The following is a 61079-nucleotide window of genomic DNA, read 5'->3' on the forward strand; positions in this document are numbered from 1 at the left end:
GTCAATGTGCTTCAAATATGTTCATAATAAGGATCCTTTAGGAAACACAAACACATATTGACATTCGAAGTGACAGGCGCCAAGCGTGGGCCACTCGCACACATGGTCATCCAGAGGAACAATCTCTCCCTTTATCCTCTTCATTGCATCATTATCCTCCCATGATGCCGCGCAGCGCGGCCGGGAATCCCAGCTGCAGTGTGTCAGGGTGGAGGTCCGCTCCGCTGACCCCGTGGAGGAGTGGACACGTATCCGTCTCCATGTCTCTGGTGCGTTTCCTCTTCCAGGAACACGCAGGACGAGAGCGCTCGATAGTAAACAAGGATGGGCGTGCTGGCTGCACACGCCGGGGTGGAGTTGGGAGGGCGACGGGGATCTTTCTGGACGTTTCTGAGGCAGTCCACCGCAGGTGTGCGTGTGCGTGTGTGTGTGTGTGCGTGTGTGTGTGTGTGTGTGGAAAAACAGCCACGTTCTTGTTGATGAGAGTCACAGACGTTTGGGGAGACTCACAGAATGTCAATGTACTGGTTGTTCTTTCTACAGCTGGAGTGATGGCACACAGCAGCGCTGTTTTTGACAGCAGTGCATGCGCTCTTGTTATCAAGGCCCATGACTCCAATTTAATGAGTCGCACACTTTGCACAGATCGTAGACTTTAAAATGAGGAAAACAGAAAGTGCATCCTGATCACCCTTTTTGTTCAGGCGAGGTATATAATCATAAACTTGGTCCCAGTCTTCTGTTGGGGCCTAATATTGCTTCTGTAAACCTGTCTGTCACCCCCCCACCCCCGCCCCCCCATGTCTGTCACATCATTGATTGTGAAACCACCCGCTTGCAGATTGATGACTGATGACCGAGATCTGATTCAGTCATAAGAAGAACTGAGCAAAACTCTTTTAGTTCTTATCAGCAAATCCAAGTTCTGCTTGATCAAAATTAGTCAGTTGGAGAAAAAGCCAACGCAGTGGAATCAAAGTGACGATACAGTAAAGAGTACAAATCAGAGTCGTGTTGAAACACGTGGAGTTTGAGACAGGATGATTACACAAACATCAGCGGATGAAACCCACACTTATCATTAAATCACTATTATTACCAGTTTAGCGCAGAGTCCCGGATAACAAGTAATGACTACTTAAAATTATGATGATAATATGAACTTCTTATGTACTATGAATTTATGAAATTCGATTTTTAATTACACTTTTCCAACACAGATGTTGCTGTAAAGTCATGATATTTATGATTTTAACTGTGAAAAGTGCTCAAACGACCATAAAAGGAGTTATGAAATAGCCTTTGTTTTGTTTATCATGGAACAGATCTGTGCCGATCAAATTCCACTTTTATAAGCCTGATCAAAAAGACTATTCATGACGTTTTATTACCTTGAATTTTACAATCTCTTTATTGCCAAGTCAGCTCGAGTGAAAACCTCCAACATGTTGTTGGATTTGTTTGCTTGTAATTTAAGCGACTTGCTGCGTTTCTTTTGGATTGTAAGCTTCGTGTCATCAAGTCTACTGAGGATAATGCAATTAAACCAAAATGTTACGTACTGCTCTGTCAAATTATTTAAGGTGCATGAAAAATGCCTCATGTCCCAGGGCAGAGGTGTAAAGTAAACAGACTATTAGTCATTCATTACTTTTACTGAGATTAAGTATGTTTTTTTGAGATAGTAGATACTTCCAGGTTCTGTCAATGCCATTCATGGAGCCTCATCTGGATTCTTTCTCCTTCAGAGTGACAGAAGAAAAGCCGTGTTTGTATATGAACAAGTATTATGAACCTGATCTTTAACCTCGGTTATGGTGAAACACACTCAGACGACAAGAGTTTTATAGCCAAAGCTAAACAATCCCTTTCATAAATGTAATACCAGTGTGTGATCCCAAAGGAGAACATGTTCTCAGTCCCTCCAGGATATTGCAGACAAAAACAAAACCGATTTTGCAGGCTGTACCAAAATTGACAGAAATTTCAAGTTAGGGGTTATTTTTTTGTCAATCTGAAAGTCAAAAACAAGGTGCAGCTTCTCAAATCCAGAGGTTTGTAAAACTTACATTCATAGACTGTCTGCAAAGTACAAAATAAAATGCATGTTCTTGATGGCAGTAGTTTGAATAAGATAATGGGCCAGCGCAGTAACACGGACACAAATGCAAATAAATTACACTGATAATATAGTCACTTTGTGATTTCAGTGAATTCAAAGTGTAAAAGAAATGTTACTGAATAAATTTTTTTTTTTTTTTAACGTTTAAAAATGTCACAATTGTAATGTGCCTTATATCTGATATATACTAAATATGGCCATTGACATTATAAAGGTTTGAGTTTGTTGGTACTTTCGTCACCTCGCCTAGGAGGCAATTTGGTTCACAGCCAGCAGTTAAATAATAAATACAATTTACTTAGTAAAGACAAGTAACTGTAGGAAAAAGAGACTTTACCAGGATAAATTCACCCCACTACAGACCTTTCACATCAGCCAAGGCCGAGTGAGAAACAGAAAGTGCCAAAAACACGTCAATAGATAAAAAGACAGATCCACAAAAAGACTGAAAAACACATTCAACAGCAAAGTGCTGATGGTCACCGTGTTGCAATCACCACATCATATCCTCATACAAACACAGCATAACTATTTTAAAGGGAGGAAACATCCGGACGTGAAGCTGGTCAGACTTATCAGAGAGGAGTGTCTCCACCGGGGGAGGAGGGGGGAAAACATCGCATTGATGAAACACACCCGTCTCCCCCATTAGTGATGCCACATCTTCACTTTAGACAAAAAAACATGCAAGGGGGCCTCAGGTGGTCTTCCTACCGACTCGCCTCTTGAACCCCCCATCTTACTATCTGTGCATCTCCACAGGGAGCAACCCTCGTTCAATACCTGTCAGCCCCCTCTTCACTCACGCAGCCATCCACCGAAGATTCTCGTCTGTGCTAATGGAGTTTAATACATCTGCTAAGCCTCCTCTTCTATTGATCTCTTTAAAAGGCCCCGTCTTAAAGCAGTGACCACAAAGTCCATCAGTATAACACAAACTGCTCCAACGTTTAGATTTAGGGAAGGGGAACGATATAAATTCATACTTTTGGATCTATAAAACTTTGAAAGAACAGAATCATGTTGGAGAAGAGATTTCACATAATCGATAAAACAATAAACAGCAGTTAAAGAATGTGGGTAGCAGACACGGTTATTGACGTTTGTATGTCAACGTTCAGATTAAACGGCTCAAATATGAGCTCTTTTCTCTCGAGAGCCCTATGTGAACCATTATTAGACTCAAACATGGTCACATGGTGACTTTGACGTTCAATACTTCACCTTTAGGGTCACATTAGTGTGGATTTTACTGACGGACTGTACCAGCTGGTCCATCTTCCAGCAAAATGTTGGCATCATTTTACAAAGGAACACATTTGTCCTCATCCTGGCTCCTGAAGGTTTAACCCCAACTGACCTCCCAGAGTGAAAAAGCATCAGAAACAACAGAAAGTAAAAAACAACAACAACAAAAACAATAACAAACAGGTGATCCACATTGCTGACTCACTTTGTTCAAAGTTAAAAGTATTTGCATGACTCATCACAGGACGACACGTGTGCAGTTCAATTTCTTGGCTTATCTTTTCCGCTATTAAAGTAGAGGTAGGCTGGCCCAGCGGAAGAGTTTTATTTTATTTGGAGCCGAGGGGAGTTTGCGCGGCCAGCCGCAGAGGCGTGGGGGCAGCAGAATCAACAGCACAGCTTTCCTCCATTTAGCATCTGTTTATTCTATCTCACTCCCACAACTGTAACACAAGCGATCCGCTCACCTCCACAGGGAGTAAAGACTGAAGACACGTCTCATGGTTTAGAAGAATTTTGTTTTATTGTTTTTCTGGTGAATTAGAATACTTAGAGGACTTGGTGGGTGTCACTTCAGGCCAATGTTACTGTGGTTGTTTAGATTCTCCTTTCCCACCCCACCCCCCTTCTCAGAGTTTACATGGTTCTTTTGAGGGTTTGTATTCAGCCACAACAGGACAGAGTGTGAACGTATGAAATCAGCCTCCAACACGAGCACGTCTTAAAGACAGACAAGCAAGTCCCCATCAGAGGCTGCAACAAGCTGGCAAAGGCTTGAGGCTACATTCCTGGACGCCTGCGGCACAGCCAGGGCTGTGGCCCATGTCAGGCGACTGTCCATGAGCCGTCACCATGGAGACGGGCCAAACAGTAGCGCAGAGAAAGCAGGCTGTCGTGTGTTTGTGGCGTCTCATAAATGTGGAAATGGTGAGAGCGGAGCCAATTACAGAGGAACAAGTTCAGTCACCAGCATGGGAATGGACCGAAATGGAAAATGTTGATGTGAAATCCGATATCAGGACTTTGTCAAAAGAATCTATTAACAGAAATGTGTCGACATATGACAGCAGAGGGTCACATCATGTTACAGCTTTAGTCAAAAGTGATGCAACTTTTGTCCCATCAAAGGCTGGTTATCGACCTTGTTGCTTCAGTATCATTGGATAAAAACATGAAGCCAACAACCGACAAACATCTGCGCCGTAGTGAAACACTACATGTATAAAAGCACGTAAACGTTCTTTTCCATGACAGAGAACTAGTGGATCACAGGTTTCTGTGATCAGGTTTCATCATGGTCATTCCATGTTGTCAACAAGATGATTTATTTAATGTTTCATTATTCTCCATCTTCTACTCAAATCACATCTTGCTGCCACCTTTGAATGTGACACAGAACAAATGTTGTCGATGCAAGTTGTTTTTCTTCATGTGGGACTGTTTTTCCTCCATATTTAAATTAAACTTTATGTGCTCCGAGATGACTTTTGCAAATGGTACCGAGTGTGTTTTTATGTTTTCCAGAACTTTGGGTGTACATGAGGACAAGAGGAGCCGAGTGGTAGATGAATAAAACAAAGATGAACCGAGTCTCTGGCTCAGTGATCCCAACTGTCTTCCATCCACTTTTTTCCGATCTCTGGTTTTCCAAACACTGATTTTGTTGCCTTTCCTGCAGAGAAGGGCCTGGACCTACGAACCTGATGGGAATCATTTGGATCACCAGGGAAAGTCAAATTGACTGAGAAACAAGGACAGCAGGGAAAAGCACGATAGCCACAATCTAATAAGGCCAATGAGTGACAACATATTGAAATCAGGTTAAAAAAAAAAAAAAAAAAAAAACTCAATGAAAATATTTTTTCTCTCTCTTTGTATGATCAAATTTCAAAAACTAAGCAAACAATTGAAAAGAAATTCTAGACTTATCCACTTTGAACATAAATGGATAATTGATAGTTGAAAGAAGTGTCACCCAAGCTGAATGTAATCGTTGTGACTCCTGACCCTCGTACACCTGAAACCTCTTTGTCTCTGGAAACCAAACCTCTAATCCTCCGAGACCACCACTGCCTGCTGCCTGCTCTCCATCAATAACGGCGTTGCTACGAGACCGAGAGGAGACACTCCCACAGATATGATCAAACACAAGCCAGACATTAGTGAGGGTTTTATCCCCCCCCCCCATCACACCTCTACATCTCGGCTCTCCTTTCTGCTTCAGTCGTCCTCCTGCGGCATGTCCCAGCAAAGCTCTGCGAGGATTCCCAGAATATCTCAGATACACTATCACAATGTGGAGCGGGGTGACATTAATAAAGGAGGTGAGGAGGTGAAAAGAGATTGAGATCAGTGGGGTTGTTTCACTAAGTCAGGATGATTGGGGTTTTTTTTCTCGCCCCCTCTTAATGTTCATTTCACCACTAAATGTGGTTTCCAAGGAAATCCTGACCACTTCTACCTCTTCGTCACTCCTGAGAACCTGCAGATGAAATTATCTGAGAAAGAGAAGTTGCTTTGCTCAGACTTGCAAACTGCCCACGCACCAGGACTCATTTCTTCATTTCTGAAGGTCACAGCCTAAAAATGTGATGACCACGGCACCAGAGCACTGATTCAAACCTTTGAACCCTAGGGCACTGTGGTACTTCCAAGAAAAGCAGCAAAGAGCAAGAAAAGTTTAAAAAAGAAATGCCACCGTGTAAGACGCATTTTAAACCCAAGATGAAAAACAGAGGCTCAAAGACTTTCTGAAAAATCTGTTAACTTTCTCATGAGCATCTCACTATAAAGCATGTGTGTCCTGACCAAAGCAGAATTTACAGCGATAAATCACCATGTTTGGTATGTATGTTGTATTTTAAATGTTGCTGAGAGTGGCCATGAAACAGAGCGAGTTCAGGCCCAAACATCTCTCAACATGATGTCACTGGGAAAAGCTTCAGATGCCGATTCATTCATTATAAAAATACTCCAGCAGGATATTTCCATTGTTCTCCAAGTCGAGGCAGAAAGCGCCTTCCTTTGGTTTGACTAATAGCAAAGCCTGCTGCATCTGTGTGGGCATGCTGTGTGTCACACTGTTTAGATCTGTTAAGTGATGTAAAAATGAAGGAAAAGTTAAAGGAGGTCAGATTTTGACCCGTGAAAGAAGTGACCGCTGTGTATTTGCCCTCCAGCAGACATTTCTGAGTGGATGTGAGTCAGAGTCACAAAGAGCATTTCAAACCTTCTGAGTAACTTTTGAAACGCGGTAACGAGCGCAGACAGAGTCCAGGCAGGTCAGCTGAGGACCAATTATCAGCTACGACTGACGCCAGAGAGAAGGAAGGCAACTTTACTTAAATATTTCAACCACAGCGAACTCCTGGGCATGCCTCTGGTACTTTTGAAATCCAGCCAAGTTTTCTCACTGTTGCGTGAACACACTGGTCCTGGTCATGCAAGCTCAGACAGTCCACATAATGAATGCAGACGATGGACAGAAAGCTCCAACTATATCATTCTCTGTATATCAGTATTTAGCCTTTAACATAAATGGGCCTTTCGCCTGGGCACAATGAATAAAAATGTTAAAATAAAAATCAGCGCAACGATGTCTGAGACATTCCTGACAGGAGGTGGCGAAAATGCCTCGTACTGTGAACAACTGCCATTGGACTTTGTAGACAATGATCCACGGTTTGCTTACATATAGTTCTTCAGCATGGCGAATCACAGATGTAGAGCAAAACAGGAGCTCCATCACGGTTCCCCCAATTCCGGGCCTCGAGGTTCCGGTGTCCTGCAGATTTTTCGCTCTCTCCCAGCTTCGGCACACCTCAATCTCATCTCAAGTAACAAGGCCCTTTATTGCATTCAGGTGTGTTGCAACTGGGAGAAACCTAAAACATGCAGGACACCGGAACCTCGAGGGCCGGAATTGGGGAAGCCTGAGCTACATTATAAAATCATGACACTGATGAGAAAGGAGAAAAACATCAGCGAAGCGTGTGAACATGAAAGGTCGACAGGATGACAAATCTGAAGTGACGTCTGGAACAGACTTTGAACACATCGAAGTCGAGCTCAGTTTCATTTCATATTTGTGCAGAGAAAGTAATAATTTTGTTCTCATCAAAATGCAGCAAACTGAGCATAAAAGGGAATTAATCCCTTTCTAGATCCCCATATTTCTTGATTTGCGTTACAGCTTGTCACTATATTATATTATCTTTGTGTTTTTCTCCTTGGAAACAAGAACATTCACTTTTTTTAACCAGGTTTCCTGTGTGCAAACTCAGTGAAGCTGAACTCTTCCTGGTGGGAAACAGGAAGAAATGTTTTCCAATCAGCTTTCAAATGTCTCTGGATAATCCACATGCTGCACAGAATGACTTCAGCTCCATCGGAGGTGGTTAAGTCTGAGTTTATTTCTCTACCCTTCTCCACAGGGAATATTGCAAATGACACTTGGGGAGCACAGATGTCCCCATGATGTAACCACCACCATTTAACAGGTATATTAGAAATTGATCCAAACCCGGCGATTAAATCTGAGAGGACCACAAGTAAATATCCAATCATGGGCTGCAGACACCTGCCAACATTTCTCCGCAGTGACATCCCCTCACCTGCTTCGTGTTGCTGCCTGCCAGCTTTCAGTTCAGGTCCTGATGAGCAGGAATCAAGTGTAATCACCGCAACGCCCTCAGCAGACAATGAGATTAACACTTCAACTTTAATGATCCGACTCCGTTATGTCACATTTTACCCTCTTTTACCATCTCAAAACATCAATTTGGCCCAATTTCCCCAACTCTTTGGGATGTAATCGCTGCATCTGGCTCCATTTTGGACATTTACATACTGTGCACGGAGCTCGTCGCTGTCTAGACCCTCAGAATAATCCCCGGCCGCCCGTTTTCCTTACACGTGCACTGTGTTTAAAGACAGTTCCTCTTCACAGTACGGTTATCCTCAGCATTCAGGATGATCCAATTGCGAACCAAGACGGTCTCATTTTCACGTTGGCACATAAAATGAAACAAGACAAGATGTCTTTGATATGGTCAGCCACGGCAGTTTTATTGCTGCAATCCAAGTATTTCAAATGAATGATTCTTCATTAAGCTTTGAAGGAACCTGACAATGATTCATTCATTTCCAGGTGAGTTGGAGCAGGTAAACCTCAAAAAACAGAATAAAGATACTGTCTCGGTTACTCAGTGTCTCCTAATCCTTTGACTCAGCGGAAATATATCATGGATATTATTTGAGACAGGGATGGGCAGCTTAGATCATCATGAGGGCCATAAAAAGGTAATGATCTCGACTAGAAGGCCAAACTATACTGTCTCTGTTATTATATATATTCTGTATATAATAACTGCTGGCTGCAACACAAATTGCTCCTCAGAGGTAATAAAGTTAATCTTGACCCAAGTATAGCAATTATGACTGTTGCAAACCAAATAAATTCGACTTAATGACGTTATATGACTGAAAAACATTACAAAGTCCAGCATTCAATCAAAAAAGACCTCCTGACATGAAACAAAACATCTGATCAATCAGCAAAACGTTGTTTGTTTTAGTTATTTATGTCAACTCGATTTGTATATCCATCAGTATTTATAATTCCCACAGTTTAATAAAAGCAAAAGTGACTAAATTACACACCCGACACCCGCCTCCAACAGGGATTTCCTGGGCTCCTCTCTGACAGGAGTACTAGAGTCTGGATGAATTCACCTGGAATGTGGATCAAAAGGATCCCACTTCCTCATCCTTTCAGGAATGCTGAGAATGAGAGAAATGAAATGAGGATTTAAGCTGCTGTGGATAAAATATTTGTAGGGATTTGTGCAAACTCCTTAGAAGAGCTTTCTTCCCAGCGGTGTAGGTACAGGTGGTGCAGGTGTAAATATGAAGCGCATGTAGTCGCAGGAGGAGCCCAAGAACAACTGAGCAGAAGATGCAGGGAAAAATTAACAATGAGATCATTGTGAAGTTGATGGTTGTCGTCTTTGAGCTTCAGTTGTTCAGGCCGGATTATGAGTCTTTACAAGAGAACATTTGGTATTTTGAGAAATAGGCTAATATTTTGAAGGATACTTGAGGGATTTCCAGTGAAAGAATTGTAAGAGAAACGGTCCAGCTCAGAGAAATAAAAAAAGAGGATCTCTCTTAATGGTAAGTAAAGCAGAACTTAAAGTCACATTTTGAAGCCTAAAGGATCAAACATTTCTTTAAGTTAATATGGTTTATTTTTTTTCAAAGTTCCAAAATACAACTCAAGAAATACTAGTTATCTATTTACAGACAGAATGAAAGATAAAGAACAATTATAAAATAACTCAATCACGTGTTTTTGGATACAAACACACATACATGAATAAATGATGTCCAATGTTGAAACTTGCAGAAAGCAGAGACAAAGTCTCTGAAGTGGGACAGGAGCGCCCTCTGATGGTTACAGATAGAAGTTAACCTCGCCTGGTAAATTGCCACCAATCCCAGTGAATGAGGATCCGGAGTTCTTGAGATGATTGACTTTTCAGTGAGATGTTTATATTTCATCCTGAATTAAGCTATAACATTTACTGACTGTGGAACGTCCAACATTGAAAAGACAGTAAATATGGAATTCTTCCCTCATGTGAGGTAAACTGATGATACACGCACAATTAATCTACATGCTTTGCCTTTAGTACAAATAACTGTCCAGGTTCACTGGAATACATTTAGAAACACAGGTATTCTATTAGTTTTACATATTTAACATACACATATTGACTGAAGGTTAATCATTAAGGATTAAAGCAATCATTTTTGAAAAGGACAACAAATGAAAGGTGGGCCAATTCATTGAAAACGCCAGCTTAAAACTGTATAGAGTTTAAATTTAAAAAATGCATTTAATAAAAAAAATATAAATTTAATAAAGACGTAGTTGTTTATGTTTGGAAAAAGAAAGTTCTCGTAAACTCCATTGCCATAGTAACTTGTAAACAACCCAAACCGGCGATTTAAAAAAAAAAACGAGGATGTATCACTTGGTTTATTTTCTGTGCATCAGCACGTGCTGACAATACTCAATGCTGATTGGTTGTTGGTGAGGATAATGGCTTCTGATTGGTCTTTAAACACCTACAAACCTGACACTTGTTAATCAACGAGGAGCGGCTCCTCACGAGAAGAAGCGACATGGAAGGGGAAAAATACGCGTTTGAGAGCATTTTTTCTTTCAGTGCTCTTCCAAACAAGAAGTTTTCTTTCACGCAGGACAAAGACGTGACGGCACTCTTGATGAAATGGTGAAGCGAGACGTTTAGAAGTTCATCAAAGCAGAATGAATAAAAAGTTGAGACGTGTGTTGTGTTGCGTTCAGGTCCATGTTGGGGAGGATTTCCGTCCAGTCTTACAGCTTTGACCACAACTTCAGCTCCTACAACAGAAACACGTTTGTTCAGGTGAGGCTCACTGTGCGTTCAGGTAAACATTCATTCTATTAAATACAAATACTGAGTGTATAAATGTTTTTTTAATAGATTAATTCAATTTCCTCATTAACATCAGATAATCGAGTTGTATACACATTTTATGTTCAAAGCACATTTCTGAGACAGACAATAATGTACACACAAATTACACTGTTCAATTTGTACTTGAATCGACAATATGGAGGTATAACGAATAAATGTATTGGCTAGTACATCTATCTATCTATCTAATGCCTTCAGGTTTTGACATATATGAATGTTTGTTGTCACTCTGCAGTGTTTCTTCAGAGACCTCAATGTGCTCTCCAGTCTGAGAAAGATGGATGCTGGAGTCTGGGTGCCTGTTGGTATGTTGTATCCGAAAGTCTTTCATCATCGCAAGAAGGAAATTGAACTCATCTGCCGCACAATATCTACAGTCAGATGTCAGAGGAATGTTTCTAACCTTTGTGCGTGTGCTTGTGTGTATAGACAAGCCAGCAGTGTCCGTCAGCGTGGAGGTCGTCCCGTGCACGAAGGTCTCCATGGATGTGTTTGATCCCCTCTACTGCTGCGGCGTCCTGAGGCCCTCTGGACTCATAGTTAAATGCTTTCATGACGTCTACCCCGACTACGATGAACTCAGACGGGTGATTGTCGGTCTCGTTTGGGTCAGCTTGTCTGATTCCATCTGCTCTGACGTGCCGTCACCTCCTGACTTCATCGCTCTTGTCCAGATGTTGCAGGAAGACGACTCTGAGCACTACTTGGCGTTGGGGAGGGAGGAGCGAGAGGAGTTTCTCTTTCGCCTCTTCAAGCACTTGTGTCTCGGAGGAGAGCTCTGTCAGTACGAAGACACCGTCGATCCGTACATCAGCACCACCGAGAAAATATACAAAGATCTGGTCAGGTCAGGTTTACATGTGTTCTCCATACATCAACATTTTGCATAGTTTCAACCTTACGTACTTCAGTCCATCTTCACATGAAGGACAAACTTGTGATGCATTTATTTTGCAGTGTGACGAAAGATCCGGAGACCAAGAAAATCCGTGTCGTCTCCACTGTGTTCAAAGTCTGCGCCAAAGTGAGTGACATTTATTTACACATCGTTTCCAACAGGAATTAACTAGGAACAAAAAAATACTAAAACTGGACTTTGACGGAATCTGATGTGCTGCTTCACACAAGTTACCAAACATCATAGTATTCAACATAAAGCTAAGTCAGTATAGATATCACAGGAGTCATTTGAGATAGAATTCCAAATCTTAGCGTATCGTTTGTCCTCTGTAGGACGAGTCCGGACGGTGTTTCCCCGGGACGCAAGAGGAGGAACAAACATTTGCCTACTTGATTGTCGACCCTTTCAAACGTCATGTGACTGTGTTTGCCCATTTCTACGGTGTGGGAAACTTCATGGTGTGAAGGTGAAGAATCAGAAGAACCTGGGAGCTTGAAGACAATGAAGCGCAGAAATGATGACGCCATAAGAAACGTACACTCCAAAGAGCTTTATTGAAACAAATAAATTAATAAGTTAGTCAAGTGATTGAATTTTATCCTCTGCAGATACACACTGATGCACCTCTTCAAAAGATTAAATAGAGGTGTGCATTCGATTAGAAAATAAATCAGCTTTGTATTTCCTTCAAACCGGAAGCGACATCAATTGGAATCGGAAGACTTTGTTAGGTTTGTGTTTTTGCTTATTGCTTTACGTTTCATTTCAACAACAGTTCCAACACGTAAGAGAGCGATTCAAAGAGCAATGAGCTGGAATGTCACATGGCAGCAAGTCAGTGAGACGTGGACGTCATGAAGAAGAAGAAGAAGAAGAAGAAGAAAGAGTGAAAAAAGAGAACGTGCAGATTGAGTCATGCATAGCATTCAGTCAGTTAGACAATCAGTTATTGTTTCTCATACTCTGTTCCTAGACTAGCGCCCCCTAGCGGCCGTAGAGGTAGTTGTGTGGGAGCCATTCTGCTCTATGTGACATGCTTATGAAAGGACACATGCCAGAGAATTTTCTCGGGACCGGACAGTGTCTCCACAAACCTGGTGTTTGGAAGTTTATCGACACGGTTCGGAGGCCCTGGCAGAGACACCATGTAACGTTCAAAGTATCAATCGCGAGAAATATCAAACTTTACAGCGGTCAGAGAAAAACTACGCCTCCAGAGCATTTTGGGTGGAAAGAAAAATAACAGCATGGCTGTCCTTGTGTGATATTGCTACATTTCTCTTGGAAGCAGGGTCATTATTGAAGTGTGGAATATAAACCCGCGACATATCAGCGACGGGACGAGGGCAGAGAAGGCACATGTCTTGACTCAAGACCTCACAGGAGATATCCTCAAGGTTTTTTTGTTTTTCTTTTCTAATACTGGGGCCGCCACAAAAAAAAAAACGACTACATGCAATACAGTGGTACATTTTCATGAAGCGCCGACATTCGTGGGGACGATGAAGCGGGCGTCCACTCTAATAATGCCTCTAATAAATAGTAGGTCAGCTCTAATAAAGCCCAAAAGGTACAGCTAAATAGAATTATCCATGAAATGAACACAACACTTGTAACGATGCCAACAGCGAGCTCTGCGGTGCCGTTTGTCTCCCTCGTGGCAGCGAGAGCAACGGGTCACACGGAGACCTAAACACATGGGAGGGGTGAAATACATTCACTGCTGAGAAGTGTGGATGGAAAAGTGGAGCACCTGAGTCAACTGGCTTGACTGGAACAAATAAATGAGTCAGAGGAAATGTTTTCACTGGCCAAATACACTTTTGTTAAAGCTGGTAGCAATTTTCTGATGATGTAAAACAAAATACAAAACAAAAAAAGCTCTGCGGGTTGTGTAGGTTTACAGTTGCGTCACCCACGATTTAGCTCGAGAGAGAAAAGAAAATGCGACATTCATCCCAAGATCATATCTAATTAAATTAAATAGATTAACTCAAAGTAATCTACATTCACCTTAACGACCAAAATCATAAAAAAAAAAAAACATTTTCTCTTATAGGATACACTAGAATCAAGTGCATGAACTCAATTACAGTAATCAAAACACATGAAAGCTATGATCATACACGACAAGTGCCAAAGTATTTAATTAAAGGAATTGCTTTCTTTGTTAAAATGCGTGTGTTTGTGTGCATATTTCTCCAGTTTTGTCCATCTGCACAGAGCGTTTAGAGAGCAAACCTCACCAGGGAAAAAGAGGAAAGAGAGTTTAAGCACACTGGCAAAGCCTGCCAGGAAAACCTTCAGGCACCCATACACACACACTGTACAATGAACCTGGGAGGCTGAACTGTTCCCTAAGACGTTAACATGTCCTGTGTTCCATCCGGGGCACCTTAAAGTTGATTTATTGGTTTAAAATTGTACCAAACTGACCATAAAATAACGTGTAAATTGGCTGTGATGACAGTGAGTGTAAGGAAGTCGTGCGAACAGGGATGCAGTGACCTGAGACTGGGTGTGAGTGACGAGAAGCACATTTGTCTCTACATTGTTTTAAAGGGAGCTGAGAATATATATAGACATATAAAACTCTTAAAGACCCCATGAAATGAAAAATACATTTACCCAGTTTTTAGCTTGTATTTCGTCAGTCTTTCTCTTTCTATGAGACAATCATCTGACGACTCAATATAAAAAGCATCGCACATCATTTCACAGGGTCTTCAAATCCAAAATGCAGTGGCAAGAAAATGTATTTGAACCATTTGGATTTACACATTTTCTGCATCGAATATGATGTGACCTACATCTAAACAAAGTGCATAGCACAAAAACAAACATTAAGTGGTCTTAAAATGACTCCAAAAAGAATCAGAAGTTACCAAAACTTGAGTCTCATCAATGAATCTGGATGCAGCCAGGGTGTAGAGTCCCACTCATATGGGTTTTCATTATGACCATCTGACCAAAAGTCTCTACATTTGGTAAATGTTTCTATTTCATGCTCTCAAGTACAACTGTAATGACACCATATACATATAATATATTATTTACAAAACTGCAAATCCTAAATGTGACTCACCAAAAGGTTTGGGCCTATGTCGGAAAAGTTGCACGAGTTTTATTTGAACCATGATTTGTAATTATCAAGTTAAACCACGGACTCACTCGAAATATTCCTCAGTATCAGTTCTGTAAGAAAGAATAACTCCTGAGTTATCGTGAAGGTCTGAATATCAATTATATATATCTAATTCGTATGGTCAGCATGAGGTTTGTGGTATTAAATTCATCCAATAGTGTTTATCTTTGCAGAAATGCAGGGAATTGCAGGTTCGCACACTTTTTTTTTGGCCACTGTAAGTAGGAAGAAAATGCCACTTAAATGCCAACTAAGGAGGAGTGTGTTGTGTTTTTTGCACATGGGCTTGCTGAATACTAAACCATGTGGAGTTCACTCCATCTGCTACAACACATTGTCCTCACTCTGTCTTCGGGTCATAGGTTTGGGTTGTCAATGCAGGATTTGTGCATTTTAAACAGCTGTCTGGATGAAACAATGTACCGTGACGTTTCAGGTGCTTTGGCGACGTAGCTGTGAGCTGTTTGCGTGTCGATTGGCTTCTTCAGTGATTATCAGTCTGTGTGGCGTGACGGGACCCATTACATTCATCACAGTACCACAAATTGTGACGCCATCTTGAAATGTGACCGGCAGAGAAGTGAACAAACGAATTGGCGGGGCACTTTTAGTGCAGTACGACTCCGTTTGTTGAATTACGCAGTTATAAAAACATGGAAGTGATGAGCAGAACAAAAAAACAAGGTTCCTTCAAATGTTAAAAAAGAAAAAAGAAAAAGAAACGTCAATGCACAGTCTGATTATCTACAGGTTATGCATTAATGTAGACATAGATATATAGTGTTGGGTCGGTGGGAGTGGTTCAGTAGTCAAGTAATCGTTGTTCATGTGTCCTTCCTCATCTAGTGTGAGAGGCATGTGCGGTGAGCAGCTTTCTGAGGGTCCGTATCAGGTAGAGCCATCTGCTGGCCTCCGTCGGGATCAACACTGGAAACATTCATTTAAGGAAATGGGATGAGGATTTGGAGATGGGAAGGAGCAAATAGTCGCAGACCGTAAAGAAGTAAAGTGAAGACGTTTTCCGGCTGCTCGGCGGCGACTCGGCCGCGGGAAGACGTACTCGTAAAGGGTTCGTGTCTGTTCGAGTCGGGCTCACTGTCATTCCAGGTTGCCGCTCTCAGACTGGGAGATGTTGAGTGTGTTGGCGGAGGGGAAGAGGTCTCTTTGGTCCGTGGGGCTGTGGTAGTCAGACGTCAGGTCGGGGTCCAGGAGGGAAGACAGGGTGAAGTGGGACGAACCTTTTTTCAGGCACTGGGAGTAAAAGTTGAGCAGGAGGTCCAGCTTGTTCTCGATGGACTGGACCTGCACGAAAAAACGCACACACAGACGCCCGATCAACGCTCTGGTGCCGTGATTCATCAGTCTCTCCAATGAGACCAAACATAATGCAGGAGTTTTCTTTTTCCTACAATACCTCATCATTTGTTCTCCCCTCCTGAGAACAGAAAGACTGATGAAAGAAAACTCACCAGGTTATTTCCACCGCTTGTTTTATTACCTCTCCCATCTATTTCTGCTTAGTTCTGAGAGTGCGTCTGCTGAGGTTACCTGTTTCTCCACCTTAACTACACGTCCCATCATGCTGAGCTCATCTAGCGGGTCCAGTTCTGGTGGAGTCTTCTCTCCTTTTTCGGGACGCGACTTTTTATCTGACTGAACGGCTCCTCGCCCGATTATCTGGTCCACCCTGTCACACAAAAACATCACATTAAATTCTATGTAATGAGGATTAAGAGATTTTATAATCAATTCGGCACTTGTCCCTCACCTCAGAGGTAGAAGTTAGAAAACGAAACTGAAGAAAAAGTCCACCTAAAAACCTCTCTTACAGTGTTTTGTTGTACTTTGTGCTACAGATTGTATTAAAAGTGCTAACTAAAGAGTTTCATTTGATGTCTAATTTGGAGAAGATGTTGAAATAAGGTGCCTCCAGTTTAAAATGTTATAGCTGAAATTAAGGCCTCTTGAGTCTCCGATGTATTATTATGTAAACTGTAGTGAGGATTTTGTACTTTAATAACTATTATACTATTTGTTTTCGTACTAGATAACTATAATATCAATTATGAAATGAAGAAATATAGCTATAATTCAATGAAATAACATAATATATATGGCATATGGGCAGTGACTTTTTAGCCTAGACTTTGAGTTAATTTGAATTCAAAACATTTTATTCTTTTTTGTTTAAAAAAAAAAAGCACAAATAAATTATGTATCTGTCAGATCAGTTGCATGTTTTTTTAATGTCAATTTCGATCAATCTACTTTTGTTGCGTCTCCACTAAAGCACCCTTAGTGATCCTCTTCAGGTCAGACTGAAGATGAAGATGTAGATGAAGATAATAAATAAAGGTGACCATTGATTCTTCATCGAGGGCTTTACTCTGACACGTTGAACCCAGCATTTATTATTAAACTACACATAAACAGGAAAGAATTGAGTGCTTGGTTACGTCTCGCTTTGTTTTAAGAAGCTTCTTGGCAGTTTAGAAGATGCAGAAAAGTTTTGGCAAATTTTGTCAAACTCAAGAAAATAATCAGGATTTCAAAATGTATAAAATGTATTGCCAAGATGCAGCTGTGTGAAAACGTTTTTATTTTTAGGTTATTTGACTGTGCGGATTCCATTACTTACCTCATTTGCAGGCTCTTAATGCGGCCCAGCATATCCAGGTGACCAGCGGAGTACTGCTCTATGACATCTTTGACGTCGTACGGACGCAGCGTCTCTTTAAACTTCCTCTTGGCCACAAGAAACTTCAAGATCCTACGGGGCACACACACAAACACGCCACACTTGGCGTTATCGCTCCTCTGGACACCTTTAAAGAGCATCACATGGCGCGTCCACATATTCAGATATACAGTAAACCTTTAGAAAAATGCCTGGCCAGGAGGCTTTCAAATGACGACGGTGCGCCCAGAGAAGATTAATTAAAGTCAGCGTGACCTTATCATTCACAAACAGCCCCATAAAGAAAGCCGTCGCAAACCTAGTAAACCATGTGGTGATGAGAAAGTCTCCCAGAGACATTTTCTTATCGGACTTTGCCGTTTCAGCAATTAGCACATTTGGCTCGGACAGGAATGAGCAACACACACATGCTCGCCGCGAGACGCTTCTGCTCTTTTGTCAGTGTGACAGCTACGCCGGAGACGCTGGTGGACCACAGCTGCCCCTGCTCACAGTGCAAACGGCTCATCATCACCGCCCATGACCGGGGGCAGGATGGAGGGCGGCAGCGGTGGCGGTGGTGGGGGTGGATCATATCGAGGAATGTTGACCCAGCAGTACCGTACACATCCAACACATCACTGACAGCATCCTCCAGCAGAGTCCAAGGAGTGGAGGCTGGTGTGTGTGAGATAATGGGAAGAGAGCGGAGGAAAGTTTAAGCCTCTGTGTGTGCGTGTGTGTGTGTGTGTGTGTGTGTGTGTGTGTGTGTGTGTGTGTGTGTGTGTGTGTGTGTGTGTGTGTGTGTGTGTGTGTGTGTGTGTGTGTGTGTGTGTGTGTGTGTGTGTGTCTGTGTGTCTGGTGTTGGGTGGCTCATTCCATTTTCTTCTCATCGTTTACACAATAGTCAGCTCAAAGATGCTGGCTCCACAAAACGAGCCGGAAACACCAAATGTAAGCAAGACAGAGTACAGACGCACTCAAGCTGTCATCCCACCCTGTGATAGATTGTCCTACAAGTCACGTCGGGAGAGACGGAGGTATGCGAGAGTGATGGAGGGAAGGAAGGGAAGGAACAAGAAGGAAGAGAGATGAGATTTTTTTTTTTTTACGAGGAAATCCTATCTCTCACACCCAGACGACTAAGTCCACTATAATAAGCCAAAGATCGGAGGATCAGCTGTTTTGAGAGAAACACACACACAGACAGAAATGCAACGCCGCAAACGTGAACACACCAGTGTACCGACACAATCACGCATGTGGATGACGCACGAGCGGCGAAACCTGAACTTGCATGAGGGGTCATTTTTTTCTTCTTTTTTTTTTTTTCTGAAATAACCACAGTAACCTTTGTGGAGGTCTGCAGTGTTCGCACTTCCAGTCGCCGAGTGCAGCACAACAGTGCCGTGAAGTGACCGGCAACCGCGACAAAGAAGAAGAGAAGATGCAAGCGAAGGAGAAGAGAAGCGAGAGGAGGAGGAGGAGGAGGAGTGGTGGTCCACAGCTGGTGCCGTAGCACTCCTCCCTCCTCACGCAGCACTCCGTTTCTGATGACTTCTGCGTTTGGGGTATTTTTTTATTTTTTTTTGCAGGTCTTTTCTTATTTTGCAGGTAGATGCAGATTTTCTTTTTCTTTTGCCAGGGTGGGTCTCAGGTGTGGAAAAAAGAAACGGTTGAAACGTGAAAGATTTGGATCCTCCAAGGGTTTCGTCAAACTGCTGACTCTTCTTTCTGTTCATGGAAAGACTTTCATAATACATAGTCAGGTTTGAGTCGGGGGGGGGGGGGGGGGTTCCTCGCTCGCTCCCCCAAGATGACTTTCAGTCACTGGCAGTGGTACAGTACGGTTGGCACAGCTCACTGAAAGATATCGTACCGTTAGACGTATAGTCACGACACCGATTGGAAGGAGAGGAAGTGTCAGCTGGGCCACAAAATGCTTGCATAGCCAACGCAAACATTTTTTGCAATTCAGCAAAGGTGGATCCCCGATAGTCTCAGATGGCAGGGTTTTTATCTGGGAATTAAAAATGACTGTTATGCTGACACGGATCCTCGCAGGGCCAGGCAGGGTGAGCCACTGCGGGCCGGGTCTGATCCTTCGCCAGATATGAAGTGGACTCCGCAAGCATGCGCATGCAGCATATGTATGAAAGTTATCTTTGTCAATAGTGATGCTGCAAATCATCACACGAGTTTGAAGATATTAAAATTCATGCCTCGGAAAATCTGAAGACGAAGACTCCGGAAGAAATGGCTATAAATAGCAAGAAAGTCCCAACTATTTAATGAAGTTCATCCCAGACTGCAGACGAGCAGAAATTCTGTGTTTCGTGCAGTATTGGATTGTGCATGAGGAGAGTTACAGTACAAAGAGATGAAGACATTAGGCCCTGTTTTCATCGCCTCCCTTCCCTGTCCTCATCTCCTCCCTCCGCCAATTCCTTTTGTACACAAACAGAACATTGTACATTTTTATTCAAGCAGCCAGGCGCTGATGAACCACATCGAAAGTGAAGTCTCAGCACTAAGGCCTGCTGCAAGATCCGGCGCTTCAGCGACATCAATCACGAGCCCCTGGTACGCCACTGCGTGCGTACGCGTGTGTGAAGCACCTGCTGTTTACACACCTGCACTTTCTATAAGAAGTCCCTCGCTTCCATTGTCTGTAGCACAGAGCAGCTGAGGTCAGAGCTATTTGCTGAGTCATGTAGCACAGAGCAGCTGAGGTCAGAGCTATTTGCTGAGTCAAGCGCTCACCAAAAGCCAGATCATCTAATCCCCTATCACTGACGTCACGCCATCAAACAATACATCACTTCAGGTCCCGGAATGATTCCATTTGTTCATCTTCTATAAAACTTCATCCACCTCAGGATCAGAGTCAAACCCAGCAGACGGAGTAGAATCAGACTGGACCCTGGGCAGGTCAAACACCTTCGGGAGATTCAGAGTCACCAACTGACGTTGAATGCAAGTTTTTGGACGACGGAAGGCAACCCGAGTAAATGGCGAAAAGGAAAATCCATGCAGGCTCAGAGAGAAGTCCTCCAATCTGGACTGCGAACCTCTTCACCACGGTGCAACCAAGTACAAAACACGATTTTATATTTTATACTTTTCTTTTCCCCCTCTACAGTAAAGTTGTAGGGAACCATAAGAACCAAAAAGTTACACATCATTAGCACATTGTTATGCTTTTTTTTTTTCTTGACAAATTCAAATCAACATCTCTGAAAGATGTTTCACCCTTTTGATGTAAAGGAAACTTGTACACCAACAGACAACTAGAAAATGGCAAATGTAGATATAAAATATAAATATTATTTGACAAATAATGGTGATACAAAACTGAACAGGGGTTAAGTGTAAACAAGAGTATTTATCTCTTACAACAATAGATGACTGTATCACCAATATTACCTTTTTGGAGCTTTCTATCATCTTTTGGGATTAAGGATGGCTGTCATAATCCTTAATGTTGCTTTATACACAGGTTTGTTGGGTTTTTTCTTAATCCACATGGACATTTCTTTCAGGAGCATCACCGAGCACATACAGATCCACACAGACAGCATCACACGACCATGAAGAATGCTGCGAGGGTACAGTGCTGACACCGGGAACCACAATCAGTCATTATAATCCGCTCACCCTCCCAGGTCACCAGCAGGGCCCCAATACCAGATGTTTGCAAGCAATTGTACTTTTTTCTGCCTCCATCAGTGCATAACTGCAGTTATTGTGCGATTGTGCTTATGTGAGTGTTTGCGGTGGGGAGGGGAGGCGGCGACGCGCGTTCACACGTCACTGGAGAAAATGCAGTCGGTCGCCATGTGGGACGCCCACACGTTAACGTACGGAAGGTTGTCTGTCCACCAGCAGCTTGTCACTTCAACATCACATTGAAGCTCGGCGGGCGACGGCGTCACAATGTGACAGGAATTACCGTCCGCATGAGAAATGTCGCGTTGAACTTGTTAGAACAGTTGTTCTCGTCTGATCTGTACGAGATCATCCGTCTGCCTCCGGTCGCGCTGTGCTCGAGTGTATGTGTGTAATGTCTAACAGGCCTCTTTTATCACACCAGCTCATACATGACCAGCCTGAAGGAGCCAGGGCTTGCTGAGCGACAAGGTCACACAGGCGAACGAGCCCTGCGCCTGCAGAAAGGCTCAGTTACCTCTCCTAAGTGGACGTTTTCTGCTCTGTCAGCTGAATTTGCACAAGCCAGCTCCTAAATGGAAGTCTAATAACGTAGGCTGTGTAGCACGAGCAGCGCAACGACTTGTGTATACATACACTGGATGTGACCCAATTGACTGATTCTATCCATAACCTCTCAAATTCCATCATTTTGTCAGTGCAAATACACATCAGAAATGTTCAAATGATCAAATCCGGTGTCAATAATGTTGGTGTGTGACCCGTCCCTTCTGATAATTCACCAAGATGGCAGCTGCTAAGGGACAACACAGTGGCGTACTGGTCATCTAACCTCTTTATGTGAGGAGTTTGCATGTTCTCCCTGAAGGTTTCTACAGTTTCCTTCCATTAGCACTACTACACATTTAAGATAGCAAATTAAAAGTCAAATGAAAACGCAGAATTGAAGTATCTCCAAGGTAATTCATCTCTAGCGCATCACCTGATAGTGTTATGACTTGAGATGTGACGTTCATGAATGATATGACTCTAGTGAACAGCTCTTTAACAAAATCGATGGAAACTGAGTCTCGGTTGGCTCCGAGCCATTCTTTTTTTTTCTTTTTTGCCGTTTCACACAGATGCACATACAATCTTTCCCTATGAGACCGAGTGACATGGAAAACAGGCTCAAGGGGAGGAGCTTCTGCGTGCATCTGCATGAAGCAGACAAAATAAAACGTGTAAATGGCAGCTGGCGGTAGTTTTATATGCACAATATCTGTAGGACGTGTGTTAAAGGCAGGACTCACCTGACAGCTCGTATTAACGTCTTCACTGCTGGGATCACTTCCTCCATGGCCACGTCACAATAAGGTTTGTCTTCCACACTGTCCTCCCCGACTCCTTCTACTGGACCCAAGCAGACAAAGACAATCAGTCATCCATTCACGAGTTATTAGCCGTTACTGAAAAGCGCCACTCACCGTCGGCAGGTGGCCGAGGCTTGAGGCGGAGGGAGGTACGGAAGCGTGTGCGGTCATTGAAGCTCCAGCTCTTCTGGACCTTCCCGGGGCTGATGGCCTCGGGGACGTTCTCCTGGCTGGGGGAGCGGCGGACACCGGAGCCGGGGGGCAGCGGTGACGCCTTGTTCCGAATGGTTTGGGACGAACGGGAATTGTTCATCCTAATCCGATCCCGGAAACCCATTTTACTGCTGACAGTGAAGGCGGGAAAGTTAGGAAAACCCACAGGAGGAGGTTTCTCTCTGGAAAATGGCGGGCACTGAGCTTTCTCATCGGTCACATTGTCCATGCCTTTGAACTTTATGGAAAACTACACCCTGTTATCCCGGGAGCTTGGGAAAGCAGCGGAGGGGAAAGCTTGAGCTTATTAGAGAGACGTTAGTTAGTGACATTGAAACGACACAAAAACATGGCCTCATAAACAGACAAGACACAGACAGAGAAATATTAAGATTTTGTCTCGGTGAAGCACGTCCGGCTCATCGTGGAGGCAGTGTGACCAAAAACACCACTCGGTATTACTAAAAACAGACCGTCCTGAGGATTTCTACCTTCAAGAGCCTATTGTGGCACCTGAATCAGCAGAATGAGGCTGAAACCTGATTCAAGTACGGCCGTGTTGCAGAGACAGTGGAAAACGCTTCTCCTACCAGGAGAAAAGCTCCCTTAACCCCTTTAACAGAGTTTATAAGCATGAAAACATTGTCTTCAAAGTGCAGCAGCACAAAAGGTGTCTCATTAAGCACTCTGTACCACTCACCACAACCCGAGTCGGGATGATATGTGAGGTCATCTATTTTCAGGAGGAAAGCTATTTGGCGGCTGTTCCCTACTCGAGATTGACTCCTAATGCTGCTGTTATAGCATGCTCTTGAGACCACTCCCACTCTCCGGCCACTCACATGTTACATACTGTCACGGATCCATAAGGCAACACAAACAACATGCACCACAGAGCAATTCTAACCGAGTCCTTCACTCCCACGATTTCTACGATGATATATACTCCCTTGTCTTGCGTGTGTTACACGGCAGCCAGCCATTTGAATTAAAATTTAAATAGTGAGAGGAATGTTAGTGGGAACAGCATTTCATGTAAGCAATATGAAATGCTTCAAGCTCAACTGCAGGAAATGAGGGAGATAGAGTGAAAGACCTTTGCATGCTATTTGGGGGGGGGGGGGGGGGGGTAAATGGTTTGGGTGCATTCAAACCATAAACTTCACTGAATCTTTCTGAAGAATGTTGCATGCAAACAGATGTGTTATTGCACTTAGAAAACCTTGTAAAAATACAGCCTGAACACACTGATTTGGTACAGAGGTTTTTATGAATGTGAAACAGAAAGGGGTTCAATCATTAAAACCTTTTCCTTCAAGAAAAGTTTAAAATAGAACAGAAAAATAAAGAAATCTGATGGTCAAAATATCAAATAAAAAAAAACAACGTTTCTTTCTGTGTGAATATTTGATTTATTGTTTTCATTAGAAATATCAAATGAACATATCAAATATTCCACTCAATCCTGAATCCTCTCTGAGACTTTTGTCATGTTTTAAACACAAGAAAACAGGTTTTTCAAGCCAAAGAAACCAAAATCAGTCCAAGTTTCTCAAACTAGGAGAAACTCCTTCATAATAAATTAGAGCACACAGGATGTCTCAACAGGAAAGGGTTCACGCAAATGTTTGTAGACCAGAATGTAGAAGCCTGCTTTAACATCACCTAATTGGTGTCTGTTGACAAAAGCAATGGCAATAAAACCCAATTCTCTTTTTTGAACCTCACAAATCGTGAAGCTTCAGCACGAACAAACTGTTTCACAAGCACACTGCATCGGCCCACAAACGTTTGAGTGTTTCCAGCAAGATGAGCGGGATTAAAAGGAGAAAGAACGATGCTATTGATTGGTGACATTTTAGCGTGCCCCGTGCACAGGCTTGTTGCCGTGGATACCTCTGCTTGCGGCCAGCATGAATCCGGAAGAGACCCCGCTTTTTAGAAAGGAGTTGACTGAGGAGACACACAAGGCAGAGGGAGAGAGGGTGAGGGCAGGAGAGGCGTGGAGAGAAGTGGGGGGGTGGAGGAGGAGAACAAGAAGTTCTGGGTACACGGTGGACCCACGGGGATAAAACAGAGCAAAAAAATGGGGGGGGGGGGGGGGGGGGAGCAGACGGTGAGGTAGCGGGGTGACGTGTGACATCTCTCATAGCCCAAATAGCTCTTTCCTGTCCGGCTTTTGTCACCTTATACCTCAAACTGGAAAATGCAATTTTGAGAGGCAAATTTGGATTATGGAGACACACAGTGACGAGTAGGGGGAGGGGAGGGGGGGTCATCAGTAGGTGGACAAGGATCATGCAAAGGTAGTAAGTGGCGTTTCACCTGAGTGTATTCATCACGACAGCCTGTTAAACACCATGGTGTCATGGTGTGACAGCAGCTCCTCAAAACCGAGACAGTGCGACCAGAAAATCTTCAAACGCTTCAATGTGCTAACGTCTCATCTAACACATGCAAGCATCAGCTATTGACCAATTACATGAGCAGTGTACCTTGTTGCCTACAGTTTACTAGTTTACTTTATTGAAACAACTCGGTTCTCGCTATGAAAACCCTTCAACCCATTAAGACCTGGAGCGCCATTTGTGTGCATGTCCCTTTAAGACCAGGTGTGATGTTTGTGTGCAATGTAAGCAGATTGTTTTGAGTCATGCGTTCTCCTCAAAAAAAAAATTAAAAAATGATGAAATCATCTAAAACGCATTCATAGATATATACCGGTGCATAAATCTACGAAACACATTTCATTCAGCTCTGAAGGGAGAAGCACACAAAGTTTGCAGCCGCTGTTAAAGGGATATACACTAAAATTCCACTCCAGGTCTTGATGCCTTCGGTCAAAAAGCACATTTCATGACTTGAAGAACAAACCTGCATGGAACTTCTGCCTTCCTGAGAACAGATGCAGGATGGGTGACGTGGAAAGGATACAACAGAAATGAAGACAAAGGAAGAGGAAGACAAGAAGAGGAAACCGGTGAGTGAACAGCACGAGGCGATGGAGATGGGAGGAGAATGAGGTAAAGCAGACAAAGATGCAGAGAAGCGGGGGGTTGGGGGGGGTGGGGGGGTGGGAGGCTACAACACAGTGGTCTCAGATCAGATTAGTGAAGAACAGTTAGAGAAACGACACATCCATGCAGAAAGCTCTGGGAGCACTCAAGACTTTTTTTTTTTTTTAATGTGGATGTGTGCACCTGTTGAATGTGTTGCTCTGCGAGTTCCTGCTGTCTGGCTTGTGTTCGGGTGACAAGTGTGTGACTGTAGGTAGACTATTGGCCACCTGCCTGGATGTACTGTGAGGCTGCAAGAGGTGGCGGGGTGCGTACCTGTCCCCCGACAGGTAGGGGGAGCTGTAGGGCCGCAGCCCTGACAGCAGCGTGTGGTAGGAGTTGTGGAGAACCTTCTTGGTGTTACGCTGTCGCTGGAGGTGACTGAACAGTAGCGTCAGTTCTCTGACACCCACGTGCACAAATGAATGAAAGAAAAACAACAAACAAAAAACATGACAAATGAACAAACAAAACAAAAAAAAACATGATCAAAACTCCACAAAAAGGCCACATCAATGGTCCAAATGCTCAAAGGAAGAGGGAAATGAGATGTCACACGGATCAAATTTGGAAAGCAACAACTTGGATGGATGTTAATGTAAAAAAGAAAAAAGGAAAAAGGAAAAAAAAAACGACTTCTATAAATGGTTCTCATGTTCCCCTCTCCTTTTAAGCCAATAAAAATTAGTCAAATTAATACAGAAATGCAGAATGTAAGAAACCACTGCGTACAACAAAAATCAATGAAAATGTAACTGAGGAGAAGAGGCAGAAATCTAAAAGAATGATTTAAAAGTTGAGCAAATGAATTCTTCCCTGTTTCCTTCATGTGAACTGACAATAGAGCTCTTCACAGGCACACTAGGTTTGTCTGCTACGCCAGGTTTTGGCACGAGGCAAGATCCATCTTGGGAATAGCAAAGCAAACCCCCACAAGCTCATTTTCACAAGGTGAAATGATTTTCTTGAGAGCTTTTGTGATGCAACTCTTCAAATCTCTGTCTGCATGTATTGCGACACTCCAAATCAATGACAAAGGCAGTTACAGACTCCCGTATAGTTGAAGCCACTGTGCAGGAAGTGCATTGGGGCAACTTACCTGAACGAAGGCAACATGCTGTCATAGAAGTACCATGTCGCTGTCAGATAGGAGTGTTTGGCATCTGTAGAGTAGAGACGCCACGCAGCCTGACGAAAGAAATGATATAGTATGCCCTCAAGTCATATTTCAATTCCAATATAGCCATCTCATGGCTCTTTACAGAGACCATTTCATGCCATGCACACTATTGGGTACTACTATTTGACAATTTAATATTTTATTTCAGGAGAGTAGCGTCTAATTTTTTTTTTTAACAAAATAGTCCATTTTACTATTGGGAATTTAGAAGAAAGGTAAAGAAATGCAGAAGGTACCAAATATAGTAGTCCATTTTGATAAATACAACCTCGCTGCCCAACATGTGAGTGTCTCTGAAGAGCCTCCACGGCTCTCAAAGTGGTCGTTACCTGTATCAAGTTCGCGGCAGGCATCCTCCTCTTCTCAAAGTGCTTCTGTCTGTGCTGCTCTTGAACCTTCAAGGCAAAGCCCGACCCCAGAATTCCCTGAGGGTCAAAAGATCAAACTGAAGTCAGGAGTTGCGACTCGTGAGGAGTCCCAGACGGGATCGCGAGTAAATATATCGGAGACTTACGGCCGGGAGGGCAAAGAAGGAAACTCCCAGGAGAGCGAAGCCGGCAGCCAGGAGCCGGCCCTGCCACGTACGAGGGGTCTTGTCCCCATAACCAATGGTGGTCAGTGTTATCTGGGCAGGTTACAACATTTGCATTGCATTTCAATTTTAACGCTTGATTCATCCGTCACACTTGTAATAACTATGCAACTCTATTTTTACACCAATGACAAGATGGGGATCACAAGACAGGAGTTCCAACATGTGCACAGTATCCTAAAAAAGTATCCTAAACAATGTGATAGTCGAGCATGAAGGAAGTGCAGTTTATCTTTACGATCAAAACGGCACATTGTAAGCAAGCGTATGTAATTGATACGTCCTTGACATTGTTAATTACAACTCAGATGTTTCAGTGTTTCACACCAGATCTACAAGAACATTTAATAAAACATGTGTGTAGGGATCATAAACTTTTAAAGGGATTTGATTTTAAAGTTCTTATTTGGATGCAATAATACTGCAACAAAAAAGTTACTTTCAGAGTTTCTTCCAATAAAATACGATCATGTAAAGCTGTTGAAAAGATGCCAGCACACCCCACTTAAGTACAGTCTGTGTCCCATTTCCACATTGACATGCAGTACTCACAGTTCCCCACCAGAGGGAGTCTGCATAGGTGTTGAAGTCTGGGTTGACGTCTTTCTCTGCCAGGTACACCAGGAAGGAGGCAAAGATCAGCACCAGGAAGCCGATGTACCAGGCAGTAATCAGCTCCTGGGAGGCAGAGAGCAGGTATCAATCACACCTGTCAGCGGCCGCAGCGCCATAATCCCTGCCGTCATTACCGCATCACCGTCATCATTATTGGCTAAATCCTCATCACAATCACATTTGGCTTGCACTTTGACTTGGCTGCACCGTTCTGCTGAGACAGCTGATGCATCACTTCATCATCCGCCCTATCATTATCACCCAGCTGTCTATATGTGTTCTGCTGCTGACCCTTGGCCAGTGGACATCTATGTCAGCACAAGAAAGAAAACTAATTGCCAAAATAATGGAGAGTGTTCATGTTTGGGGGCAGTGAATACTCGTCAAGCTTATGATCCATTAGCCTCACCTGAGATGTATATATAGAGCTATGAACCATTAGTCACTCCTTTAATAGCCACTGTCTGTTGTTGTAATAATCCTCACTCTTGCATGTGGCTACTATGTAAATAGCAGGTTTTAAATTGCTAATGCACAGGTCTAAATGCACAGCAGGAGATCTGTCATGTATTTGTTATGACATCCCACCTTGCTGTGAGCATAAACTACTGAGCCCAGTAGTTTCCACGTGCCTCCTCGTCGGTCCATACGAACCATGCGCAAAATCTGCAGGAAGCGCATGCTGCGAAGGGCAGACGTTGCAAAGATGTTGCCCTGCGTCCCTGCAGCGATCACTGCCAGCGACGCCACAAACACTATGAAGTCTGCAGATAAGAGGACCAACGAGAGAGAGAGAGAGAGAACAGGTGAGTAAATGTCTTCATGAGGTGTTGAGATCTCACAATTTGTTACGAGCATCCTCAGGGCACTTTGGCGAGGCTCTGTGCACCGTGCGCTCACTAACCGATGACACAGAAGGGCTTCCTGGCGAACCTCAGCCGTCCCTGCCATCCACGGTATCTGCAGCAGCAGCCAGCCGCCCAGATCCTGACGAAGTACTCCGTCCCGAACACCACGATCATGACAAACTCCTGCGAGTCGACATACAGTGAGAGAAACAGAAAGGTCGGTGGGACAACACAGTTCCATCAACCCTCATTCTATATATTTTCCACACAATCAATCGTTTTCTTTGAAAGGTTTCTTTCTTTTAAAAGTCACACAATTATCTTTTAAAGTTTTGAAAATGTTTGAAATGTTCAATTTCCCTTATGAAGGGTAAAGTGCGTGCCACGAATGATCTCTCCATTTCTTGTCTTTCTCTTATTTCTAGGTTTCGGGGCGCAGTAGGCGGTTTGAACTGCACTGAACCAATCTGTCATGAGATCAAACGTTCATTGTAAGTAAAGTCTGCTAATGGCTGATTGCCCACTAATGGCCAGGCGATTGATCGTGAACGCTGAACGGAGAGAATACGAAAGTCAGGAGCTACTCGCCCTTAAACCACAAGCAAAAAGAACGAGCAAGGTGGGTTGTTGGGAGGGCTGGAGAGAGGAGACGACGGGTCAGGTGAAGAAGGGGAGAGCGAGTGTCTATTACGTGCCACTAAAGCAGCTGCAGCACAGAGGAAGAGGAGGAGATTAAGGGATAGCTATTAGGATTAGTGCATCATGCCTATGATTTCCTGCGCAGTCAACAGCACCTGAATCTTCCCACCTGCTTACATGGCTGTCTGCACAGCACAACAACATCAAATGCGAGCAGCGGTAAGTGAGACGGCATGGACACAAGGGCAGTGAAGGAGTGTGTGTGTGTGTGTGTGTGTGTTTGTGCTCAAAATGATATCTATGTGTGTGTTTGCATGCGAGAGAGGGGGGGGGGGGGTTACCAGGATGAAGAGGCCTTGGTTGGCAACCTTCTGGTGTTCGGGGATGGTGGAGAAGACCGACAACACCAGGCAGCTGAACACCAGCAGGAAACTGCAACACACAGACAATCGCACGCATTTTAAAATATACACGCCAGGCCAAAGAGGTGAGGCAGAATAGTTTAGGCTCACACATCCGACACGATTTGATTACAGTGGGTTGGACCAATCACAATTTGGCATCATAGGATAAAAATGCTGACAACTGCAAAATGTTCCACAAAAGTTTTAGTGTTCACGTGTTTCAGTTTTCAACACTTTTCATCACATCAAACATGACACTTTGCATCTTTACATAAACTCACCCTACAGTATACCTTGACCTCTTATGCAATTTTATTAGCTTGAGGTGGCTAGCTTTCACTGCATCACTGATCCCTCAACCACAAGTGTTGCTGCCATCTACTAGCCAGTTCTGGTTGCTAACAATGTGGATAAATCAAGAGCAACAATTCCTTTTCTGAAAAAAATCAACAATCAAAAAAACATGGAATTCATGTTTTTGCAACAAAAGGCCAGATTGGACTTCTTGAGAGCCGTTTCACGGAAAGCGTCCTTGAACCCCTAACAAGCTTGGTTTGTATCTGTTTGCAAAATTGATCAACAAAATAAAACTCCTTGAATATAATTCATTAGATTTCTGCATGGTTAACACATGGTGAAAGTTCGAGGAGGAAACCATTTGTTGATTCATCACATAAACACATTGTTGTGTGCGGCAACATTAATAATAATGGAGGAACGTTCCAATGTTTTATCACACCAGTGTTCACTCCACTACTACAATACACCACTTTAGGATGCAACCGTGAACAACAGTAGTGAATATACTACACTACAATGCAGTATACTATAGTACTCTGTACTATAACTGAGCACACTCCAGTAGGCTTTGACCACAAGGTCGAGAAATATCAAATTTACTGGCTTTAAATAAGTAGTTCCACTTGTTTCCTGTTCATGACGTGGCAAGAACGGATTTTATGTACCGAGTTTGAATGAGTTGAATTATGTGTGTGTGAGAAAACATTCTGTCTGGACACACACAGCGGATTAAAAACAAAACAGAAGAAGCTGAATTCACACTGTGGCGCCAGTGGTCTGACAGCGCTGCACCCATGCGTGTCAGTACAGTATCGTCCAGTAAAGAACGGTGTGTTAACACAGGTATAAGTATCCCATAGAAGTAATGGCCACTTCATCTTCAGAACTACTCCGAGATGTAACACAACATAAATTCTGATCAATTGCGTGTCATGTTTGAGGTGTTCTCGTGTTCTTATAAACACTTCCTTTTCTTCCATGTCACGTCGCCACTTCACATTCCCTGTTTTTTTAAGTTCGAGACCAAACGACGGCAGAAGTGAACACAATGTCCGACATTTCTGAAATGACCAAGTCTGAACCAAGAAGCCAGAGGGTAACACGTTCATGAATTCCTCTGTTAGTGAGAAAATGAAATAATAAAATTACAAATATAGTGGTGAACACTCTTCCAGGTTGAGTTTGTGTGGATCGTCTGGTTTCCTGAGCCGACGTCACAATTATAAAAGACCCAAAGGTGAGCCTGTGACCCCCCGAGGTGGATACAGCGTTAGAGCAGACAGATGGATGGAACTACGTGTTGAGCCGATTTCCTCAGTAAGACTGGAGGAACACTTGATAACAACATGTTTTCATACTGTGTGGTGCTGAAAAGAAAAATGTTGGCACTGACGCGTCGTCCCAGTTCACAAGTGGAAACAGTTATTGTTAGACGTTATTTCAGCGGAACTGTCAACAGTGAGATTAAAAGGGGCAACTTAGTGCCGGGGTGAATCTTAAATTTAGATTAGTTTCATAACACTTCTTACTTTGTCATTTGTAAATTAGAAACAATGCGATTTTTTTTGATATGATGCAGTCTGTGTCCATGAGATTCATGTATATAACTCCACTTCCTATTGTCAATAACGGTGTACAATCTATCCACAAAATGTTTTCATGCCAAATATTTCTTCTTTTTCTGCAATCTGTGGGAAAATGTTTTCCTTTTTAGGTCATTGCATTGGAGTGAGATAACCTCCCCTATGATGTGACGGCACAGAGATTGCCTGACGGGGAGCAACGAGAGCCTGACGAAGCCGCAATTCCGCCCAAAACGATGCATCGCTTCACCCGCTGAACTCCTACAAAACGCAACACACCAGCTGTGCAGATGAGCCACGGAAACCACGGCACAGAACCGATGTTCCCGCGAGTGGGGAGCAAAGAGGTATCAGGTGGAAAAGATAAGGACGAGCTGCGAGAAATAAACAGTTGCACACAAACACCACTGTGCCATGCGAATCGCGAGCTGGCGGGGCCGAATTGGCCAGGTGGCAGCTGCTGGTCCAGCTGGTCTGGATGTCAAAGTCAGAGAACACTTGCTGGACGCCAAAGCAGGCCGCACAGCTTCACACAAGGGTGCCCTTTCTCCGCGATTAGTAATACGATCAGCTGGTTTCTAACTAGGCTAATATGTGCGACACATAATACACTTTAAGTGTTCACATTGAAGAGTCGCTTTGAGGAGAGAAGCGTGCAAATCGGATGTCAAAACAGTGTGTCTGTGTGTGTGTTTGCATTCGGTGGAGGAGGAAACGACCAAAGACGGTTTGCTCTCAGATTGACAGCGTCTTTATCTGACTGACACATTACATTTACATTTTAACTGACGAGAGAAACAAAGCATCATGAAACTATACTATCTCTTAATAAAATCAATGAAAGAACAACAAATAAACAATCAGATGTTTGTTTTGCTGATCATCAGTAAATTGTCAAAATACAATGATAAAATTTGTCACATCAAATAATGGGGAATTTGTGGAGTCAAAGTAACTGATAAGTATCTGTCAAACGTGATCTGCAATTGGACACCAACAGTTATAAGGAGTTCGTTTGATAGTCAGGGTGAAGGTGAAGCAGAAGAAGAAGGAGAGAGAACCCACAGTGACACAAGAAGAACATGCAAACTCCAAGTTTTTTTTTTTCCTTCAATCAGTTCAAACCATGAACTATCTGGCTGTGAAGCAACATAGCAAACCACTATAATATATAGAAAATCAGAGTTATCTAATCTACAATCAAAGCAACAAAAAAAGTTCAACGTCAGAGTTCCATTTGAAGCAATAAATAGATTCATTAAAATAAACACAGCAAATGATGCAGCGCTCCGAAGAGACGGCTGAAGCAGATCTTGCACAGTTTAGAAAGACACTGCACGCCAAGCGTAAATAACCACACCCGCAATTACCACCGTATATTTCTCAGCCCAGTGGCGCGTGCACAGTGGAGAGTTTGTGCTTCAGCCACAGAAGAGTTAGTTTGAAAAAATACTCCGATGACTCCCTGCAAACAACACATTTTGGTCATTCATCAGCTCCACAATGTGCTGACTGGCCCGTCTGTCTTTTTACCCTCAATTAACTCAAAGCGCTGTGCCTATCTCCACGAGGAGGATATTTCGTTTGGGTAGCCTCTCAGGTAGTTTCTTCCACCGAGCGGTACTTTATGACAGGAAACAAGGCGCAGCACACAGATACAGCAGATGGATGGACAACTCGGGGAAAAACACAGACACGACCCACTGCATTATGTCGGCAATCCTGCAGTTTTGTTACCGTCAAATAACAAAGTCCTTCTAAGAGTAACAAACACGGTACTGACCTACTTTTCAACATACTCAACTTATTGAGTTATGCAGATAGTTTTGCATAATCACAAAAAGGAAATTCTTAAACTTAGTTACTCTCTGCAAACGATATATTTTGGCCATTCACAAGCTTTTCTCGCCGGCGACGGAAACCACCGATACGACAAATCAAAGTAATTCCAAAACTACACCAATAACATTTGAATCCAGTTGTTTCTTTTTCCTGCCGTTTTCTGATCTCCCATTGGACTGAATAATCAGCAGCTCAGCTCTTTATTCTGCTTGTATCTGCTTTGTAGTCCCCAGTGAATATAAATATGTATATATGAACAAATGCATATGAACATAATTAAACAAACATATATAGGGCATGTGTGATGCATGTGGAGGGGGAGTTACATTTCTGCTGAGGGCATATTTTATTCCGCCGCTGCCCTCCATCCACCCCAGTCCCAGAGAGTCTAGCGTCCCTCCCACCCTTTCAGGGAAGTGTCAATTAAGAGCAAAGCGTCAGTGGAAATCCACCAAATCAGCAGGGTTGGTCTCATGAGACTTTTGAAAAAAACGTCATCCTGGCCTCGAGTCGCTCCTGCCTCAACTAAATATTGCCGAGTTCAAAAAGATATTTGAAAAAGTTCATGATATAGAGCAGGGAGTTAATTTTGCCCTTGTGGGTAAGAAAATAAAATAAAATCCCTGTTGAGAGGTGAATCCACATTTTTAGCTTAAATGGGAGTAAAGGAAGCATAAATACATGAGAAGAAAACATGCAAAGAGACATGAAGAAAGAAGGGAATCCTAAAGATCATTTGTGAAAGTGAGCCGCTCAGGATGTTTACTTTAAGCGTTCCAGGCATTAGTAATTGCCCCAAAACTTTGAACAAAGGATAATGCCTGCTCTGCTATATACAGAGGATATCTGACTTTTCTCCTAAGGTAATTTGTCTTGCGGACACTGTGGAGAATCAAGAAAAATGCAAGCACAGTAAAAGAAAGAAAGAAGGAAAGAACGAAAGAGATCAGCATAGATATACATACAGAGATATGCACCAATTTGGAAGTTTATCCAAACAGTTTCTGTCCGTCTTGGATGTAAAACTCCAGAGAGCCCGTGAGCCACTGGCGGGGCAGACAACAAATACGCGCGTTTTGTTTTTAATGGAAACTAGACAAGGTGCTTTCACGGCTGTTTTCCTGTAAGCACACGCAAGTGAGAAAGGCGATCTCACATTACCTCGACTGGCCTGCGAGAAGATTGAAGTGAGATACAAAGGTATTACCAGGCCTAATAAACATATATGACATTGTGTATTGTTGCACCACACTGTGTTAATGCGTGTCTGTTAGCGCTCCCCGCTGCGCGCCAGCCAGCGCACCTCGCTGAGAGAGGAAGGACGGCTGGATGGTGGGAAAATGCAGCTGTGATTCAATCACTGCTGGATGATAAAGCAGCTATCAGTTACAAACCAGCAGAGGAGAGGAGAGGAGAGGAGGATGGCTGAGAAGGCAGATGCTGGAGGAAAGTGAGCTGGGAAGATGTGGACAGTTCAAAGTGGAAAACATAGAGCAGAGATGATGCTTGGGGAAATGTGGAAGAGACGCAGGGAAACGGAGATGAGGGCTGAAGTTGGACATTAATCGAAATGGTCATAAGGTCTGGAGGTTTGAAGCATTACAACGACTTCATTACTATAACTGAATCAAGGTTTTTGCTTTCCACTTGTGTTACATTTGCATCGCAAGGCTTCACAGTTTCAAGACTGATCCGAGCCTAAATGTCTGAAGACAGAGAAAACAGGTTTTTTTGAGTATCAATCAGTGCACTTCAGACACAGTAGAAAAAACAAAACAAAACACTGAACCAGACAAGAGAATGAGAGTCTCACCACGAAGTGAAAAGGCCTAATAGATGTGATGTCTGACAGGAAGTAGCAGCTTAAAGTCAACCAGATGACACTGATGATGGAGAATATCATCAACACATTTTCTATCCTTGTTTGGAGCCGTTACTTTTTTCCACTTTTACTCAAGTAAAGAAACTGAATCAGTTTATTCTCTTTACTCAGGTGTAAGGAAATAAGTGTGGAACTCCGAGGACGTTACAACGAGCTCCAAAGCATTGTCTCACACATGCTGCTGTTGTGCAAACACAAATAACAACACCGTCCAAATATTGAACACACTCTTGCAGCCACAACCTCTACAAGGACAAAAACTGGTAAACATATAGACCCGCTTCAACAAATATGCCAAAGAAGCTCACTTGGACGGTGATGTTACAGCAGTAGAGTCAGACGAGAACCCGTGTCAAGAGGTCACCTTGAAACTAGAGAACTACTTCACTATAAAACATTAAAAATAATTTAAAAAATAAACATCTTTTCCACGGAGCAGCTCTGCTACAAGGAGAGTTTCTCCCAAAAATAAAAAAAGAGGAAAAGGTGACCTGAAGCAGAGAGAGGTAGAGGAAGTGCCGTCAGGAGAGGAAGAGAAAGGAGAGAAAGCGGCGAAAGGTGGAAACAGTAGAAAGATATTAATAGCGTTTCACTTTCTTTAAATAGGAACTGCAGGCAAAATGTGCTGGGAGGCTGCAGAGCACGAGAACAGCCTGTGAACAGACTGTGTGTGCCCGGTAGGTGTACCCCCTCTTATTTCATCTGGGACAGCAACTCTTCAAGGCACGGAAAAAAAACAAAAAAAACAATAACAACAACAACAACTCAACTCACAAACAAATAGAAGATGAAATGTGCTTTTTCACAAGAAAAGAAGCTGACTGGGCTGTTCGTGGGTTCTAGTACTAGTGCGTGCTCCATGGGGGGGGCTAACATGAGAGTGTTCTGCAAAAATCAGGGGAATGTGTTTGTTTTCTTGTGAATGCCACAACATTGAGGAAAACTTTGTGAATTATTTAGATTTTGAGAGGTCACGACAGAAGCGGCGCAGTGCAGCCATGGCAGTTTGCATCACGAATAGCAAGGTCGGACGCTTCTGCACAAATTATTGGCTTAGCATGCTTTTGCATGTCAAATACTTCAAGTAAAATGCATCATTCATGTGCACTAAGAGGGAATACGTGACCAAATCAAAAGGATTAAAACATAGTGTTAGTTATGATCAGAATTGTAGTGAAAAAATACATTTAAAAATCAGAAAAAATGCCACAAACACCTCAAAAAGAAGAAAATGTGAAGTTTAGCATAAAATAATTTGCCCAATAAAGGGTTAAACAAGGAGCAGTTATCTTGATCTCAATTTTCTTGCAGCACATCAAACCATAACTATCAAAAAAAAAAAAGTTAGATGAAAAAGTTGCATGACAAACTACAACAATTATCTTTCAATTGTTGTAAGAAAAAGTAAAGAATCTTGCGATCCTGTGTGATTTTCAGGAACATTTCAAGTGCTCAATACCAAGAACCATACAGCATATCATATATAAAAAGTGCAGCTGTGCAAAATTCACTCTCCAACATTACCCGGAGCAGCTTCTGTCTGTAAGCAGAGGTGCGGCTGTGTCTCCTCTGGATACCTAATGGTTCACATGTGCCTCATGACAAGCTCTCCTCTGGTTATCGACAATGATTCATTAAGCAAATTGATTTATGGATCACAATTAAGCGACATTTCAGTGAATCTTAATGCAAGGCACTTATCCTCCAATTTTGTATCTGTGCAGATGCATTAAACTCTAATGCAGCCCATCCAGTGAGTTTGATTGATTTGTTTTACTGTCATGCACTGCAAACACACATACGGTGCAACAGATACTAGATTTTAGAATATGTACATATAAATATGCTGCATTAGAGTATCTGACAGTATTGGATTTTTTTTTTTTCCCCTCCTCGCTCGGTGAAACAATTCTGTGCGGCTGCAGCGCGGATGGTTAGACACTGAAGAAATATGTCCAGTGTGGTCACATATCTAACCAGTAAATGGGAAATGGGGTGAAATTAAACTATAACCACAGAGGCAGGATATATTCATGAGGCGAGAACGGGTTCACAAGGGCTGCACAACCGTGTGTTTGTGTGTGTGTGTGTGTGTGTGTGTGGTCTCTAAGAGGAACAAGATTAATAGTCATTACAGACAATTATTTGATGATTGGTGGCGCTTTGACCTGGTGGGAAATCAGATGGGCGTGTTTTTTTTTTTTTTTTTACAATGATCAGAACAATTCAGTGTGAAATTGTTTGCATTAATCCGTAAAGATTTATGTCACCATGAAAAAAAAAAGAAAGAAGAAAAGGCCTGAAAAATGAAGGGTTGTGCCTTTTTACATATTATTGACATCACTTGGCCACGAGGCTGTATAAAATTGTGGCCATCATAAGGACCTGAATGAGCTTATATTAATCATAAGCACACACACACACACACACACACACACACACACACACACACACACACACACACACACACACACACACACACACACACACACACACACACACACACACACACACACACACACACACACACACACACACACACGCAAGACGCTCCATTGTCGCTGATGTTTTCTTTATTTTCTTTGCTGCCTATGGCGTTACAGAAGTGGGGGATCGGACCAGGGTGGAGACAAAGTGCTGTGAGAGCTCTGACATTTAGCTGTGGCATTGTTACCAGGAGCTCTCCAATTAGCACAGAGCCGACAAACCCTTTAGTAGGTGTATGGGCAGCCACTCTGCGCACCAGTGTGCTTGTGTAGCGCTGACATTTCCCCAGCGCCGGCTCAACCTTCGCACATGCTTGGATAGGCGACACCGGGCGTGCGGGTAGTCGATACCGCATCGAGAGTGTTTCTTTATGTCCTCCGCGCTGGTGAGTTTAAAACTTCATCTACAACATGTAAAAGTCCAAAAACAAGCATGTGACTTCTCAGACCCCCCATGGATCCGAGAACACAGGCACACCCCGACATACCAGTTCCCCCCCTCCCTCTCCGTGACCCGGGCCGTGACTGAATTTCAGACCAATCATCATTACTCTGTGACAGGTCTAATCTTGTTACCATGGCAGCGGGGATCTCCAGTGATGGATTACAGAGGGTCAGGGGCGGCTCTCGAGGATTGAGGAACAACAAAAAGAAAGCGATGACTGCAACATTTGAACTCGGGCTAATGGGATTGGCCCAGCGGTTTTGAGGCGAGGGGTGTGAGAAAATGAGCAGGGGTCGCACACAACCATGGTGGTCAGCGGATCTCAAGGAGGAGCGGACAGGATTTACACGGGATGCTGCGGTGATGTTCAGGCCACTAAATACTGATACCAAGGTTCGAAAGCATTTAAAGCACCGTGTGAACGCGACCAGAGCGAGCATCTAGATTTTCACACAATGAAAATATGTGCCGTTGATGCGTTGGTAAAAGAAATACACATATCATTACTGGGGCCCGTTCACGACCAGAATCTGATCTTCATCAGCTGACATTTGAACTAAAGTGGATATAGACAGGTTGTCTCGCCTCAGAGCTCACTGGTGGTGGCGTAATTAGCAACACAAGGTGTCAGTAGACACATAACTCTAACACACCATGCAGATTAACTTTTTATAAATCGGACTGTCTGACAGACAAACAGGTGCTGTGAGTCTATGGTGAACAGCACAGCTCTGGGGTTTCGTCATTTAAGTTCTTGTGACTCTCCCGGAGAGGAAAAAAGACAAACATGACTAAACTGTTGGACATAAAGTCTGGAGCTGATGCCAGCGGACTGTGGGTGAAACACAGATAAACATACCCACACATTTCCAGTCACAGACAGACCACTTTCCCATTACCTCAAATATTATCTTAATGGCACTCCGCCCCTCCCGACCCGACACACAGGAAGAACATGCAGACTGACTGACTGACAGGCATAAAAACAGCTTCTTTCCCCGAGCCGTAGAAGGTCTCCGTCTCGAACTCTATCTGAACCTAATTTACTAACTCAATAGCCATTTAATTTAGATTTTTAACAACAATGCACTATTTTTATATGCTGCCGTTTTAATTTCACAACTGAGCTGCTTTTATCCACATGCCACACAAAGTTGTCCAAATAAAAAGTCAGATTTGATCTTGTGTGAGGCGACAGTGATAACCAGTACAACACCATGTGCTCCACATATTATATGTTTAAGAGACATGCTAAAGTACAGTTATATACAAAAACATTTTTAAAAGAGAACTTAATTTCTATGAATAAAATGTATTTGTAATCAAGATACATTACTTTGCATTTCATTGTTGTTTTGTTTTTTTAATAAGGCTCCACTTATCATTTAAATTACTTATGTGCTTAAATAAGATAATTTGCCCCTTTTAAAACATTGGGCTCATAGTAAGCCTACAATTTTTGCAACACAAAACTCCCCAAAGGTGTAAATAAACAGTTATCTTAATATCAGTTGAACTAATACACAATGTGGCATTACTATATTCCATGTTGTCCTGATTGGTTCAGTATGTTTTTAGAGAGAAATAAACAACTGTCCTTCATCAACCTCCTGAGTGATGCAAGTTTTCACCCTCCAGCTACACAAACATAAACTATTAATATGTTAACAGACCATTCCTATTGTGTAAGGTGGAGAAATAACATGAACTCACTGACTCCTGGGGACAAACAGTAACAACTCAGTTTAACTTGACTTGGGTGGGTTTTATATTCAAAACGACTTGAAATGAATCTTTCAGCTCAAGTATATTCACCAAGCGCGTAAAAGGTAGCGACAGATGTCAGACTTCATATCTGGAAGGATAATTAAATATTTTAAAATTGAGCAAACAAAAACACGAAATCTATCAAAGTGCTGGCTCCGACATTGGCACACCTCCAGGACCTTAATGTTGTCATTTGGTTACCGTGGCAGCAACACACCGCCTCCCAACACTACAGTTAAAGCGTCAGCGTGAAGCGGCCAAGTGATGAGAAACCAGTCCGTCTGTTTGCCCGAAGCGTTCCCCGCTGCTGTCGAGGTGAAGCTCCGGTGCCCAGGTCACGTCACGCGGAAGGGCCTGCGCTCTGTTACTCTTCAAGGCCAGTGTGAGTAAAGCAACGACTTGCTGTCAAGCTCAATGTTTCTTTGTCTGTCTCTGCGTGTCACTGTCTTTATGTGTATTATTGAGACAGAGTCCAGAACCACCTGGAACAAACTCGCACGACCAGTCAGTAAGCCTACCTTCCTTCCTCACACACATGCCACGATTTTTACAGTGACTTTGCTTTTTATTTTTTTTATTTTATTGTTTGTTCCCCCCCCGTAACCATTTCCTGACATGTGCTTCCAGGAACCAGCCTCTTGGCCAAAACTGAAAATGTGGCATTGAGCTGAGTTTTATAGTGTCGGTGAAACGCCACAGCCGACGTAAGAGGTCCTTTCTGAGGGGGATAAAGGGAAGTGCTCCTCGTGAACTCTTCCTTCTGCTTACAGTAAATGCATCTTCACTGTGTAGAAAGTGCTGACCCTTGTTTGCCGAGCGCCTCCGGCACAGGAAGCATGTTTTCAAATGCCTAAAACCGGCCCTCTGTTTTTCTATACTTTGGGTAATAAATAGCTCATTCACGAACAGTGTGATGTTATTTTTTCCCCCCTCTGACACACATCTCCCCAAAGGCGAACAAAAACATGCAGCAGGACAGAGAGCGCCCGTGAAGTTTACACTTCATGAGGTCCCTTCTTCATGCTACTGGACTGGAGACGCAAACATAAGTCAGAGACTGCAAACTCAAATATTTACTTTCAAGATTTCTTTATCAATGAGCTAATTTTGAGACGCTTAAAACCTCGCACAAAAAGCACGTAAATTTGCGTTTGGATTATTTATTTGAACGGGTCGTTTATCATTCAAAAGTCTTTGCTATTCACATTTTGCTCTTGCGGAATGAGCAGCACGGCGATGTGGGTTGTTCCCATGAAAAATGTGCCTAATCTTCTCTGTGTGATCCTCCCAAGCTTTCCACCACTTAAAAGGTGAAATAAGGGGAAATAAACAGGCTGCGTTGCCTTCATAGCCCTGTTAGGGCAAATAAACAAAGTGACACAAATTCTCTTACAGTTTTTTTTAAATTTCAATATTAAAATTGGCCCATTCTCCTCTCCTCGTTTCTGTGCGTTCTCCCGCTCTTGTAGAATCCGTGAAGCAATCAGGGACTACAGTGGACCACTTTCAGGCCTCTTAGCCACACCTGCTCCCCTCTTTAACTCATTACAAACAATTAGGTGATCGGCCAGAGATGGTGGGGCCGGCTGAACGCGGGGAGATAACGCTCCTCTGAATAATTCATCCCTGCACTGAGTCCAATCTCTGGCAGTCTCCGGCTCTCTCACCGCCCAGACAGCACAGACCTTATTCCTGCCGCTTTTCTCACATCGCTCTCATTTTTGTGTCTCTATAAACCACAGGTGGTTGAAAAAGAGACAAAGTCCACTTTACGCCAGAACATGAATAAGGAGTTGTGGTTTTGTTGTTGTATTTTCACTTTATAAACTGAACAGGCATTGTTTCTGTCATTATTTAAGTTGAGGGATTTTTTTAAAATAATTGATTATTTCAAGGATTCAAGGATTCAAGGATTCTTTATTGTCATATCAAAAGAAGAAATGATACGAAATTTGGACTCATTATTTGGGTATAATAAAGCAAATTGAGAAACATCTGAGATGCCAATCTGATTTTGTTTCTTTGGTTATAACAGTATATTATTTGATTAAAATAATTTTTAAATAGAAAAGACGTACATTTGTAATATACAAAAATTATACGGCCTCTTTCAATAAAGTATTATTCAAATACCTCAAGGTCAAATGTTCTCTTTTCTGGGTATCAAAATAAGGCAACTGAAATGTACATGCACCTGTTTTTAGACTCCAATTCAATTAACCGTTCATATTAAGAGTGGTGTATGTTGGTTTTTCCCATGTGCCAGGTCAACTTTTGTTGTTATAATGTACATAACGTAATAATGTACATATATCAATTATGCTGCAATAGTAACACTATGTGAATAAAGGAAAAACAAGATTTGCTGTTCCATATTCAAATTGTACACGATGTATGAAATGTCATCAAGTCACATATTGTCATACCTCACAGCCTGGATTATCTCACAAGTTAGATTATCTGAGTGCACCAAACCTACAGCCGGTACCCTCGCCACTGCCCTCGCTGGTGTCTGCTCCCAGACGTCGCTTGGAAATTCCAGGACACCACGAGGTCTGGCAGCCGCCACAAAGGATGAGTGATTGAATGAGAAAGAGAGAGAGAGAGAGAGAAAGAGAGAGAGAGAGAAAAAGAGGCAGAGAAAAGGGGGGAGAGAATAGATATAGTACAGTAATATATGTCCAGATGGGTGTGTGGTGAAGGGAAACTATCAATGACTACAAGGAGTTAGTATCAGCCAGACAGGGAGATAGATAATGAGAAAAGGTAGTACACAAGAGACAGAGCGAGGGAGCTGAATAATGAATTTGACAGATGAGAGACAGAGAGACAAGGAGAACCAGAACGGAAAAGAGAGGGGAATCGTCTGTGAGGTCTCATCACACACTTGCTGACATTGCTTTAATCTCGGGGCCAAGAGAAGACCAGAGAGTCCACACTTATCCATGTAGGCACACGTGCACACGCACACGCATGCACACACACACAAGCTGTTTTTTTCCCAACAAAGAAGGTGAGAAAAAAAAAACACCAAAAAAAACATGAAGTCAGACAGGCTCCTGCATGACATCACGCCGTCGCAGCAGCGGGGACGGGTTGATGTGGCAGGTTTATGTTTGTGTTTGTGTTTCACACATTCCTTCACTTTCCAAAATAAAGCCTGTCGTGACATTGACTGAAACCTCCTCATCACCTATAACCGTTCATCACATTCGATCGCAATCGTAAAAAAGAGGAAATAATTCAGTGAAAGTGTTTCCAAAGCACAGAGAAGCAGCAGTTACATGTAAAGTTATGACCGTGGCGGGAGCAGAAAACAGTTTTGGACACTTTGTTATGGAGACACCTGTTGGCATGGAGTCACTTTTGTTTTGAACGACGGCGAAAGACAAAGAAGAAAATCTTCGTAAATGGCAAGTAAGACACAATATTGCGACTAAACTAAAAAGCTAGAACAGCTGAGAAGTAGATTAATCCAATAAGCACAAAAAAAACAGAGTAAAGCAACAACAGAAGAAATGATACTCTGCAACCTCTGGAAGCCTTCGGCAAACAAAACATTTTAGAGCTAAATGGAGTCTAATGCAGACGGAAAAAAAAAAAAAGAAATCACAAAAGTGACAAGCCGTCTGTGTAATTATGGCTTCTGTGTAAATATTTGATTATTGTTAATGCTTTGCTCGCAGTGCCACCGGGCAGGTATTTATACATACATACACTATACAGATATACAGCAGCACAGACAATCTCCATAAAGATACGCAGGAATTATTGCACTTATATCCTGGAAATGTTCAAAAGCCAACCAAATGCTTTTCCGACAGCGTGCGCGTGCATCCGCATGAGAAACCAACACCTGGAGACCCACATGTATGTGCAGCAGGTTTTCTGCAGGCGAGGCAGGCCTTATAAATACTGTCCCCCATTGTGATTTTGTTTGAGCTGCGTCTCCATGGCGCTGCTTCCTCACATGTTTATAGTAGCTGCCATGATAAATTAAAATGATCTTAACAACACTTAAGCCGAGCCGTGTATCGGGGAGCAGCCAGGCAGGGACAAAGAAGAAGAGGGACACCGAGACCTGGGCTTTCCCGGGATGGAGAGACGAGAGACAGAGACACGGGGAGACAGATAAGTGAGGAATGAAAGGGGAGGGTTCACCCCAAACAGCTACTGTATTAAGAGCCAACGGCGGCATCTCTGCCCAGGCATACACGTCATACCTGCACAGTCATGCAGGCTCCTCATCCTGGGAACGAGAGTTTATCGACAGCGCCGACGAGCACGACGGAGTAAAGTTGCAAGACATTGTCTTTGTATACAGACGTTGCTCAAGGCTGAATCTGAATAAATCAATAATCAGTCGAGGTCTGAGCACGTATACATAATGAATGCATTGAAAGATTTTACAAGTATATCCTTTGTGTAACACTACACAGCCTTTCATACACTAAAAATCTACCAGAAATGACTTTAATGTATGCATGGGTTTTCTGGTTTTCTGCCACAAACCAAAAATTGTCCAAAAGCGTTAAGGTGTGACCGTCTTTCTCCCTAACGTCGCACTGTAATTTAGTGTGATCGACGATCATTTCGGAATTTTGCATCACGTAGTGTGTAGCGATTGTTTTTGCAAAGTGTGTTGTCTGGGGAATTTGACAAACAACCAAAACCATGTATTTCCTTGTGATTTTTTCCCCACAAATTTTCCAGAAAATCAAAAATATTAAGAAAGAAAACACACAGAAAGCCCTTTTGCCATTTCTTTTTGGCAATGCATCTTGCAGCATTAGAAAGCCTGATATTCCCTTGTTAAATGGCGCCACATTTGTAATGAACAAGCCTTTGTGTCATCCATTGATGCCACGCTGTGACACTGCCTCCCTCAAAACATATTGCTCTCCCTGCACAGCCATCGGCGTTCGTCACATCTTTTCCATGGACACAACCTGGACCCACTGATGAACGTCCTGCTGAGGATCAGGCGCACGTGTGGCCATTAGAGCCTCGAAACAAGAGGAAATAAGGAAAACACTTTTGGCACAGACTAGATTCCTCACGAGATCCAAACATATTCAGCTTGGCTGCTCGTCCAACAAACGCATGTTCTCTATGAATGTGGAACCGTTTAGAAAGGAGCTAATGGGCTTTCAGATCGTCAAGAAGCGTCGTTCACAACAAAGAAATGACGAAAACCCAGATTTCCTTACTTTTTGTGCCTCGATTACATGTTAATCTGCCGTTCCCTCCCCGAGGAGAGAGTTCACATGCAGGTGTCTCGTATAGACACATTTGATTTGCTTCCTGACTCAGCGGTCTTTTCTCTGACTGAATTACAATCAATGGCTTTGACTTTGGTTTGGAAAAATTTCATTGAAAATCACTTTGCTCCGAAGCAATGGATTTATTTAAATTGCACATCAAAACTTTCTTCACGTGGCCGCTAAATTGCACACCTTTAAACACGTCTCCACTCACGCTTAAACGATTGTGCCACATTTGAACCAGTAAATAATACAAGGAGTCCACCCTGCATGTTGGATACACCAGCATTTAAATTTCTTACCAGCATTTGGCTTAAGAGTTAGAGTTGCTGATGATCGGCTGTGTGCTGTGCAGCCACCCATTAGGGTCGGACCTTAAGTGTGCTGTCGAGAGATAATGGCTAAAGTTATTGATTTGCTTTCTACTTGCCTTATGGTTTTCACAGCTGCTGGCGACACACAGACCCTGCTTTCTAAGCACTCTTCAGTCCTCGGACTCGCCAAACACCTTCATGAACCCACTCACCAAAACCCTGCGATGCTTGTTGTCGCCACTTTAAAAATCCTCAGAACTTTTCAGACCACATTCACATGCAGAACTGCCAGGTGCCGGGGTTTGTTACGATACAGGAGCTGCCAGTGCGTCCAAGCCGACGACAGCCCCCCCCGCCTCTGTATACAAACAAGGCTTCACAGGGGAGTTTTTAGTGGCACAGCAACTGAGCAAAGTCACAAAGTCGCTTTCACATTACTTGTGACACATTTCCAGTTAAAACAGGGGGGCAGGGGCATCAATTGAAGGCTTGCTGGGATTTGACGGCTCTGTGTTAAATCAGTACTAAAGCAGTGACTTTAACAACCTCCAAGGAAAAGGTGATGGAGGGAATTTGACTTGCTGTTTAAATGTTGACGGCTGAAACACACGCCACGACCAAATGATTCCAATGAAATCTTGTCTTGTAATGTACTTGCATAATCTGATGATTATGCAATGATATGATTATGATTATCTGATGATCTGACTTTTCACTTTAGACATGCAGACGATGTTTATTGCAAGCTCTGTTCATTATTTTGAGACCATGGACCATTTTGTGGCAACTTCTCACATGCAGCTTTTTTTTTTTATTACACTCCAACAGACATTGTACAGTATTGGTCAAAGAGGGAAAATACAGCCAAGACATGGAGTGGTTATGACATTTCTCTTTGACGTTCCCGGTCAAAAGTCACAGAATTCCTTACCCACATTGCTTTGGTGACATTTACTTTACACGAAGTGTTTACTACAGATTATGGGGTGACAACAGTCCAACTTTTGTGCGAAATATTAAAACTAAAGAATTTCTGTGGGTGAAGGTATTCATTGTGCGTGCGTGCGTGGGATGGTGCGTGGGTGCCTACACTTAATTTCTATTTCAGCACATTTACATGTTCTGCACTGTCAAGTAAATAAACAACAGTAGTTTGCTTCTTTTGACCGTAATGGGTGTGTGTGTGTGTGTGTGTGTGTGCAGGGCTGAATATTAGGGAGGGGAAACCTGATTCCTGATCGGCCATCCCAGGACAGACAGTCTCCTCCCAGGAGAGACACATTTTGCCCCGAAAGGAGAAATTAATACAGCAACTAACCTCGACTCTCCGCTCGACCCAACTCACTCCATCTCATCCTCACGCAAACACACAAATCCTACGTCCCGGTTCAAGCCCTTTCTTCCCTTGAAGGACGACATTGCAATGAACACCGTCTTCCTCAGTCCCTCCAGTACAGCAGTGTGTTCATTTCTTCAAAACAAACTGTGTTTTGAGAACACTGTTGTTGATGTATCGACAGGAACTGTGTGGTGTTAATGTGGCCAGCCATGTATTTTGTCCTACTTGTTTTGTTTTAAACACACTACCATTAGTAAACCTCTACTGTGTTGCCACGTCCTTGAGAAAGACATTATATCTCTGCCAGCTGGCATTAGGGGGCAAACAGGATTTTTTTTTTTTTTTTTTTTACAAAAGCAATCAATAGAGTATCAAATTATTTAGATCATTCATTCTAAGCAACTAAAATCAAGCTGCTCGCTCCTCCTTCCTCTGCTGCGTTTCTTCACGGTCGGTCACACTGTTAGTGGGTAGCAAGTCACTCTGTGGAAAAATAAAGCCACAGGGAAGCCAAGGAGGTTAAAACAGTTGGAGCAGAATGTAGCAGGTCATTGAAAGTGGCATGCGGACTTCAGACAGAATGTGGTGCAGACAGGTCAGGTGTAAAAATGGGATGGAGATGACCTGGAGATCTTTGGATGATGAAACCATCAGCAAAGCACAGCACAGAGTGGATGATGCTTTCGGTTCATTAGAATAAAGTGTATAAATACCAATCTTTCTTTTACCCGTTTTATTATTATGATCCTTATATACCTACATGTTTTGTTTTTTTTATTATATTTTATTTGAACTGAACCACAACAAAGTTTTGATCAGATTTCTAGGAAACTAAAAAATAGGACCTATGATGTGATGCCGTTTATTAGTTTCCATTCAAACTTTATCACTGTTGGTTGTTGTTTTTTTTCTCGCAAAAAGCCTACATCTTTCTCCTGATATAATCATTAATAATTATATTATAATATATTTTCAATACAAGTCAGGCAAAATCATTTGATCTTCAGATCTGCAACATTTGTAGACGAGCAGCAGGATGTTTAAAAGGTATTGCAACGCATTAATATTTGAGTGGTGTGTTTTTCCATTGAGATGTCTACTGAGAGTAGTCCATGCCATTTTATCAACACCCTTTGGTTGGGGCGAAATTACAGTGAATGTTTTTATTCCGTATACAGAGCGGGTACAGCTGACCTGTCTTCCTCTGATCAGCAGCTGTGTGAACTGCCGACACACATACACATATTTTGGCGCACTCAAAACATCATTATAATCATGCAAGACTTTACTTAGATCAAGCGTGTGACCGCTGGTTCACACACAAATGGCAACAGGTGACATGCAAGGTGAAACGAGAGCTTTCATCATCAACCTTTTGGCATCTGTGTCACATACTGGCTCTGATGTTAACATGAAAACCATTGGCACATGATATGGATCTATAGGAATTCATCATCCAGCATTTGATGCATTATTATTATTATTGTCAAAATTTCTTCTGAAATTAGATTTTCCCTTGGCAGCACGTGAGAATATTAATCTCAGGATGGATACGTCACATGGGACACATTGCATTAAAAATGAATCGAACTGGGATTCCTATGTAGAAATGTAAGACTTCCCAGTCAGGCAGAAGCACAACGAGGTTTCTTATCAATACAATTTTTTTTTTTTGTGAAAGACCACAAGCACCAAATAAAATCATATAAATCAAATAAAATTTAAATCTCTTCAAATAAAATTATATATTTTACATATACTAAATTCTGCACACATGGAGCCTTTTTGGAGAAATTAAGTGACCAGTCAATCAACACTGAGAGGAGGACGAAGAAAACAATGGAGAGGCAGGTTGGGGAAGTCAATTAGACAGGGCGGTACAGCTAATGTGAGATGATGTTCCTGTACAGGAGGAAAAGGGGGGGAAAAAATAAAAACAAAAGGAAGGGAGAGGGGGTGAGGAAGGCATTTGGTCCATAAAGTAATTTTAATGGAGCAGAATTTACACAACCTGCTGAGGTGAACAGATAAAGATATATATATATATAAAGAAAGAAACTGCACCAGTGAATTCATGACAAGCATCCAAACTGCAGTTGGTTCAAAATGCTGCACAAAGTGCAGAGTAGCTTTCTCTACGCAACATTTTATAGTGGCACTTCTTTTACCCCACCTTTCTTTCTCTTACTTAGTCATCAACAAAACAAATTTGTGTGCTGAATAAAAAAAGCCAACAATGACCTGACATTGCTCAAATTATTAATAAAAAAATGTCTACGGTCAAATGCATAAGATATTTTGGGGAGGTGGGGGGGTGGGGGGTGCCAGCGGGTGGCGATCTGAACAGATTTTGTGTTGCATGGTTGAAAAACTGGAAAAAGCAGAGCAAACAGTTTCGATGACCCGGGTGAGAAAAGCAGATTAGCCGCGTTCAGGAGGGGGGGGGGGGCAAGAATGGAGGGAACACATTCAATCAACAAGCAGTCTGAGCTAAATGACTTTAATAATGTCAGAAAGGCAGTTCACCTTTAATGAAAAGCTTGCAACATGCAATCTGTGTCCTGCACAGAAAAGATGTGCGATGAATTAACAATAACCATTAACCCCTCCTGGCAAATCGCCAGCGGAGAGAGGCTTTGGACGGCGTTCGGCTGCGAGTCCCGTCGTCGGTATCGCCGCTAACGTCTCTAAACGATGTGGCTTTAGGCTGAAACATTCATAAACAGATACCATCACTAGTGCATAAAAGGTTCAAGTGAAGGGAATCCCACACACCATGGAGACCTAAAGGTCCGTCGGGCAAAGATCAATACCTGCTTCCTTTAGAAAAAAAATTAAAAAAAGATTAATTTAAACCTACCAGATAATAAGCGTTAAAGTGCTTCTCTTATCAAAATATGCAATTTACTAGAAAGACACTGTTAAGTGCAACATCCAAGGAAATGTGTCATTGGCACACATTTAAAGTGGAAAATAACACATTTTCAGTGACGTCATCCCACTCTTATTGAAGACTGCACGTCTTAAAGTTCTAGCAAATGCTTATAGAGAATGCCGATTAATTAACTTGTATTTCAATAATTAAAAGTGATGAGTTTTAATGATGATGGGAGCAAATAAAATGTCTTATAGCACAGGAAACTCAGTGAAGAGTGGAAGCTGCGGTGGATGGATGGGTCAGGGAAACTGTGGCAATTTAGAGCTGAACTAATGTTACAATCACTAAACCTCTTCGGTCATCTTTATGTCAGCTCCATAAACATAATAAGTAGGCCATTTTGAAATTTCCCTCTGCCATAATTTATGTATTTTCTATTCCATCATATCCTCACATGAAGAGTAAACTAGCGTTTTTACATCAGCAAAGCCACAGAAAATAAATTGACATTTCTTAAGCAAAATCCACTAAACATTCAGGTTACTTGACGTTTTATAAAACATTTATATGTCCAAATATTCCTCTTCCCCCAATACTCCTCATAGAGATCCCGCTGCACAAGCTGAAGCCTGAAGGATCGTGGTATAATTCTGCTCTACATCTCTGCACATGGGAGGAGACATCAATAATACATGACCGGTATATTTTTGCCGTCCTTTGAACCAATCAATCACTGAGCCTGACCAATGGCCTGTCGACATTCCTTTGCACGCTCTTACTGCACAACCCGACTGGCGTTTCGTGCTGCGTCAAGTATGAGCATGAGAAAGAGTACGAAGCGAAATGTGGCGTCGTCTTAGATGTCGTTGGTCGACGACGGCTATTATGAAGTGATCGCCGGCAGCCTAATTTTACATCAGAGCGCCGCGGCCCGAGAGGACCTCGTGCGGGGATGAATTGATATGACCATAACAGATGGTCTCATGCGAAGTTCTATATCTGGTGCCGTCTGTGGTGGAAACGGCGAGGAGGCCAAAGGTGAGGGGAAACACTGAAACTGATCCTTTCGAATGTTGCTGGTCATTTGCCAAACTCATAGGGCAAGTTTACACACATTCACACTCCACTTGAGTAAATACACTTGGACATGACGGGGCAAATAGCGGCGCTCAAGTTAATGCCTGTTTAAAAAACAACAACAAAAAACACACCCACACAAACTGTGTGCAAATCAAATGTATCATTTAAATTCGGACATTTACAGATGTTTTAAGTTTGTTTGCTCGTCTCTGGTACCATGGTTTTATTGGTGAAAACCAGCAATATTTGGAACCTTGAACAAGAAGACCAACCCACCTGGTGACGCCGCCGGGCCGAACAAAACAGAGAGTCTGGATTCAAAGAGGTCTTGTGCTTTTACTGTTGAGTGAGTGACTGCGTAAAAGGTGTAGTTACTAGGAAAGCAGCTCTTAACATTACACGGGTCCACGCACCACTTGACCCGGAGTCCCTGCGAGCGCGAGAACCTTCAGAAGCTGCCGTGTTGTCCAAGCAACGGACGAGCTTTATGAGCAAAAGAATCCTTTGAGGCTGGAAGGATTTTTACTGAACTTTCCGGGAACTCTACTGTCTTCTTTTAACAAGTCTCTCTTTTGTAGCCATTCCTTTTTTTTTGAGGGAGTGAGGAGAGAGGAGAGAAAACAGAAACGGAAAAAAAAACAAAAAAAACATAGAGCCATCCGTCAATTAGCATACAGCTGGTACACTTGCAAGAGGACAGTGGGTGAAGAACATTAAACCCCAAGATACAGTCAAGATGCAGATGTTCGTCGTTTCAAACCCAGGATGTTAACGTCATCAAGGAGCTGTAACTTGGCGTGAAATACAGGGTCACTTCGTGCAGTTGTGACAGAAGCAAGGAGGACGGCGGAGTGTGGTGTCGCTTGAGTGGACGTCCACGGAGAGGCATTACTGAGCCGTTCAGCTTGTTTTTACACACAAGACTCCAGCATGCACCTGCAAGCTGAAGCCATGCATCTGTTCCACGTCCCCCCGGTTGCAATGAAGTTCTAATTAAAGGATCAAGGAAAAGTCAGCACAGCGCTGTACGGCTCAATTTAATTACAATGGATCAAGGCTTAAGTGAGCCTCGCTGTACAATAAGTTTTCCTCACACTTGGAAGTTTTCAGCTTTGGTGAGCAAAACTCGTGCAATTAATCAAAACGGATGCAATTGCCTTGAAGTGAACACAATTCCACAGAAATGATGCACTTTGCGTTGACATATTTTTAAGACACATGCAGTGCAAAGATTTATTCTTTTTTTTTTATTGTCGGGTATCTGTTAAGACGGCTGCAGTGAAACAGGCCGTCACAGGAGCTGCTCCCTTCCTAAATCAGTCCAGCTACATCTATGAGGCCATGGCATCTGAAACATGAGCTGGGCACCTCCAAGTGCACGTCCTGCCTCCCTGACAGAGAAATAACAACAATGGCAGAGTTGCTATATACCCCAACACCAAGTAATGTCAGGGAGAATGTCATCTGCAGCTACCCTGTAAAGGCCAACGCTCTTTAATGAGAAACACACCAGGTGGAAGAGATACATGGACCACCGACATGTGACATGAGGACCCCAGTGTGCCTGCAAGACATGTTCGCTGTCTCCAGGGAACACGAAAAAGGAAGAAGCAACTAAAGTGGTAGGAGTTAAAGACAGAGGCAGCGTTTGTCTGTCTGCCACCCCCCCCCTCCACTAATGTATTCATGGTATATGATGAGAATACATACGAGATCCCTGCAGTCAGTGGGATTCCCCTCTGCTACAAACACTAATGGCATTGGCAGGCAGACAGCTGTACTTGTCTAAACAACGACACGGAAAGCTCGACCCCGGTCCAAGGAGCTCCCGCTCACAGCGCTCTGTCCACTATGTGCCAGACGCAGACGCAGCTGGAAGGCAGCTGCTGGTTCACAACTGCCTCACTTACAAAAGAGACTGAAATATACTGACACACTTAGTCAAGGGTAAATATGCACTGAGTGAACTCTGACTTTTAAAAAGACACTCGGAGGTACAATTCATAGCTCCGCTCTACTTCCTATACTGAAGAGGCTACGTTCAAACCTAGAAGAGACAGGAAATAAACAGTTTGGATTCGTGTCTTCAATTAAATAAGTGACTTTTGCGTCAGATAGCTGTTAGTGTGTCAGAGGGGAACAGTAACTACAACCAGTGACTGCTCCAGTGTACATGTTGTATACATAACAGAGTACACAGTACATGGTATTTTAAAGCCACCACTGAATAATTACCACTGTGGGCATTAAGCTTTAATAGGGATTTACATTTTTGTGAATATGGTGGCAGCATTTTGCATTCTTACTTCACCTGTCTCAAAAATAGGACAAAAAGCAAATCTGTCAATGCGTTTTTTATCACTTTCACAACTTATTAAGTCCATCCTTTACACCTATACTCGTCAAACTCATTCCTCAAACTCACAAAACACATGAAAGTAAATAGTTTGAAGTAACTGCCAGTGACAATTTGCAGATATCAAAATGTTTACATAAGATCTTTGGTTTAAAAAAAAAAAATTTGCCCCTCCATGGATGTGGACAAATTAAATTGAACATCCGAAGTCCTCTTGATGATGTAATGAGACAGAGACCGGGGAAAATTGAAAAGCAGGCCCCATGTTGAGATGATGTATAGCATATGAGCGAGCTAATTGCCTTCTAAGCAACTCTGCTCGGGTTAATTGGAAAATCCATCAAATAGTTGTTGGCACACAGTGATCAAAAGGCGAGATTGGAAAGTTCAGTAGCAGTTGTGACTTTGATTGTCTGACTTTATGAGACTTGTATTTTAAAAGAAAAGACAAAATAAAAATGATTTGAAAAAACAAAAACAAAAACAATGCTAAAACTTACATGAACGCGTGGTAAATGAATGCCCATCCTCTCGGTCTCTCCAGCACGTTGTACAGGCAGTTCTGCAGCTTTCGGAAGCGCTTGCTGGAGGCGGACGCGTTGGCCCGGGGTCCGGGGGGTCCGGGCAGCGGGGTGCCCAGCAGCCCCGTGCGGTGACACGGGTGTCCGCGCTCGGGGGTGGACGGCTCGCTCCTCTCCGTGTGGACGGCGGTCAGAGCCACGAACTCGACCCGCCGCTCGTCGCCCGGAGCCGGGGGCACGAGCATTCTGATGCCGCCGTTGTTTGACGGACTCCCCAACATCCTCGCGACTATGATTGGACACTTTCTTTCTTTTTCTTCTTCTTCTTTTCTTTTTTCACTGGACCACTGGCACGAGCGCGGCGCAAAGTTTGGACCTCATGCTGCGGGTGGAAAGTGGACTAAAAGTGTAGTCAACCTCTAAAACTCCGACTGAATATCATCACTGCGTCGTTTTTGGTTTTTTTTTTTCTTTTTTTGTTTAAAATGTTAAAAGTTATCTGAAGATCAAGTCACGGACGACGAGATGCGCCGCAGTTGCAGAAGTGCGTCGGTCTGGATCGTGACCTTCGGCGATCATTGTTTAGAGAGCAGGTGGAAGAAGTTGGTTAATCAGCCGATATTTACTCGTGAACTATAACTGCGAGAAAAGTGAGAAGCAAAGCTGCTGCTGGTGATCCCTCTGCAGAGAAGAGGCGCACAAACTGGCTGCGATCGCCGTGAAATCATCTGGCGTGTAAGAAGTCATTGCGATGGATCAGCTGGAAGAAAAAAAAAATCGACTTCAGATCAGCCGCAACTCTTTCAAGAAGTCAGTCAGAGCTCAATTCCCGCAGTTTTTAATTGGCCACCTCGCCTGGACCGACGCTCACATCAGCTGGCTCTCTCTCCCCCCCCTCCTCGTGAGTCACTGTGGTCCAGCGCTCCTCCGCTCGTGCAGGCGGGGCTGGAGCGCGCACAAAGTCATGCAACATCAGTGTGATGTCAACAACCGCATGCGAGTAACTCCGAAAAGTCGGAAGGAAGGAGAGAGAATACCCCCCCTCCCCGCTCCTCAAAAATAATAATTAATAAATAAATAAACGTCTGGTTTGTAAACGCTTTTCAAAGAGGAGAAATCCTGACGCGCAAAAAAGAGAAGCGAGGAGTTGGCGCACGGGATGGGCACGAGGCGCACGCAGCGACGGAGAGAGAGAGAGAGAGAGAGAGAAACAGAGAGAGAGAGAGAAAGAGGTTTACTTGTTTACGAATCTTTCCAGGAAGAAGTGAGTGATGCCTGACAGAAGTCTGCTGAATCGTGCACGTGAACGTGGCGCGAGGGAAAGAAAGATTGTCAGGCTCAGCAGAACAGCCCTCATCACCCGAGCTGTGCAAAATATGCGTTTTCATGGTCAAGAGTTTAGAGTGACAAACTCACTCCCCCACCTTTAAGATGAAAAAGCAACTTCTGTTACCTCAGCTTATTTTTTTTATGTATTCTCGCCCCAAAATCAGTTCCACTTAAAAGCTGCGCCTGCATAGAATATACATTTCATCATTATACAAATAAAAAAAAAAAAACTATGAACGCGAACTATTTTTTTTTTACTATTTTAAAAAGTAATACATGGTAATGCATGCGGTCACGTTCATAAAGCGTTTAACAGTTGCACGTCCACACAGCTTGAAAAGCTTGCTGACCATTAACAACGTGCCCATTGTATAAAAGTAGTCCGTTACAACTTCACATCAAAATCAATGAAAAAAATGTTCTCCCTGTGAACAAGTACCCCATTTACCTCCAACTGAGGCCATTTGTTGCGTCCTAATTGACCCTAGGTGTGCATGTGATTGAGAGACAGTTGTATATTTGGAGTTTTATCATTCAATTGGAACTGAATTGATTTACTGGTCCAATCCTATGTCCTGCCTTCGCTCATAGTCAGGATAGTCTTCTAGTATTCCAGTGTTATTAAACATGTAAGAACCTTCTCTCTCCACCTGTAACTTCTCACAGATTCACCATAATGAGATGGACACAAATAGTTCTTGACAACATTGGCTGGACGTTTGGGGTTTCTCACACACTCTTTTATTTATTTATTTATTTATTACTTATCAGGCAATATTTAAAGAGTAAATGGCAGTTTTACTCACAATACATTACAATACATACATTACAATTCAGCCCGGTCACACATAATGTTTGACTTGAATCCGCCAGCACAGGGAGCTCCCACGCTGGCCACCACGTCCCGGTGCTCTTCAGTGGATACGGACTTCTAAATGTACAACTGTGACACACAGAGTTCTGTGGTTATGACATAACTATCGGGTTATGGTGCCCAGTAGAGAGATCACCTGTCAGAGGGGCCTCAGAGGAATGCATTGTGTGGTGCTCCCCAACCTCCTGTTCCCCAATCGACTTGATCCTCTGACCACTGGAGGCCACATCAGCAAATGATTGAAGAAAGAAAAAAAAAATCACAATGATGTGTTTTATTTCAAACTAAGACAAGTAAGGAATCCAATGTAAACCTGGAAGTACTGGGAGTTCAACTCGAAAGCAGAAAATAAATCCTGGCAAAAGTTTTTTGTTTTTTTTCCAAAGAAGACAAAATCTGCTCTTTTTCTCGAGTACCTCATCACTTACCCGTCTGGCATCTGCTGCAGTACGCCGAAGTGTATATAATGCCTAATCATTATTCTTGTGTGCGATGTTTATCTCACTGCCTGCGTCTAACGGAGAGACTTAAACATGCACTCAGCATTGTGTACGTTTTTACAAGGGGTCAGCGACAATAGCGGAGGCAGGTTGCTCACGTTAACCGTGCGCCTTATTGTCAATTGTTATTGCCGCAGTTTATGGAACAAGCGGGTCTGAGGTATGACCTGCAGGAATGCGGCTGCAGCGTTTCACAAGTCGCACACGTCTTGGCATTATTCCCATGGCCCTCTCCCATTACATAACACAACATCACTAATCCCGAACTCTTTGCTCAATGTTGCACATATAGACTCCGCGGACTCATCGGTGGCAATAAAATGGAATCAACAGTTGACAGCTGGACTTTGCAGGATTGTGTTTCCGCAGACTGGTGACTAACGATGTGACAAATCAGACCCAAACCTTGCAAGGTGGAACTTTCCGAGCAGAAGCGCGAAGCCCGGTTCTCCTGAGCAACATTCGAAATCATTTCAATGTTATTTTTTACGATTATTATCAATAAAATCTTTGATTTCCCCTCCTCAACCATCAAACCTCATCCCCACCACACCCATAATCTAGCGTAACAACCCTAAAAATACAATTAAAATATTTTCAACCAACTTTTACAACCATACTTCTTGTTTCTGCTTCTGAACTTCCTCCGGCAATGTGTAGAAAATAAGAGTGAGTGACGAGCAGGCAGCCACATCGATGACTGGCAGCTGACGAATGGACTGCGGCAGCGACCAAAGTCACTTTTTTCAAGGTTGAAAGAATAGTGTTTTCATTTTTTTTTTTCCGTCTTAAGAGTAGCATTGTGAATGGAAAAGGGAAGGAAGAACAAACATCCTGTACCACGACTCTCTCCGTTTGCCTGCTGACCTCTCGTCCGTCGACCAGCAGTCTGAACCAGGAAGAAAAAGGTGTTGACAGACGGGCCAGCTCTGCTTGTACCCTCAGGGATTAAGAATCAAAGTTTTGACATGGCAAAGCCGCACCCCACCTCCCTCTAAGTATTACAGCACCCTGTTTCAGGGGTACTTTAGTGCAGAGGGCTGTGACGGCACACAACAGCTGAAGCAGAAGCCGTGTCGGCCTGTAAAAATGTGGCACGAATGGTTTGAAGGCAGGACTGTGCGAAGGCGAACTGTACGGAAGCTCTCGGGTCGCCGACACCCGGTGGCGTGTCTCGTAAGAGAATAGAGTTACAGTTGGAAGATGACCCGGCGTGGACCCTCCAGGGACGCGGTGTTAAAAGGCGGTCTATGTTCTGTTCCCACATCTTTCCCCTCTTGGCTGTTTCCTTCTGATTTTTTCTTTTTCTTCTTTTCTTTCACCACACTTTTCACTGTGAGCATTCACTCACGCCCCACAGAGCCCATTGAGCTCCCCGAGTCGACAGCCACTCAGCGGCATCTACGAGAACTTAGAAGTACTCACATCAGCAGTTGTGTTCTACACATAGCGCGGGGCATACAGCCCCCACCCCCCTCAACCCCACCCCCTACCCCCACCCCCCACTGTGCTTTCACTTCCGCTGCATGCTTGGACGTTTACTTACTTAATGGCTTTCCCAGACCGTACTCTTGTTTGTCTTTGTTTCTTTTCTCTCTTATTCTCTTTAACACAGACCTTTCTTAATGGGAAACCTCGGGGTCGGGGGGGTGGGGGGGCAGATGGGTTGTTGATACTCTTTCCAGGCACCCTTCACGCACCAAACGATGCCACAACCGTCCAGTATGTAAAAGTGCCACGATCCGAGGACTGAGGCAGGAAATTACGTGTGTGTCGGGTAACAACCTCACTCAGGAGTTCATTCATGACCAGTCAAAAGACCCTTTGTACCGCACTGCCGCGCTCAGAGGCTTTACAGCAGAGGCCGCGCAGGTTTCTCATTGGAGTGTTTTTAACGGATCGGCGGGCGACGGGGGCGGCGGGCGGAGACACTACCTCACTTCCGCCAGTTGAAAACAACTCTTGAGTTATAAAAAGACTCCGCAAACACACTCGCGCAGACGCGGGAGTAACAAATGAGCAATGAGACCCGGAGCGGCCCAACTGCTTTTCTCAACAGACTCATTTTAACTCCATGAAGGTTGAAGGTTTAAAACCCGGGGTCCTAAACCTTTAATGAGCCGCTTGTCTCACTTTCAGCAAATCGCATTCAACTGGAGCGGCAAAACACGTTTAACCTTCACAATGAGGCTAACGCAGCTCTTAAAGTTTCATACACTGGAAAAAGAAAATAGTTGGGCCAACTTAATTGATTTGTTTCGATTGGTCACATCTAAGTGAATCGAACTCTTTAACTCAAGGGGGAAGGAACTTGATTCGTTTAGATGTGACCAATCGAAGCGATTCAAAGAACTATTTTCTTTTTGCAGTGTATATAGTTGTGAAAATAAACTGTCTTATGTTGTACTTGTGAAGTTTTAATTATAATATAGGATGTTGAACATTTCATTATTGTCTCAGCTGATTTTACACCAGATTTTAGAGGTCTCAACCTTTTTGATATTTTAGTTGTTTTAATCGTTTTGGTTTATTTTTAAACAGATTTTGTGTTTTGCACCCCTCTTTTGGCAGTTCTATTCCCCAAGATTTAAAAGTCTGTTTGAAAATGATTTTGTGTGTGTAAATACAAATCAAAACAAGAATAAATGTTTATTTAGGTATAATTTTGTGAAAGGTGTGGGGAGCCACAACAGGAGGGTTAAAGAGCCACAGGCTGCAGACCCCTGGTCTAAACAGTGGTGTACTCAGTGGCTTAAATCAGAAAATATCTTCATCCGCTGGAGTTGAAAACTTTCTGGAGGTCTCATATTTTTGATTGAATCGATCTGAATAATTTGAGTTTTGAGCACAGTTGAAAATACAGTTTGCAAGCAGCTTGAACAACATAGTATTATTATTCTTTTGCCTTATTCTTCACAAACACAATTTTCACAGTTTTTTGTTTTTTTTTATAAATTGCTTCAAGCGTCTTTCCATATGATAAGCAGGAGGGCGTTTCTGACGAAGTGAGATTAGAAATCAGACTTACACGACCTGGTCATTACGTTGTCGCATTAATCTTATACAACTGCAAAATGCCAGCGCCTGGGAACAGCTTATGTTACAGTTTGATGATGATTGAAAGTGAACATCCTGACACCTAAGATAGAGAGAGTAAAGAGGATCAATGAAAGTCCACCCGTTGTCGAGGGTTTGCTGCAAACCTGGTGAGAAGAGCCGGTGCTGTGGCCCAATCACAAGGTCCAGACCACAGCCAAAGCAGTGGGCCCCAGTTTGTACGGCTAAAGCTGCCTTGATCTGACCAGACGAGCCGGCCAAGAAAAATACCACCAGACAATCCTTTTCACGCTCGACTAAAGCTCAAACATTCTCACAAGCCTCGTTCCTCTCATTAGAAAGAGCCGAGCATGAGTCTGCACTCATTAATGCAGTTATTGTTCGGCGATTAAGTCGATTAAAAAAAAGAAAAACGGGCCCTGTGGGTTCAGTTAATGTTTTACTTGGGGTTCCGACTGAGGTTTAACCTGAGGACAGTGAAGTGAGCGGTCCTCCCGCAACTTTTCAACTTGGACTTTTTTACCACTGAAGGTGAAACACTTTACTTCAGCAAAGTGGGGCATAATGAGCGCCCGTCATCTCCGCCTGCCTCATTTCTGTTCCACCATAATTACTTCTCTTCCTTTTAAGATTTAGGTCGGATAAGGAATGCGGCCCTGATCTCGCAGGAGCTCAGCAGTCTCCAGCCAAATAACTCGTGACTCTATTGTTAACCGCTTGCCCTTTGTGGCACATGAAGTTTTTCTACCGCTCCAGGAGGCAGCAAAAATAAGATTAGTGACGTTCATACGTGTCAGGTCTGGGTGCAACATGGGGGACTATTACATTTTTGACTGACACTTGCATCACTGTGCAATTTAGGAAGCACAGTGTTTCCTAAGTATTAGTCCTGCTCAGAACAATAATACTTGGGTCAAGGACTAAAATCAGGTCAGTCAATACAGTGCATCAGCAATATTTCGTTTGCTGAGTCAGTGCTGCCCTCTTATGGCCGGTAGGGAAAACAACACAAGTATGTCCTATATCTCGATTCCATAATTCTCTTTAAATGTTTTGTCCCTCTTGGTGGCGCTTT

The 61079-nt window shown here is 43.1% G+C and overlaps 2 protein-coding genes across 2 annotated transcripts; one reads left to right on the plus strand and one right to left on the minus strand.

Moving 5' to 3' along the window:
• The first annotated feature begins 10238 nt into the window (after positions 1-10238).
• cfap300 (cilia and flagella associated protein 300) lies at positions 10239-15208 on the plus strand. Its single transcript, XM_080515620.1, has 7 exons — positions 10239-10668; positions 10743-10824; positions 11132-11201; positions 11326-11483; positions 11571-11743; positions 11854-11920; positions 12130-15208. The coding sequence occupies exons 1-7, from the start codon at positions 10559-10561 to the stop codon at positions 12259-12261; spliced, it is 792 nt and encodes a 263-aa protein (XP_080371746.1). The 5' UTR covers positions 10239-10558; the 3' UTR covers positions 12262-15208.
• Positions 15209-15325: 117 nt separating this feature from the next.
• Positions 15326-55086, minus strand: kcnq4 (potassium voltage-gated channel subfamily Q member 4). The gene is made up of 14 exons (XM_080515474.1): positions 54224-55086; positions 30125-30215; positions 29201-29327; positions 28885-29060; positions 28234-28359; positions 27604-27714; positions 27419-27514; positions 27009-27097; positions 26186-26311; positions 22755-22984; positions 22581-22677; positions 17581-17712; positions 16491-16629; positions 15326-16244 (listed from the first exon to the last, which is right to left on the minus strand). Exons 1-14 carry the CDS (start codon positions 54523-54525, stop codon positions 16041-16043), a joined length of 2046 nt encoding a protein of 681 aa, XP_080371600.1. The 5' UTR covers positions 54526-55086; the 3' UTR covers positions 15326-16040.
• Between the last annotated feature and the right edge of the window lie 5993 nt (positions 55087-61079).

The sequence above is a fragment of the Blennius ocellaris genome (assembly GCF_963422515.1).
Source record: "Blennius ocellaris genome assembly, chromosome: 20".
NCBI lineage: Eukaryota > Metazoa > Chordata > Actinopteri > Blenniiformes > Blenniidae > Blennius > Blennius ocellaris.

Coding starts and splice junctions, on each gene's coding strand:
- cfap300 (XM_080515620.1), top strand. CDS start 10,559: ATGGAAGGGGAAAAATACGCGTTTGAGAGCATTTTTTCTTTCAGTGCT. Junction 10,669..10,742: donor ACGGCACTCTTGATGAAATG/GTGAAGCGAGAC, acceptor TGTTGCGTTCAG/GTCCATGTTGGGGAGGATTT. Junction 11,921..12,129: donor TGTTCAAAGTCTGCGCCAAA/GTGAGTGACATT, acceptor TGTCCTCTGTAG/GACGAGTCCGGACGGTGTTT.
- kcnq4 (XM_080515474.1), bottom strand. CDS start 54,525: ATGTTGGGGAGTCCGTCAAACAACGGCGGCATCAGAATGCTCGTGCCC. Junction 29,328..30,124: donor ACCAAGGCCTCTTCATCCTG/GTAACCCCCCCC, acceptor GTCGACTCGCAG/GAGTTTGTCATGATCGTGGT. Junction 27,098..27,418: donor CTGCCGCGAACTTGATACAG/GTAACGACCACT, acceptor TTCTTTCGTCAG/GCTGCGTGGCGTCTCTACTC.